We start from the raw sequence: 72089 nt of genomic DNA, 5'->3' as shown, positions 1-72089 counted from the left end.
CTGTCCGGGTTTGCAACTGGGTACTTGACCCGGAAATCAACCCATACGAAACCCGAAACTTCAAAGAGGCATATCTAAGTCATTTTAACTCCATTTTTTATGATTCAAAAACCATTTTCTTCATAATTTCATAAGGAATTTAATGGTCTAATTATCATTACCAAAATGACAACTTTTTACGTACAAAATTTGAAAAATTCAGAACTGCATTTGACAAACCAATAACATGCTTCAACATTAACAGTATGAATTTAAAACAATATGAACCATGACTCTGATACCAATATTGGAAATAACATAGAATAACATATATCCTAACATAATCTCAAGATCATAGTCACCATTGCAATCACATTTGTATATAAATGAATTGACACAGCATAAATAATTCTGTTCCTTATCTCTGAAGCAATAGAGTTAATCTGGAAGAAAACCACGAAGTGTATTTCTCTTTTCCAAATTCTAGAGAGAGAGAGCATCTTTTCCTTTGCGTTTTTGTGTGTGTTGTAGTGAGTAACCTTTTCTAAAAGAAAAAACCTTCCTTTTATATGGGAACGGTTCGTGAGAAACTGCCTTTGGCAGTTTCCACTTCTCACACCCCTTCATCATGGGTGTATTTATCCAATACAAGGCAAGCTCCGTATCCAGATCGCATATTAGAACATAAGCCCTCGGTTGAAATAAGAGATATAAACCAAGGTTGGAAAATTGATGAAATGGCTAAATCCCTCTTAGTTATGGCAACGTTAATAGCCACATTTTATTTACTGCAGCTTTCACCGTTCCAGGGGGTTTAAAAAATGATTCTCCAGATAAGGGCATGGCAACTCTGACTGGGAAAACAGGTTTCCAAGCTTTTGCTATTCTGAATACCATGGCCATGACCACTTCTATGACTGCCGCAGTTCTGGTTATTGCATACTTCTTTTATAGGTATAAACGTCCTCATCTTTCTATGAAATGTATCGCTGGCGCTGTCTTGGCAACATCAATAGGACTTTTGTCAATGTTATTAGCATTCGTTGTAGGATTTTTCGTATTATTGTCCTACAATTCGATCCTTTCCATACTGGTGGTTTGTTTGGTTGGCATTGCTTCGCCCATCATTGTTTGCGTCATCTTTTTCTGTTTGTTTGACACAATATTCTTTTTTCTACCCTCTATAGCTACTCATCAGTCGACACTCTTGGAGACACAAATGATTTTGCTACCCTCCCTCCGTCCTAGTTTCATAGCTCCTTCAGCCACAGTAGACTTAATAGCTATTTTAATTAGAATGTTCAAGTTGTTATTAGACCGTGACGAGTGAAGCTACTGGTTCAGCTATTTGAGGTTCTAGATTAAGGTTTATTGTACCAAGTAGGCAAGCATATTGCCTGGACCGGACGGTTCGGTCTGATCAGGGTTGGACTATTCTAGAGCATCGGTATTTTCAATCAAACCGTACTAGATCACTGTTGGACCGATGAAATAGTATCAGGCCGGTGTTGGCCAAATATCTGAACGTATATGGATATTTAGACAATAATAAGATCATTTTTATAGATGATTTACGATGTAGTACTGTATACCATCAATATTTAATTTCTCGGTCAAATAGATTCTTATATTGATTATTGATATAAATTTATTTTTCGAGAGTTAATGATATCACAGGACAACACATTAATGATTATAAAACTGTTGATGAATCTCAAATTTAATGAGTTGGATGGCTAAATTAGTAGTAGGGACATATATATTGTAACATATCAGAAAATTTCACCTAATAATGAACATAAAAGTGATATTGATGCCACACTTCTTAGAGACGTATAAATCTACCTGTATGAAAGGGGGGTCTGATCCCGTAAGGTTGAGGCCACTAGCGATCCATTGCACCTGCACACGTAAAGAAACAAGTGCATGAAACGAACAGAAAACATCGGGGTGGTGTTTGCCATAGGCACTCCGACGCTCAAGTCAACAAGGTTGTAAGAGGTTAATTTAGTGAGGGCTAGGGAGTAGAGAGGTTACTGGAAGTCTAGTCGGGGACTGTGACTACGGCAGTGATGTGTAGCTCTCAAGTAGGAGCTTCGGGTGAGAAGGTGTAATGTAATCTGTCTTGTGAGAGGGTTGACCTCTGCTTATATAGTGACTGTCTGGTTTCCCTATCCTGGTGGGAGTAGAAGTCCTAGTGTGACTCTGATACAAACCCTAGAGGAGTTAGGGCAATGGTGAGCTATCTTACCAGTGTTCAGATAGGAAGGTGATCCCGAACAGGAAAGTAACTTCGAGTAGAAAAGTGATCTAAACAGGAAGGTGACCTTCGAATAGGAGATTGATCAGGAATAGGAAAATGATCTATGGCGGCCATGGGCTCTGAACTCGCTCATAGGTCCAGGAAGTGAGCTGGGATTGGGAGGCTTCTGCCCAGATGGTTTGGGCCAGCTATATCTCGAATCAAATGGGCCTGCACCGGGATTGGGCCTGGTCTCTTCCACACACTCACGCCCGTTTTCTTATTTGGGCCAAGGAAGATTTTTGGCCCTAACAGTTTGCCCCCTACTCTCTGAGTTAAGAATTATTTAAGTCAAAGAGTAGGAGCGATCGAAACGCGCTCGGTCTCTTTTCCTGGACGATCGATTGTCAGTGTAGCTAAACAGTTTGATGTAGGTGGTTCATAGTCAAGCGTCGTTCGGTATCCATTACCGATTCGGAGTATGCCGTCATCCCAAGAGGGAGTGCTCGATCGGTGTGAAGGGTTGAAGGGACTGAGATAACGAGCCTTCAGGGGCTTATGTGTTCATTCGGTGTGTCCTGCCTACTGGAGAAGTGAGCTGGACTCCCATAGCAGGGGTGTCCGCTTGGTATACCGGTTCGAGTGAAGTGGAGAGGATACTGAACTGAAGGTTCGTTCGGTCGAGGTGCTCGGATGATTGAGTGTGATGGAGTCAACTCGGCCGACTAGCTGGATTGTATGACATGCGCTTTTGATATCTCAGGGCTCTGTACTAGGTGCCATAGGGCCAAACAAAATGCTCGAGCTTTGATCGTAAGTCGCCCAATCGCCCGTTATGGAAGACCGAGTGAACAGGGCCTCTTGGCTTGGTCATCTTAAGGGCGAACATGGGCTAGGTTGCTCTTAGCCAGTCGACCAGTCAAGAGAATCTCTTGGACCAGTGAGACATGGGAGCCTGTTGGGACAACTCTGGTAGTCTAGTGTTGACTCAGTCGGGTAGGCTGGGCGATTGAACATGGTGTTGCGGTTTCCTAGGCGCTGTGGATCCTTGCCACGTGTATGGTGGCGATCTGCTTCTTATTTTTGAGGCGGGAAACCGAGGAGTCACTTTGAATGTTGGCCAATCATGGGCCTCCACGTGTCTTCGTCTGTCAGGTTTTCCTTTTAAAAACGAAAGAGCAGACCATTCGTCTTCCATTCACATTTTTCCTTCGTTTTTCTGCAAAACAAAAAGTTTTTTCCTTTGTGTTTTCAGCTTCTTTTTAGCGACGGCAGTTTCTCTCGGTAGACTTTGACTTTTTTCATGGTAAACATTCTACTTTCGCGACGTTTTTGTGTTTCTTTGTGCTTGTTTTGGTTTGTTGCTGAGTTTTTAGAAAATATGATGAAGTTTGTATAGTTTTGACTAGTTTTGACGTGTTTAGAAGTGTTGGAGTTTTGGTTTTCTAGAATAGGCTTGGATTTTTGGGTTTTTGGTGAGTTTTCGACGGTTTTCTCCAGTTTTTTGGTGTTTTCTGGAATTTTGGACGGAAAAAAGGGGAAGACGAAATCGGGTTACGTTGCATCTTGATCCAGCTCGGTCGGTCTGCCTGACCAAATCAAGTGACTGGGGCAGATCTAGCTTGTAAGTGACAGGTAAGTAGAATAGGTAGGTTATCCGGTCCGTCCGACTAAGTTGTATGGTCAATATTTGGGTTAGTGAGTCGGTGGTCAAGGGAAGTAGACTCATAGGGTTATGTTTGAAGGTGGGTCGGTCACTTGGGGCAAGCGAGGAAGGCTTTTTTGAACCTGGGATCGGGTCAGTTGTTAGCGGGGGCCAATCAGAGTTTAGGAGTTGACAAGTTTGACGGTGACATGTCAATCGGTTCTGAAGGACGAGTGACTACTGGGTGTTGTAGACTTACTCGGTTGGTAGATCGGGGTGAGTGGTTGCTTGATACTTAGGTTTTAAAGAGTTTTAAAACTGGGATCAAGTCAGTTAGTTGGGTTGGACGATCAGGTCAATATGTCTGACTTTGAGTCAGCTAGTTCGAGCGGGGTTGTGGCAGATGCTGGTGACAAGTACGAACGTGCCCCTACCATAGTGATGATGCCCGAGGGGGGCGTTCCGATGGGAGTACCGACTGGAGTTAGTGTAGCTGTCCCAGGGAAAAGTGTTGCCGGCCGAGTGGTTCGAGCAAGAATGGGGGAAGTGGGGAAGACTCTGAAGCAGTTGGTAGTCCGTCTTCATCTAGTAGTGACTCTGAGGAAGAGCCGAGCCAATAGTGCAGTGGGATCTTGACCAAGGATTATCCTCCCGTGCTTAAGGACAGCGATGTGTGGCGCATACAGACTTTGTATCACATTCTGACTTCGATTGAGATTCGGGCGCCACAGTCGTACGAGCTGGTTAATTGGGAAGCACAAGGCTGGGCTAGTGTTTACGAAAAGTGGTTTCACGATGGGTTGAGGTTGCATGTTCCTCACCTCGTCTAGGAGGTGTTGAAACACTTTATGATTGCCCCATCTCAGTTCATGCTGAATGGTTGGAGGTCCTTATGGCCTTGGAGGACCTCTGTATCTAGCACCAGGTGATGCTCGGGCTGCACGAGTTGTTGTACTCATACTTTCTAAAGGAGAATGACAAAGAGAATGGTAGATATCTGATTAACCTGAGGCATGATCGGTCTCACCTGGTGACCGACCTGCGGTCCAGCGACAAGAACTGGAAGGATCGATACTTCTTTGTGAAAGGTCAGGCTGTCTTTGGGGAGAGAGGATAGGGCGACATCCCGAGCAGTTGGAGAGCTATTGGTGAGAACTCTGTTGTTTTTTGTACTTCGATTACTAAATCTTGATTGTGTTTTTTGCTTGTAGAGCTTAAATACAATCGAGCTGAGCAGAGCGGAGACAGCTTGGACGCGGTGACCTAGCGGGTGCTAGCCATTCCAAAGGCGCAGAGGGATTAGCGGGTAGTATTGACAAAGTCCAACCTCAGGACCAGCCATATTTGGGCCGAAGTAGAGGCGATTCAGCGAGGTATTCCCTTTCCTTCGTTGAAGTAGACTTGGGATGTGCTTCTGGCTCGGTACTGTAATCATATCATTTTTGATGAGTCAAGGCTAAACCCACTAACCGTTGGAGAGTTTGCGCTTGCAGAGACACTAATGAAGAAGTTGTCCGTCCCTAGTACGAGCGAGTCCATCGCCCGATGTCGAGAGAAGAGGAGGAGGGAATCCTCGGCCAGGGAGGATAGAAGAGTGGAGGATATGTTGGCAATGTCGCCGAGTCAGCAGCCCGTAACCGGAGCATCCCAAACCGTGGTCATGGATGAAGAGGCCGAGACGATTACTTTCAACATTCCAGCTATTGCATCGACCTATTCTAACTCGACTTCCATGAGCAAGCTGGCCAACTTGTTCTTATTCCCGACGAATGAGGCACGTTTGAACTAGATGGGCGCAGTTGCCACTGCTGACTAGGGGGTATCCTGCGCCTTTCAGGTATGGCAGGAGTTTTGTTTCATTTTGTTCCTAACTTTGGTATTGATGACGGTGTATTGTTGTGCAGGCCTTCATGAGTAGTTTTCATCTAAGGAAGTCTGTGGTGGCGCAGGAGAAGAGGATGTAAGATGTGTCCAAGGCAAACACTAGCTTGCGCTAGAGAGAGGCAACAACCCAGAAGGCTGAGCAAGAGAGTCAGCAGCGTCTGAGGGATTGCGAGCAGTAGCTGTGGGATTACGAGCGTGAGCTAGAGAGAGTGAGGGGTGAGTTGGTTGAGAGGACCATCGAGGTCGAGTCTCTCAGGGAGCAATGTCTTTCCATTGCAGATGATGCTATTATCAAGGCCTAAGGGGAACTCATGCTTGATTATAAGGAAGGGAAGACCTCTCACGGGGATCCGAACGAGGACATCCAGCTCATGTGGGAGATGCTAGATGAGGGAGCTGGTCATACGGAGCGGCAGGTCGAGGAGCAGATACCTGATCTTGCTAGTCAGCCAGGGCCATCAATTGTTGGGGACATGAGTGACCGGGCAGCTGATATGGATGTTGGTGGTGCAGACAAGGCGACCGAGTCGGAGATGGGGGAGACGACTCGTATCGAGGACACTTGGCTTAGTTTTCTTCTGCTTATGTATTTTGAGGCCTGCGATGCCCTTGTTTTTTGCGTGTGTGCCTTTTGTTGTTCTTCGAACTGAGCTGTTTGAAGCTGTATGTATTATACTTAGCTGTTCTCACTTTTGACGCTTTTTTCATGGATGAATGAGTTGTTGATTGCTTCCTATAGATGTACTATATAGTGTTTGTGATTTTAGTGCGACCTAGTGGCTAAGGCATGTGTGCCTTTGTTATGCTAGGTCGGTGATTTCCTAACCAACGCTGTAAGGACCTTTCACTTGGTCTGGCCGACTGAGTATGTGGCTTTGTGGATCGAGCAGGGTCGAACCAAAGGCGTGAGTTTTTAGATCGGGCAGGGCTGATCCGAGGGTATAACTCCACGGATCGAGCAAGGTCGATCCGAGAGTGTGATTCCGTGAATCGAGCGGGATCGATCCGAAGGTGTAAGTTTGTGGATCGGGCAGAGCCAATCCAAAGGTGTAACTTCGTAGATCCGACAGAGCCGATTCGTGAATCGAGTAAGGTCGATTCGAAGGTGTTTTTGTGAACAAAGCAGGGTCGATTCGAAAGTGTTTTCATGAACCAAGCAGGGTCAATTTGAAAGTGATTTCGTGAACCGAGCAGGTCAATTCGAAGGTGTTATCGTGAATCGAGCAGGTTCGATTTGGAGGTGTTATCGTGAACCGAGCAAGGTTGATTTGAAAGTGATTTCGTGAACCAAGTAGGGTCGATTCGAAGGTGTTATCGTGAATCGCGCAGGGTCGATTCAGAGGTGTTATCGTGAATCGAGCAAGGTCGATTCGTAGGTGTTGTCATGAACCGAGCATGGTCGATTCGAAGGTGTTATCGTGAATCGAGCAGGGTTGATTCGAAGGTGTAACAAACAATTGATCGAACAGAGTTGATCTGAGTAATAAAAAATTGTCTGAATAATACTTCATTAATACTTGGTCATGAGGCCGATTGTCTATGAGGAGGTGGATAGGTCCACTCATCCTTTTTAAATACAAACAAAGGAAAAAAGAAAAAAGAAACAAGTTCACCTAGAAGTAGTAGTGTTTGAGGTGAACAACATTCCAGCTGTTGTTGATGTCTTTGCCCTCGGGAGTCTGGAGTTTGTAAGCGCCCTTCCCTACTTCTTTGGTAATCTTGTAGGGACCTTCCCAAGTGGGGCTAAGTTTGCCAGAGTTGATCTCCTTGGTGTTTTGGAAGACCTTGCGGAGCACCCAATCGCCTATCTTGAAAGTTCAGATCCTCACATTGATGTTGTAGTGTCGGGCGGCATGTTGCTGATAGACTACGTTGCGAATGCTCGCCCATTCGCGTAGCTCGTCGATAGTGTCCAAGTTCTGGCAAAGGTTCTGGTTGTTTGTTTCCTCGTTCGCCCATTGGAGCCTGGTGGACGGGACTGATACTTCAGCTGGGATAACTGCTTCAGAACCGTATGTGAGGAAGAAGGGGGTCTCGCCCGTTGACGAGCGAGCCACGGTTCGATATGACCAAAGGACTCCGGGTAGCTCATCTACCCATGCACCCTTTGCTTTTTGTAATCGCTTCTTTAAGGTCTGAATGATGGTCTTATTGGACGACTCAGCCTGGCCGTTAGACTGGGGGTTACGGGGGGTTGAGAAGCTCAGTTTTATTCCCCACATGTCACAGAAATCCCTAAAGCCTGAACTGATGAACTAGGATCCATTGTCAGTGACAATTTCCTTTGGTATCCCGAACCTGCAGATGACATTCTTCCAGATGAAAGCTTTTACCTCTCGATCTCTAACTTGTGCGAAGGCTTCGGCTTCGATCCACTAGGTAAAGTAGTCTGTCACAGCTAACATGAAGACTCGTTGCTTGGGTGCAGTAGGTAGTTTTCTCACTATGTCTATTCCCCACTTCATAAAGGGCCAGGGTGTGAGAATGGAATGGAGTCGCTCCGGTGGGAGCTGTGAGACATGAGCGAACCTCTGACAACTGTCGCACTTCTTCACATAAGCGGTTGAATCGGTACGTATGGTCGGCCAGTAATACCCAGTAGGGATCACCCGGTGTGCAAGACTGCATCCCCCAACATGGTTTCCATATTCGCCTTCATGTAGTTTGGCGAGGACACGTTGGGCCTCTTCTGGGCTTGTGCATTTGAGATAAGGACCCAAGAATGATTTTCTAAGGAGTTGGCCCTCATGTATGGTGAATCTGGCAGCTCTTGCTTTTAATCAACCTGCTTCGTTCTTGTCAGCTGGGAGTTCGTTGTGTTCCAAGTATCTCACTATCGGAGTCATCCAGCAATAAGCTAGTTCAACATCCATTGCCTCATGGGGTGACTTATTTGGTGGTTGTTCCTTCCAATTGGCTGGCCATTGCATGAACAGTAGAGGGATGGATAACTGAGAAGAATATTTGAGCGCTAAGCTAAGGTTGGCGAGGGCGTCAGCATGAGAGTTCTCTGCTCTTGGGACTTGGACTATGGAGAACTCTTCGAATTGGGCCTGTAGTTTCTTGACCATGTTCAAGTAAGTCGTCATCTTCCAGTCGTGTGCTTGGTACGTGCCTTGCAGTTGATTAACCACGAGCTGGGAGTCGGACTTCACCTCTAGTCTCCTGGCTCCAATTTCTTTGGCTAAGGAGAGTCCAGCAATGAGAGCCTCATATTCAGCTTCGTTGTTTGTGCACCTGAACCCACACTGTATTGCCTGCTGGATGATGTCTCCCTTTGGTGAAATCAGTACTAGCTCGAGTCCACTTCCATTCATGTTACTTGAGCCATTAACTAAGAGAGTCCATTTGGAGGGCGGCCCTTCGGTCAAGCATACAACTACTTTTCTGCTTGGGTGGTGGTACTTAGGGTGAAATCAGCAATGAAGTCTGCCAAGCAGTGCGAGGCCAATAGGATATGTCGAACTCACTTAGCTCGACTGTCCACTATGTGAGTCGGCTTGATAGCTCTGGTTTCTGCAGTATCTTCTTGAGGGGGAAAAAGGTGAGTACAACTATGGAGTGGCACTGAAAGTACGGCCTAAGCTTTCTAGATGCATGGATGAGGGCGAGTGCCAGTTTCTCCAACTGACTATACCGCGTTTTTACATCGAGGAGTGACTTACTTACATAGTAGACCGATAGCTGCTTCATCTCTTCTTCCCGAACAAGTACTGTTGAAATTGTTGTCTTTGAGACCGCCAGGTAGGTGTAAAGCTTCTCCCTGTCCACAGGCTTGGAAATGAACGGAGGGGAGGTCAGGTACCTTTTTAGTTGTTGTAGGGCTTCTTCGCAGGTACCTTTCGTGGGGTTTGACTAAAATTAAAGAAAATCTCATTCTCCTCTTCATCGGTTCTCTTTTCAACAGTCTTCATCTCTTCTTCAAATCTTCAACAATTCAACTCTTTTTTCTTCATCTCTTGACTCTTTGAGTCTTGATCTCTTCTTCTCTTCTCTTTTTAACTCTCTTCTCCAAGCTTTAAGTCCAAGACTTCAACTGTTCAAGCCTCAAGCTACACACTTCTTCTCTTCTCTTTTTAACTCTCTTTGAATCTTGTATGCTGGTGATTTGCTTGTGTTTGTGCTGGTGTGTGAGTAGTAGTAATAGGGGCTGGTGGATTGATGGATTTGTTATGTTGGTGGATTGATAGATTTGTTTGAAACATGTTTGATGAAATGCATGTGAGAGTTATATTTGGTATCTGTTTTAACATAATATTTCATTTAGTTTTGTTGTTTTGTGTTGTATGGGTCAAAATGAAAAGACTAAAGATCATTTGTGAAAGCAAAAGGTAAAGGCAAAACTGCAAAAGAAAAGCATGAATTCATAAAAATAATATTGTCGAGCTTGGAATTGGAATTGGCAGATACTTAAAGAAGAAGAAAAACACAACAAACCATCAGCTTGCAACCAACGCCAACTGCAAATTGTAAACCCATGTGCACTCTGTCATGTTTTTAGATTTTATAACACTATTATTATTTGACCTTTGAATGCACTGTCCAATTAAATTCAGAAAATAAAACAACTATACTAATTGGAATCCAAATTTTGTATGTGTAGCTATAAAATTACGGATAAAAATACTAGTTTTAGTTATTGTTCAAATATACTTTAAATAAAAAGGAAAATAAATTGTAGGGTCGACCACAATGTATTATTTAAATCGAGATGTTTTGAAAAGTGCTAAAACCAAGATTGCTATTGCCATATTTTTCAAAATGTATTATTGACAATGTGTCGTATTAAACTCGTAGATATCCATATCGTATTTTTTCCGTATCCGAATTTTATGATTGAATTTTTACAAACGTATTTTTCACCATTTGCCGTATCATACCCGTAAAATTCCCGTACCTTTTTTTTTGCCATACCCGTATTTACTAACTAGGCTCGAAAGAAATCATATGTTTACTTATGACTTAATTGGTTGGAGATTTATTTTTCGTGTCTTATCTTATTAAAAAATTCTAATTTGTTTCGGTTGTGATAGATTCTTTTGAGGAATATATTTTGGTGTGACAGACAAGCCATAGTGGAGTTTTTTCATTGAAATCTTTCTCTCTTTTTTGTGGTTTGAGGGAGTTACTGTTTCTAAATGCTACATTTGGACCTTTTTCCTGTTGAAATGACTTGTTTTTTAAGGTGACACTTTGGAAAACGATAATGCTTGTAGACTCTGCTTTATCAGTTCAATTTGCACCATTCCTAAGGAGCAAACAATGGTAGTAATTTTTGGCAACTTTGAAGAGCTTGTACTAGTTCACCACCTTCATTCAATGCTGTTTTTGTTTGTAACCTTTTTTTGCTCTCAATCTTATTTATCTTAGAGTTTGAGAACGTTACTTTACCTGGGATATTTTTTAGGAAGCCAAAGTTTAATATCATTTAAATTAATTCTCTCTTATTAAGTATCTAATCTATTAGTCAAGTTTTTTGGGTCTCTATTTGTTTATCTATCAATCATCCATGCAGATCAATACCTGCCCCTCATTTTTTAGCGGTAATCAATTGGGAAATTGTGTTTTCGCATACAAGTTGGGTACTTAGGATTTACATGACAAATTTTGATCGTAGAATATTCATTGCACCTTGTCTGCAATCAAAATCTTATTTTATGTTGTATGAGTTATGAATTTTGTGACATCTACAAGGCTTTAGTTATATTTTAACCTTTTTTTTGTTTTTTTTCAATTATGTAACTTTTTTATCGCTTTTATGCATAAGTAGTATTGCCTTAAAAACTGATCAATTTACATGTGTTTTTCATTTTTATTTTCTTTACATATATTATTGTAAATTGAAGGTTGAAGATATTATTTCAAAGTTCAGAGACTTGCATGCCAAACTGTAGATCAAACCTTCTTCTTTCTCGTATGAGAAGCTCATTGCTTATGCTTGTGGTAAGTGCTGTTGAATTATTTTGAAGGAATGGGAATAGTGTGTTGTGGTGATGATGACGACGTTGGAGGAGGTGGTGCCGGGTGGGTTAATTAATGATGGAATATTCATACTAGATTATTTATTAATTAGATATGAATTAAAGTTTTTTAACAAATTTTTCAGTAATTATATATTTGTATTAAAAAGTTAGAAATGCCCATTTATTAATTTTGCTCCAAAGCCTTATATTTATAAAGTGGTGTTTTAAAAACCTACCTAGGTGAAACTCGACAAAATGGCTCGGTCCTGACGGGTCAAACCGGTGACACAGCCTGTCCAGAGGTTTCAAATCTAGCAACGACACCCTTGAAACTATCTCATCACTCCCTACAGGTTTGCAATCTAGCAAACACACCCTTGTCTTTTGGTCAAATGCAATCGAAAATCGAACGTTGGCAATGGTGACACACCAAATGCAAATCCCACTCCATTCCTTAGCAAATTGGCCCAAGATCTGGTTGAAATCGACCAATTTTCCCCAAAAAAAAAAAAACCCATTGCTGGGGTCGACAACCATAGGCCTGTTTCCGACGTCAAAATCACTCTCCATCACCATGAAAACACTCCCTTCAGCCTCTTGACCAAAACCCATCTCACCCTACCCTAGTTCGTCTCACCAATTGCCGACAGCAACGAGCTGTTGCTGACGCGCAATTTTTGAGATTTCCGATCATTTCACTTATCAGAAATCACCTTCGTCCCCACCTTTTGACTTATCGACCCTTCCTCTTCAAAACCTCTAACATCCCAATTGCCAATTGCTCGTTGATCATCGTCTTCCTCTCTAGGGTTTGTCATGAACAGTCAAATAGATAACCCAACCGATGAAGGCCTTGGGCCCCGATTCAACTGGTTCAATCAGTCGGCCTAGGTCGGGCTTTAAAACACTGATATAGAGAGAGGAGAGAGATAATCTTTCTCTTATCATATTTTTAATCATTAGGACTTTTAACTTAAAACATTAGATAATAATAATAATAATAATAATAATAATTCTCTAGTATCGATAGTTCTAGAAAAAAAAATTATATATGGATAAAACCCTGATATTTTAACATAAATTAGATGATGTTAGGGTTTTGGGCGTTCTTTGATTGCTTTTTGAAACTATTGGGGGCAATTTACAGAAAACTTACTTTGCATTACATTACATTCCCACTAACTTGAAAACTTACTTCGCATCCCATAATAATTACAATTTACAGAAATTATCAAAGACATCTATTCTTGTTAAAATTGAGGGTTGACCGTTTTGACTAACGCGATTTCTAAATTATTCATGGTTATAGTTCTGACTTGACCATGTTAGAAATGTTGTTTAATTTTTTTAATTTATGTAAACCAAAAATATTTAAATACTTGTAACTTATTTCAATGGGATTAGCATTTGTGATAGTATTATTCTTAGTGTTGTGCAATAATAAAGCCCTTGCAGCAATCGCTTGTGCTATTGGCTATTACTAATTATAAAAGGAATTATACAGTAGATAATCAAGTATTTAAGCAATGTTTTAAAACCTAGCTTGATCTGGTCGGTTTAACTGGTTCAATCTAGAGTAAGGGCTTCACCGGGCTAGGTTACCAATTTTACTATTCATGACAAACCCTAAAAATTAGAGAGACGATCGGTGAACAATTGGTGGTTAGAATGTTGGCGGTTTTAAAAAGGAAGGGTCGATGAGTCGAAAGGTGGCGACAGAGGTGATTTTCGATGAGTGAAATGACTAGAAATCGCAAAAACAAATCGGCAACAACAGTGGGCTGTTGCCGGTGATTGGCAAGGCAAACAAGTATGGGGTGAGATGGGTTTTGGTTAGGAGGCTGAGGGTAGAGTTTTTGTGGTGATGGATTGGCAACGTTGGAAACATGCCCTATTTGACCTAGGTTGTCGACGCCAGTTGTATAATTTGGAGTGTTTTTGTACGATTTTAAACTTGTAGGGACTTATAAATTTTTCAGGGGCGTTTTTGCTAGATTTCAAACTTTTCTACATACTGACAGTCACTAGTTTGACCAACGAGTCAAACCAGTTCAACCTGTCAGCCCGGGACCCAACCACTTTGTCGGGTTTCACCATGGGCCGGGTTTTAAAACTTTGTATTTAAGTTATTTGATTCTAACAATAATAGAACTCATTCAGCTTTAAAAGACTGTGTTATTCAATCTAGTCGCAGTGCCCAATTGCCCATCAATGTGGGCTTCATACTGTCATTTATCCACGGACTGATATTTGAGGTGTGGAGGGACAAAAATTGAAAAGAAGTGAAAAAAAGATTTTATGTATTAAATCCAATAGAAAAAAAAGAGTCAGATTATAATTTTTTGTAATAAAAGAAAGGACGTTTTGAGTAGTTTTTGCAAGAAGAAAGTTAAAAAGAAAATAAATCAGGTAAGATTTCCTTTTGAATGAGTCCAACCATAGAGTAAAAACACAAGTCATATTTTGTTATTAATTTGAGTTTTTTTTAGTGCATTTCAAAACAGTAAATACACTAAAGATTACAGGAAATAAAAAATTAAAATTAATTTAGTTAAAAATAGGGGTTTATGGTTCTAAAATATACACCCGTTAAGTATTAATTTTTAAAAAACTTATTTTTAGAAACTAATTTTTGGAAATGTAGGAAGCTAACAGATAAAGCCCTCCCAAAACCCCTTCCCTTTGCCCAAAAAAAGAAAGGAAAACTCAGCTCAATCAAATATCAAATGCCGCCTCCCAAAGCCAAACCTTTGAGCTCGCTCTTTCGTTCAGCCATCAAATCAACCGCTAAATCTACAACTAAGCCGTCTTTTCTAGCTATATCTACAAGTAAGCCCTCTATTCTAACTTCACCGTCCGCCACCACCACCGAGGACCGCCTCTCGAAGTTATTCGGCTCCTCTCTTGATTCTAAAGCTGCATTGCCCTCCACTTCCGTCACTAACTTCTCACACTGCTCTCCAAAACTCAATTCTACAGAACCCGCAGGTGACTTTGGTGTCGCTAGGGAGGAACTAGAGGAGGACTCAAGTTCTGGCATTTTTTGTATTCATTTTAATCAGATATTTTTTTTTTTCCAACTTAACAGAAGTAATTTTTAGGTGATTTTAGCATGTTTGAGGTTTTTTTTTTTCTTCTTTTCTCTGGGTATAAGTTTAATTGTTTGGTTGCTGAGACAATCGAAGAAAAGGGATGGGAGGCAACTTAATTTAAAATTTTAGGCTTTTTTTTTTTTTTTTTTTTTGTTTTTTTTTTTTTTTTTTTTTTTTTTGTACCCCAGGTGGTGGGGACTCAGAAAGGCATCCGCAATTATTATTATGATTTTTTTTTTTTTTTTAAATTTCTAGTAAGCCAAACTTTGAAGCAGTAATTGTCAGGCAATTTTGGCTTGTTTATGTTATCTTTTTCGTTGCTAAGAATTTTGAGAGATCAAATGGAGGGCTAATAAAATTGTGGGTTTAATGGTTTATGTTGTTTTGGTTTCTGGGTGGTTGAGGACTCAACTAAGGATTTTTTTTTTCCATGTACTTAGAAGTAGTTGGATTGAACTATGACGGTATTTGATTGGATTTTAATGTTCATGCAGATGATCTACCAAAGCTGCATACAGAGGAGATATTTTCCATACTGCGTGGTATGTTCGTGTAATTTATTGTATAATGAATAAGTTGATGCCATTTTTTTTTTTCCATTTATTTGATTATTGAACAATTTGGAGTTAAAGAAATGAATTGTGTGATGTTACAAAAATTAACTGAACTCACAAGTAATTGTGTTAAGTCCTTTTTTTAATTGAATGTGGAGCTTGTTAGTTGTTATTCAAATTGGTTTCATTTATTCTCTTATTTTGCAGTTGATACTACGGCTAGTTTGCTCAAGTCAGGAGGGACTAATAATGCTAATCCCTTAGAAACTGTATTAGAGATACCATGGATTACTACCATGTCTAACAACAACCTTTCACAACTTCGAAAAGAAGTCTTGCGTGACAGGAAACAAAAATGGATTTTCAAAAATACTCAGACTCATCGTTTTGAAAAGTTAGTGAACCTGTGTGCAAATAAACTGGGGACTGATGCTACTCTTAATGTATTTGGTAGATTGGGGCGAGAAACTGGTGTGAAAGAGTACAATTCGTTAATAAAGATCTGCATTGAGCAGGCTAAGGATTGTGATTCTGAAGATGTTGCACTAGAACAAATTTGCAAGGCTTTCCAACTTTTCAATTTTATGAAGGAGCAGGGTTTTCAGCTAGAAGAGGAAACTTATGGTCCACTTCTTATGTATTTAATTGACATGGGTATGATAGAAGAGTTTCATTTTTTCCGTAAAGCTATTGAAAGTGGAAATTCTCGTTCGGATCCAAGACTAGGTTACTATGAGATGTTGTTGTGGATCAGAGTCAATGATGAAGAGAAGATTCAGGAACTGTGTAACTGCACTGCAATTGATTTTGAGGGAGACTATTTCAACTTGTTAGGCATGTGGTTCAGTGTCATCCTCACTCTCTACCTATTTCTTGTCAATGAGATTTTTTATTTCATTATCGTTTTGGTTTACCCTTTTGTTTTAATAATTGCCTACTTTGCATTACTGGTCTTACAAGATTCAACCCTTGCATTACAGAGAATTACTTGTTAGCACTTTGTGAAAGCAAACGGAATAGTGAATTTTTGCAACTTTTGGAGACTGTGGACATAACAAAGGTTTCCTCGGTGGACCATGTGATGAGTATTTTTAAATTCTTGGGGAGGCTAGTGTTGGAGTCCGTTGCAGAGAAGTGTCTCTTGGCATTAAAAATATCTGGTATGTACATGGTTTTTTCATTTTCCATGATTTGGAAACTTCTTATTAAGCATTTACTAAAGGCTTATTTACATAATCTCTAGATATGTTTGGGGAATTCATATTTGAGTGCAGGAACAATTTTGTTGCTAGTGTAAGTGACAAAGTTTTAGGATAAAAACTAATTGCAGTTGAAAAATAGAAGCGGATCAAGAATCGAGGAGCCTTAAAATAAGTTGCTAAGTTGGTATGAGTGTAGGCAATAAAAGCTGGGCTCTTTTTAACACATAATGTATTGAATAGGATAGAAGCATGCCCTCGGTCTTCCAATTTGGGCCAAGTCATTGGTGTTAATTTTTCCATGATTGTCCATGCCAAAATCTTTACTTTGCTAGCGACTGACTCTAGCTTTCCAAATCAGACTTGAGGAATATAAAATATGGATACAAGATTATCTACTACAGTTTTACAATAGGATCGGTAGAGAACAAGCCATACTTTTCATCATCTATCCAAAGAAGTTATTTGTTTGTTGTAATTTTACAAACATTATTCATATTTAATATCACGATCTTTTAAAATTGTTTCATAACTGTATGTATTCTTTTAACATTATGCAATTATGTAAAGCTTTAATGATATTCAGGATGATTGACTTTGGGTAGTTCATTATGCAATTATTTGCGCTGATGCACCTATGCTGTATCTTTCATATGTATCCTAAACAATTAAGTTCACTTACCTTGTCTGTGGAATATGTAATAGAGCATGTGTAGGGTCTGATGGAAGACTAGGAACTTGTTATTAATAAAGCTATCCATGCTTGGCAAAATTGCAGATTATGGAGCAGAGAATGTCTCAAACGTCATCTTTAGCTACACCTCTAGCATTCCAAATATAGAGGTGAGGAACTTCTCATGAATGTTCCCGGTAATTTTCAAGAGACATGATCCTATGAGACACCCTTAAGTTCGCATGCAGTTTGCTATTTCATTTTAAAAACTTCATTCTACTTTACTTCATATAAAACTTAGGAAACTCATGAGCTGATTGGTTTTCTGGAGGGAAGTTAAAAGTAAAACCCCTTTGGTGTGCTAAATCAAGTAAACGCTAAGTTCTCGAAAGAAATCATTATTTTATTTATGGCTTAACTGGTTGGACTTTTATTTTTCGTATCTTATCTTATTAAGAAATTCTAATTTGTTTCGGTTGTGATAGATTCTTCTGAGGAATATATTTTGGTATGTTAGACAAGCCATAGTGGAGTTTTTTCATTGAAATATTTCTCTCCTTTTTGTGGTTTGAGGGAGTTACTGTTTCTAAATGCTACATTTGGTGAAATGGCTTGTTTTTTAAGGTGACACTTTGGAAAACGATAATGTTTGTAGACTCTGCTTAATCAGTTCAATTTGCACCATTCCTAAGGAGCAAACAATGGAAGAATATAATTTTTGTCAACTTTGAAAAGCTTGTACTAGTTCACCATCTTCAGGCAATACTATTTTTGTTTGTAACCTCTTTTCTTTTCTTTTTTCTTTTTGGCTCTCAATCTTATTTATCTAAAGTTTGAGAAGGTTACTTCACCTGGGACATTTTTGAGGAAGCCAAAGTTTAATATCATTTAAATTGATTCTCTCTTATTAAGTATCCTATTAGTGTATTTTCTGGGCCTCTCTTTGTTTATCTATTAATCATCCATGCTGATAATACCTGCCCCTCATTTTTAATGGTTATCAGTTGGAAATTTTATTTTCGCATACAAGCTGGGTACTTAGGAGTTACATGACAAATTTTTATTGTAGGATGTTCATTGCATCTTGTTTGCAATCAGCATCTTATTTTATGTTGTATGAGTTATGAATTATGTGGCATCTAAAAGGCTTTAGTTTTATATTAACCTTTTTTTTAGTTATGTTACTTTTTTTTCGCTTTTATGCTTAAGCAGTATTGCCTTAAAAACTGATCAATTTACATGTGTTTTTCATTTTTGTTTTCTTTACAATTCTTGTAAATTGAAGGTTGAGGATATTATTTCAAAGTTTAGAGACTTGCATGCCAAGCTGCAGATCAAACCTTCTCTTGCATCATATGAGAAGCTCATTGCTTATACTTGTGATTTAAACAAGGTATGAATCCAATTTCTTTGTAGAAGGAAAAATCTGACTAATTAAAGAAAAAATGACTAAAAAGATTAAAAAATTTGAACATAGTTTTTTTAGGATTATGATGTCGTGTGGATTATTGAAAAATTGTTTTCCTCTCATTCTTTAATGTAATTTTGTAATCATACAGTTTTTGAATTCATACTGCTATTTATATGGCAGAAAAATCAGTGAAACTAATATATGTTTGATTCATTTCAAAGGTGCATGTGGCTCTTGATATAGTTGACGAAATGTTTGAAGCTGGATTGACATCATCCACAAGCACACTAAACTCTATTTTGATTACTTGTGAGGACAACTATGAGTTTACTTTGGTATGTAGGTTTGACTCTGACCATTTTCTTGTGTGTAGTTTTGGGTAGTTGTTATAAATACTTCAGGTTGTTAGGATGTATTAGTAATAAGAAATAAGATTTTAATTGCTGAATTGCTGACAGTGATTTCAAGAGTCTCTGCATTTGTCATGTATAATGATGATGAACTAGTAACAATGTCACGCTACACAAATTCTTTTGTGATGTTTCTGGGTATATTAAAAAGAAAAAATTCCGTGTTTTTGGTCTTCTTTGATATGTAAAATTTTATATATCCATTTTGAACATATGAACAACCAATTTTTATATTGCTTCTTGTAAAAAGTAAATAAATTAATAAACGAAGGAAGTTGGAATGAAAGTGAATCCACCATGTTTTAAATCAAGTAATCCTGAATTGTAGTTCACTGAAATAGTCGTGACTTCTGATGGTTAGCTTAATTTTCTAATTATTGTCATATTACTGATCTCTGTCAACATTGATTTGAGCTATGTTGTAAGGAGATAAAACCATAGGAGATGAGTTGAGCAATGATCTAGGACTCTAGTAGATGTTAGCTAAATTATACTTTTTTGCTATGAAAAATATGCCTTTTCGTCTAAACTATATAGTATTAGTAAAAAAAAAAAAAAAAAAAGAGCCATATATATTCATGCATGTCTAATCATTGGTGTTGTTTGAATCTATTTTTGTTACATTAAATTATTTGTTCTTATTTCAGGTTCAACGAGTCTATTCGATGATCTGCAACCATAACTTGAAGCCAAATAGTGAGACCTTCAGGAGCATGATAAGTTTAAGTGTGAAAATGAAGGATGTAAGTAGTTGCTCATATCTAGCTTGTGTTGATTTTTTTTTTTAATATTGTGATATGCTAAACTCTTAAGTATCCTATGGTTGAAACTTAAACATTATTATGTTGAAATTTTACCGTTCCAATACAGTTTGATGGTGCATATGCAATGCTCGGTGATGTAGAGAAAATGAATTTGATGCCAAATGCAAACATGTACAATGCTATAATGGCTGGGTATTTTCGACAGGTGACTTCTTCACTCTCAATATATGCTATTGAATTCATGATGTTTGTCTCATTTTGTGTTTTGACTTGCTATACGGCTAAATGCACTGTAGAAAGACATGGCTGGTGCGTTAAAGGTGCTTAAACAAATGGAAAAGGCAGATGTGAAACCAAATTCTCAAACTTTCAGCTACCTGATACAAAATTGTAGCAATGAAAAAGATATTGTCAAGGTAGTTTAAGATTCCTGTTTTAACGAAAAGTTTATTTTATCCTTTTGCCTCTGAAGAGTAGATACTATTTTATTGTTATTGATAAACAGTTTTATGATGTTCTTCCATGATTTTTTTTTTTTCTTTTTCCTTTTCATCTTATTGCCAAAAATGGATTTCGCAATAAGTGATGTGATAATTTGGTTGTTTGCTTTTAGTATTATGAAGAAATGACGTGCTCCGGAGTTCAAGTTACAAGGCAAGTCTTCATGGCACTTATTAATGCATATGCATCTTGTGGAGAGTTTGAGAAGGCAAAACAGGTATTGGTGCATGTCACATCTTGATTTTGCTTGAATCCATTGAATGCAAAATTTGTTTCCAATTAGTTATTGGAAATATGAGACTTGTCTGCATGATTTGATTTTATGCTACTGCATATTGGATAAAAACATCTATGCTTATGATAGACTTGCCTGCATGATTTGATTCGATGTTGCTACTGCTTTTGCATAAACATAAAGCATATTCGCCATTTTGTCAGATTATTTTGCTTTATAGAATTAATCCATGGACTCAGATAGTGCGATATACATCTTCACTTGTGCTTAAATCTATTGCATTGCTTTTCTTGATGTAGTTTAGCTAATAGTAAATTATTTTTTTCCCTTAAGGCGTATCTATATTGAACTGTCAATTTATGATAATCTAATGTTTACTATTTTCCATAATAGGTGATCTTAGACAAAGGTATTTCAGTTAAAAGCCTAATTGAAATCAAAGGATCACTTGTCGCAGCTCTTGCATCGAATGGACAAATGTCTGACGCCCTCGTTATATATGAAGAAATCAAGGAAGCTGGATGGAGATTGGAGCCTAAAGCTGCCATAGCTCTTATTGTAAGTTTTATATAGAGATATTTTATGTTTTAAGTTTTGTCAATGCAATGACAATATCTATTCTTATCTTAGGAGCACCTCCATTCTGAAGAAGAGTTGAGTAGATTGATTCAGCTATTGGAGGAATTGGATGATTTGGACTATTGGACGGATGGTTGCTGTAGACTGATCTTGCACTCCGTTCGATTGAAGCGCTTAAGGTCCAGATACAAAACTCATTTTTTTTTATTTCTAAATTTACTTAGCCAATTTGCTTATGTTGATCTTCTTTCATTCTAGCTCTGCGATTCCTTTGCTTAAGCAACTCAAGGATAAAATCAACAATGATGAATTTATTACAGAATTCTTTTTGGTTGAGGTTTGCTCCTATTCTTTTCTTGTCCCATTTGTAATATAGTCTGTTTGCTCTAAATACATACATTGTTGGTCAGCAGGATTATTGTGGTTGGTTGGAAGACATATTTTAGTAATAGTAATATCATATATGCAAACTTTTAATACCTGTTCGTTTCCATGTTTATCAATGAATATGCAAATATCAATGTCTCTACTTAGAATATTGTAATGTCTAGATTTTCTTTGTATATTTATGTTATGATTATGAATTAATGTGATGAACCTTGTATTTTGTCCTTTCATTTTTATGACTCTGTAGGTATTCTCCCTAATAGCGGAATCAGAGCCTACTGATTTACAAATTGGCTTAGACTTGCTTCGGATCATTAAGAATGAATTTGACCTTGCTCCACCACGTAAATGTCTTGATATTTTTCTCAGTGTTTGTGTGAATGCGAAAAATCTACAAATTTCTCGTTCGATTTGGAAAGAATATGAGACAGCTGGTCTACCTTACAATGTTTTTAGTTATTTAAGGTAAGATATGCTTGTTCATTTTTTTATGTTTATGTTTTTTATGAATAATGAGAGTTTTATCTTTCTCCATAACTTATAATCAGGATGTTTTTCCAATTGTTTGCAGGATGTATCAAGCCCTTTTGGCTTCAGGTGATCATCAGTATGCAAGGAAAATACTTACTAAAATTCCAAAAGACGATCCCCATGTCTGTATGGGGATCAAAGCATGTAAATCAACTTACAATACCCAGCAGCATGTAAAAGTAAAGGAAAAGGAAAAGAAAAAGAAAAAGAAAGAAAAGAAAGAATGATTGATATATTTATTGATAAATTCTCCAATCATTCATTGTGTAGGAAAGAAAGAAGAAAAAAGATTGATATAAACTTGGTTATTGATAAATCCTCTAACCATTTATTGTATATCAACACGACCAATTAATTAATTCATTTTCTTTGAAAATTGAAGTTGTCTCACCTTACCTATTCCCAAACTTTTCAAAGCAGTGGAAATTACAGGTTAGAGATGGAGTACTCGTAATTGATAGAATTTTGATACACCCATTTGCGAATCATGTGTATATAATATTGTTCAAAAAGAATTAGCAATAAGTACGGCTTGTCTGCAGCGAGCCTTAGCTTGCTCAAGTCTTTCACCCAAAGTCTCTTCTTTAACAGCAGCTTTCACCATGGCCAAATCCATCTGCATCAACCTCAAAACTCTAGACAACTCTATCACCATTCTATCCTCAACTTTCCCTTCATCTCTCAACAATTCTGCCTCTTCTCTCGCTCTCTCCGCCACTATCTCTCCTGCTTTCTCTAGAAGCGTTGTGGAGCCATAATCTCTCTCCATCAACTCCTGCAACTTCTCCAAGAAGTCCATTATCTCATACCCTATTGGCTTATCCAAGTTTATCTCTTTGGTTCTTCTCCAACCCACTTCGAAGTTTGGTGGTTCTGGCTTCACAAGACCTGCTTTTGACTTTCTCTCCCGGAGTATCTCAGATTTTCTTCTATTTTCGATGGGGAAAGACTCAGGGCTGGTGGTGGCCACTGAGTTTAGAGATGGAGAAGGGAAATCTTGGGGTTGTTTACCATCATCTGGGTTGGGGGTTAAGTTGTTTGAAGTGGTACTGCATTTGATGGATAAGTGGGTTTTGGGTAATTGGTTATGGAGGACAAGTTTTGATGGGATGGGATGGTTGAGGTGAGCAGAGCTTGGTTGAGAAAGACAGTGAAGGAGTGTGGACGTGGATGCCATGGGAGCTTTAAAGCTACAAGAAATGTGAAAAGCAAGAAGAAGATAAGATATTTGTAAGCTTTTTGTGTTGATAGTTTTGGATGGAAAGAAACAAAATAATGAAAAAATAGCTACCAATTAAATATATTCTCTATTAAAGAATTCCTCCGATTAACAACTTATTTTAATTAGAGTAAAAGACATTTTCCCACTCAAGGCTTAGTGAAATGAATTTCCCACCCAAAAAGTTTCAAAACAACATTTTTGCACCCACCGTTATGTTCCGTTAATAAATTCTGTTAACTACAGTATATATTCTTTGTAAAGACAAAAACACCCTTTACTATTTGACTTAATAATCTTTTTATTATTTAATGTCATGTCAACAGTCATTTATACCCACCCTTTAAATATAAAATTACTGAAATATATGAGGATTAAATTACTAATTTGTTATTTAAATAATGCTTTCAGATTTTTAAAATTACTATTTTGTCCCTGTGTTTGCTACAACTTAAACTAGCATTTATATATAAGAAATTTTGTCAATTTAAACGCAATAAAACTAAGTCTTAGCATAACTGATTTGCTTAAATAAGAATTCATATTGCAAAATTATAGTGCATAACCTAATCATTTTGTCAATTCAGATCCAATAAAAATAGGGATTTAGGATTATGATGTCGTGTGAATAATTGAAAATTTATTTTCCCTCCCTCATTTTTTAATTAATTGTGTAATCATGCAGCTTTTTAATTCTTATTGCTATTTATTTGACAATAAATTATAGTATAACTAATATATGTTTGATTTATTTCAAAGGAGGTTGACGCTATTGACAAAATTGAAGAATTTTTGGATGAAATTTTTGGAGCTAGATCGACATTATCCACAAGCACACTAAACTCTATTTTGATTGCTTGTGAGGATGAGGACGTGAATGAATTGGTATGTAGGTTTGACTCTGACCGTTTTCTTCTATGCAGTTTAGGGTTATAAATACTTATTTCAGGTTCTTAGGACACACGATTTTAATAGCTGAATTGTTGACAGTGATTTCAAGAGTCTTTGTATTTGTCATGTATAAAATTCATTTTTTTGGTCTTCTTTGATATGTGAAATTTTAGGGTGTGTTTGTTTTGATACTTTGGATAGGATTTTTGAAATAGTATTTGTAAGTGGAGTTGGGTGATTATTATAAGGTAAAATTTAAAAATTAACAAAAAAATTCCCCTAGATTTGCTAATTTAATTAAACACCCCAATATATAAAAATTTTATAAAATAACAAAAACACTCCCACCAACCCACAGTGCCAGATTTCGGCCAACATCGTCGAAATTGATTGGAATCTAGTATTATGGCACAGACAGGTCGGATCTGGCCGGTCGTGCGTCGATGTGGCCTTTTCTAGCCAATTCCGATCGTTAGTACGCTGTTGTGACAGATTTCGACCACCACCGATAGTGGTTGCTAGAATCTGGCAACTATAGGTGGATAGGGGTGTTTTTTTAATTTATAAAATTTTTTGTTGGGGGTGCTTTTGTCAATAAACAAACTTAAGGGGTTTAAATTTTTTTAATTTAGGATAGGATTTTGAAAATAAGAAAACAAACATACATTTATATTTGGAATAATGATAAATAATGAAACAAACGAACCCTTAAATATCCAGTTTGAACATATAAACAACCAATTTTTATATAGCCTCTTATAAAAAAAAAATAATAATAAACAAAGAAATAGTAGGAGTGAAAGTGAATCCACCATGTTTGAAATCAAGTAATCCTGAACTCTAGTTCACTGGAATTGTTGTGACTTCTGATGGTTAGCTTCATTGTCTAATTATTGTCATATAACTGATCTTTGTTGGTGCACCACATTGATCCAAGCGATGATGTAAGGAGATAAAACCAGAGGAGATGAGTCGAGCAATGATCTAGGGCTCTAGTAGGTGTTAGCTAAATTATACTCCTTTGCTACGAAAAATGTGCCTTTTAGTCTAAACTATATAGTATTAGTGAAAAATAAATGAATAAATAAAAAGAAGAAGAAAACCCATATATATTCATGCATGGCTAATCCTTGGTGTTGTTTGAATGTATTTCTGTTGTGTTTAATTATTTGTTCTTATTTCAGGTTCAGCTATGTCAGGTTCAGCGAATCTATTCGGTGATCTGCCTCCATAACTTGAAGCCAAATAGTGAGACCTTCAGGAGCATGATACGTTTATGTGTAAGAAGGGAAGATGTAAGTAGCTGCTCATATCTAGCTTGTGTTGATTTTTATTTAAATTGTGATATGCTAAACACTTAAGTATCCTAATGGTTGAAACTTAAACATATACCAGTTTATGTTGAAACTTTACATGGTGCATACGCAATGCTCGGTGATGTAAAGAAAATGAATTTGATGGTAACTGCAGACATGTACAATGCTATAATGGCTGGCTATTTTCGACAGGTGACTTCTTCGCTCTCAATATATGCTATTGAATTTATGATGTTTGTCTCATTTTGTGTTTTGACTAACTATATGGCTAAATGCGCTGTAGAAAGACACGGATGGTACGTTAAAGGTGCTTAAACAAATGGAAAAGGCAGATGTGAAACCAAATTCTCAAACTTTCAGCTACCTGATACAAAATTGTAGCAATGAAAAAGATATTATCAAGGTAGTTTAAGATTCTTGTTTAAACGAAAAGTTCATTCTGTCCTTTTACCTATGAAGAGTAGATATTATTTTATTGTTATTGATAAACAGTTTTATGATTTTCTCCTAGGAATGTTTTTTTTTTCTTTTTTTCTTTTTCCTTTTCATCTTATTGCCAAAGATGGATTTCGCAGTACGTGATGTGATAATTTTGTTGTTTGCTTTTAGTATTATCACGGAATGACGTGCTTCGGAGTTCAAGTTACAAAGGGCGTCTTCAAGGCACTTATTAATGCATATGCATCTTGTGGAGAGTTTGAGAAGGCAAAACAGGTATTGGTGCATGCCATATCTTGATTTTGCTTGAATCCATTGAATGCAGAAGTTGTTTCCAATTAGTTATCGGAAATATGAGACTTGCCTGCATGATTTGATTTTTATGTTGCTGCTTATTGGATAAAAACATCTATGCTTATGATAGACTAGTCTGCATGCTTGATTCGATGCTGCTACTGCTTCTGGATAAACACAAATCATCTTCTCCATTTTGTTACTTTATACAATTAATCCATGGACTCAGATGGTGCGATATACATCTTCACTTGTGCTTAAATCAATTGTATTGCTCTTCTTGATGTAGTTTAGCTAATAGTAAATTATTTTTTTCCCTGAAGGTGTATCTGGATTGAATTGTCAATTTATGATAATCTAATGTATACTATTTTCCATAATAGGTGATCTTAGACAAAGGTATTCCAGTTCAAAGCCTACATAAAATTAAAGGATCACTTGTTGCAACTCTTGCATCGAATGGACAACTGTTTGACGCCTTCGTCATATATGAAGAAATTAAGCAAGCTGGATGGAGATTGGAGCCTAAAGCTATCAGAGCTCTTATCGTAAGTTTTATATAAAGATATTTTGTATTTTATGTTTTGTAAATGCAATGACAACATCTTTTCTTATCTTAGGAGCAACTCCATTCTGAAGAAGATTTGAGTAGATCGATTCAGCTATTGGAGGAATTGGGTGATCCAAAGGATTGGATGTATTGTTGCCATAGACTGATCTTGCACTGTGTTCGATTGAAGCACTTAAGGTCCAGATACAAAACTCATTATTTTTTATTTTTCAATCAATTTGCTTAACCAGTTTGCTCATGTTGATCTTCTTTTATTCTAGCTCTGCGATTGCTTTGCTTAAGCAACTCAATGATTATGATGATGAATTGGCTGGAGACGTCTTGTTTCGTGAGGTTTGCTCCTTTTCTTTTCTTGTCCATTTGTAATATTGCTCTAAATAAAAACATTGTTGGTCAGCAGATTGGTTGGTTGGAAAACATATTATAGTAATAGTATATGCAAACTTATAATATCTATCCGTTTCCATGTTTATCAATGAGTATGCTAATATCATGTGTATACTTAGAATATTGTAAAATATAAATTTTCTTTGTATATTTAAGGTATGATTATGAATGAATGTGATGAATCTTGTATTTTGTCATTTCAATTTTATGACTATGTAGGTATTTCATCTCATAGAGGAAACAGAGCCTCCCGATTTACAATTTGGCTTAGACTTGCTTCGGTTCATTAAGAATGAACTTCACTTTGCTCTATCATATGAGTGGCTTCGGTCTCTTCGCAGCATTTTTGTGAAAGAGAAAAATATACAAATTTCTCGTTTGATTTGGAAAGAATTTGTGACAACAGATTACAGTTATTACAGTTATTTATGGTAAGATATGCTTGTTCCTATTTTTATGTTTATGTTTTTCATGAATAATGAGAGTTTTATCTTTCTCCATAACTTATAATAGGATGGTTTTTAATTTTTTGCAGCATGTATGAAGACCTTCTGATTTCAGGTGATCATCAGGGTGCATGGAAAATAATTAGTAAAATTCCAAAAGGCGATTCGGATACCAATGAGCTGATCAATGCTATCCAGGAGGTGGGCAAGGCCTGGCGACGCCTCTCTCTGGGCTCGACCCAGGGGCCCAAGGGGGATGAGTTGACCCCACTCCTATCCCACCCCGAATTCGGGGATTTTGCGGGGGAAATTCCCCACATGCCTTAATTTATTATTATTTTTTCAGTAACTTTTTCTTTTAAAAGTATTGTAATGTATTTTCACTCTTTAGTAACCATGAAAAGATTTGTATAATTATGGTCTTACTTTTATTCTATTTATTTTTTAACTCAAATTTTTTATTTTCAAGAATACACACACACACACACACACACACACACACACATATATGGATGATTATTAATAAAACTGCATACAAAAAAATATACATATTAACATTTACATATATATTACGTAATTATATAAATATATAAATTGAATCACAATAACATAAAATCATTTCTTTAAAAAAATTAAATCAATTGCATTGATTTTCTTGATGTAGTTTAGCTAATAGTAAATTATTTTTTTCCCTGAAGGTGTATCTGGATTGAATTGTCAATTTATGATAATCTAATGTATACTATTTTTTCATCCATAATAAGTGATCTTAGACAAAGGTATTCCAGTTCAAAGCCTAAATGAAATTAAAGGATCACTTGTTGCAACTCTTGCATCGAATAGACAAATGTGTGATGCCTTCGTCATATGGAAATAATATGTCTTAATTTGCATCTGAATATTTAAAAATACCTTTGATGATTGATTATAATTCCATGATTACAGGATTATCTCTTTATTTTATTTTATAATTAAAGATATTTATTAATGGATTTCAAGATCTATAATTAACTTATTTTTAAATCTTTATTATAAATTTACTTTTTTAAGACTCTCCTCATTTGAAAAATAATAAGCCTTATAATTCACTTTTAATTCTTGTCTCTTGATCTACATAATAACATACTTTTTGAATTAAAATAGGGAAAAATAATTTTACGTTTAGACTTTTGTACCGGATATGTATACCACTGTGCACTACGCGGCTCAAATAGACAATGAATCCAATTTGGCTCACTTCTTGTATGTTGGTCCATCATCTATCAAAGATTTGACAGTTAAATGTGAAACTGCCGTCCATGTGATCCTCAAAAACAGAAGTTTTAGACCTTTTAAAGCGTTGTTAGGATGGCTTCGACAAAAAAAGCGATCCTGAACTGGGAGGATGGAGATGGCAACAACACCTTATGTTTATTTGTTTCTTTATTTTGGGCTTCGGCCTGGGGCCTACAGCATGGGTCGGGTCAACAGGTACATAGTTTATACTTTTGGTTTTAAAATATTGACACAATTTTTTTAATCATCAATATATTATAACATGATGATTGTGAGAGAGAAAGTTGAAAATATGAATTGACTTTAATTAATATTATCTTTAAAATATAATTCAATTTTAAAACCAACAAATTGTCTGTCAATAAGATTATCCTTATTATAGAATAATTAAAATTTTCATGAATTTCTTTTAGAGAATACTGAATTTTATATACTACTAACTTTATTTTTAAGAACTTTTCCCCACTAAAACTTAATAATTCAATTAAATATTTTTATTATTATTAAATTTCGGTGACATCTGGCCATCCAATTTAATCAACGTGAATCTTGTATGGGCCACGGCCATTGCCGGCCATCGTCATCTACAGCTGGAAGTCGTTGGAAATCGTCGGGAGTCACTAGGAGGCTCTCAAAAATGACTAAAATGGAGTAGATCTGGCCATTTCCGGCCAAATCGATGGATTTGGTTGTTAATGGCCATATCTTGCCCAGATATGGTCGTTAAAGGCCATGAATTTGACCGAAAATGACCATAATAGATCTGGCTATGAAAAGGCCAAATCTTTGGTCGTAAAACGGCGACCATTTCACGGCCACATCTTTAGCCGTGAAACAGCTAGATTTGGTCGTTTCCAACCATCCATGGCCGAAAACGTCCTTTTCGGCACACAACCAACAAGATCCTACCAGTTTTGTGCCAATATGATGACTTTTGTTGGCAGCCAGCAGTAGTGGCTAGAGGCCGGCAGTGGTCTTGGGTGGGTAGGGGTATTTTATTAACTTTTAAACTTTTTTTGTGACGGGGGTGTTTTAGCTAAATTCTCAAATGTAAAGGGTCTGAGCGATTGTTATTTGGTAGACATATGAGGGCAAATGTGTCTGAAATGATAAAAGATTAAGGGCAAAATAGGGTCAAAATTAAGATTACCTCGGTAATCTTATATTAACACCCCTTAGAAAGGTAATATGATTACCTCCAATATTACCAACAGTAAACACTATTTGTAATAAAGGGTTACATAATCTTTTATTACTTGATAACCAAATGAGGGAATCTTGAAAATTAAACAAAGATTACAAGATTAATCTCATGTCACCCCGAACCAAATGCTACCTAAATTGTTTTTAAAACAAGGGCATTATTGTCCATAAATTTTATTAATAAGGGATAAAATTATAACAAAACTAAGATAATCAAGTAATCTTATAATACCTAAAAAAATGGAGGTTATCAAATTACCTCCAATATTACCAATAGTAACTACTATCAGGGCGTTTGGTTAGGGGTTATATGGGATTTGTGGAGTTCAGTCATCTTATATTACTTGATTACCATGTTTGGTTGTCAAGTAATATAAGATACTGATAATCTTCAAATACCAATAGTAGTTACTATTAGTAATTTTCTTAGGTATTGTAAGATTACTTAGGTAATCTTTTCTTTTGTTACGATTCTATCCTTTATTAATAAAATTTTATGACAGTAACTCCTTAATTTTTAATTTTATTTACATGAATCTTGCTTTTACCATTTGACCCCAATTAATTAACTTTCTAGACAAAATTACCCTTGAAATCAAAACAAATTTTAGCTTACCCAAGTCGCCATCCCCACCCACTTGCTACCGCCTGACACCAGCCAAACCACCACGACCGCCGGAAGTCACCTAGAGTCGCCGTGAGCAACCCACCGTGAGCGAGAGGCCTCGATATGGCCATTCCGGCCATATTGATGGAGAGAGGCCATATCGAGAGCAAATATAATCGAAAATAGCCAGATCTATTTTGGCCATTTCCAACCAAATTGATGAGTCTAGCAGTTAACGACTAGATTGACGGGTCTAGCCGTTAACAGCCATACCCTTGGCCTTTTTCAGCCAGATCTAGGCGAGATCTAGCCGATAAAGATCAACCCATCAATCTTGCCGATAAAGGTCAAGGGTCCAGCCGATCTGGCTGATAAAGGTCAAGGGTCTGGCCGTTAATGGCTAGACCCATCTACTCCCGATATGACATTTTCGGCCATCAATATGGAAAAAAAATGGCCATATAGAGGCCTCCCGGTCATGGTGGGATGCTCATGGCGACTCCAGGTGACTTTCGACAGTGGTTTGCGATGGTGGCAGGTTGGTGGGGGTGAGTTTGTTATAAATTAAAGTTTTATATAAGAGGGGGTGTTTTAGTTAAATTTGAAATATTGGGGGTTAAAATAAATTATTTAAAAATTAATAATAAAAATAATACTATATTAATATTTAAAAAGAGGGCAATTTAGTAATTTAAATAATATACCCACCAATTTATTCCTCTTAACCAAACATACTAATATAACATACCTACCAATTTATTCCAACTAACCAAACACATTTTCTTAAAGATTCACAATAATCTTCAAGGTAATATAATATTTCAGTAATCCAACATTCCCAGTAATCTAACATTCTTTGAACCAAACGCACCCTATTAGTATTGAAAGATTACTGGAATCTTATAATACTTGACAATCAAATGTGGTAATCAAGTAATATAAGATGATATTGCCTCAGTAATCCCATATAACCACCAATCACCCGCTCCCATAAAGTTAAATTGTATTTGTAATCATGGAATTCTCAAATCTTTGGTTGGATTCCATCTTTTTTAGGGCTTTGGTAGGGTTTTGAGAGGGTTTCCAACCTTGAGTTTTTGCCCTAGGGTCTTGGTGGTGGTTTTAAAATTGGGTTTTTATTTATCAAGGGAAGATGCTTGGAAAGCAGCAAGCACAAATGTTGATTGACAAAAAAAACAAACAAAAAGACATAATTTTACACATTTTAAGTTGCATCCTAATAGAGTAATGCTATATCTGCAACTCAATCTCACAACCTTTTTTTACAACCCTAATATGGTAGTTGAGTGGCACTGTCACGTCAACTCCTATCATGCCCAAGACATTAAATGATTTTAACTAAACACATCGTTTCTTGGGGACGAATGTTGTTCTTTATGAAAGGAACGATCGTTCATCTCTAAGAAGCGGTCGTTTGTCTCTAAAGAATGATTGTTCCTTATGAAAGGAACGGTCATTCGTCACTAAGGAACAACCGTTCGTCTCTACGGAATGATCGTTTATGTTTAGTCAAAGTCGTCAGTTAACATAATAGTGTTAACCCTGTTGCCACATTAGGGTTGTAAGAGAAGGTTGGGAGATTGATTGTAAACTTAGTATTTTTCATCCCAATATTGTCCATTGATTCTATATGGTGTAATATAAACTTTTTACCACTTTTATTTGGACACAGAGTCGAGAGTGTAGTTATTTCCTATATTAATTTTTATTTTTTTATTTGTTTTAAAAAATTAGGCAAGAAATCATGAATAAAAGATATTCTCTTTCAACTAAGGAAAATTGAAATTTTGCTTAATTTGAACGGGAATTAAATTAGATGAATTTTTAAAATGGAGAAAATCTTCGTATTTGAATTTTTTATTAATACTTAAGGCGAAAAACAAATGAATATATAAATAGAAGAGATTTTCTGTTAAATATAGCTTAAAAGAATTGAGTGGTATTATTCAAACCACAATTCAACTAAAATCAAACTTCAAATAAACATTAACTTATTTTGTAAAAGGATAAGTATTAATTAAAATAGAGTATATAGATTTTAAAAAGGTATTTTTTGGAATAATTTATAAAACCTAATTTTATTGATAATTTTTGGTTTAGAATTCAGTGGGGACTTATATAATACCACAGTCACAACCGAAGTCGCTCAAGTCTGCAGACCCTCCACAGCCACACCCTCCTCGTTCAGGCCTATCAATGAGGTAAAAAGACTTAGAAGAGTTGTTTTTCTTTTCTTTTGAATTTATTTGTTTTAAATATAAGGGCATTATTGTCCAAAAACTTAATTGAACAAGGGTAAAATTGTAATGGTGGATTGATGTAAATTGTTTTTAAAACAATGGCATTATTGTCCATAAATTTTATTAATAAGGGATAAAATTATAACAAAAATAAGATAACAAAGTAATCTTATAATACCTAAGAAAATGAAGATTAGCATATTGCTTCCAATATTACCAACAGTAATTATTATGGGGGCATTTGGTTAGAGGTTATATGGGATTTATGGAGTTAAGTCATCTTATATTACTTGATTACCATGTTTGGCTGTCAAGTAATATAAGATATCGATAATCTTTAAACATCAATAGTGGTTACTATTGGTAATATTAGAGATAATATGATTACCTCCATTTTCTTAGGTATTGTAAGATTACTTGGGTAATCTTTTTTTTTTTTTTTTTTGTTATAATTCTATCACTTATTAATAAAATTTTAGGACAATAATGCCCTTATTTTTAAATTTATTTACATGAATCTTGCTTTTACTATTTGACCCCAATTAATTAACTTTTTCGACAAAATTACCTTTGAAATCAAAACAAATTTCAGCTTACCGAAGCCACCACCCCACCCACCTGCTGCCGCCTGATGCAAGCCAAACCACCGTCGACCGCCATGGGAAGTCGCCGAAAGTCACCTGGAGTCGCCGTGAGCAGCCCACTGTGACCGAGAGGCCCCGATATGGCCTTTTCGGCCATCAATATAGCCAGAAACAGCCATATCGAGAGTAGATCTGGCCGTTAACGACCAGATTGATAGGTATGGCCATTAACAACCAGACCCTTGGCCTTTTTCAGCTAGATCGATAAAGGTCAAGGGTCTGGCCGTTAATCTAGCCAGAAATGGCCAGAATAGATCTGGCCATTTCTGGCAAGATCTGCTCCCAATATGGCCTTTTTGGCCTCAATATGGCAAAAAATGGTCATATCGAGGCCTCCCAGTCATGATGGAATGCTCACGGTGACTCCAGGTGACTTCCAAAGGTGGTTTGCGGTGGCAGTAGGCGACGACAGGGTGGTGGGGTTGAGTTTGTTATAAATTAAAGTTTTATATAAACGGAGGTATTTTAGCTAAATTTGAAATATTGGGGGTTAAAAGATATCATTTAAAAATTAATAATAAAAATAATATTATATTAATATTTAAAAAGAGGGCAATTTAGTAATTTAAATAATATACCCACCAATTTATTCCTCCTAACCAAACATATTAATATAATATACCTACTAATTTATTCTAACTAACAAAACACATTTTCTTAAAGATTCCCAGTAATCTTCAAGATAATATAGGATTCCAGTAATCCAACATTCCCTAAATCAAACGCACTCTATTAGTATTGAAAGATTATCGGAATCTTATATTATTTGACAACCAAACGTGGTAATCAAGTAATATAAGATGACGTTACCTTAGTAATCACATATAACCTACAACCAACTGCTCCCATAGAGTTAAGTTGTATTTGTAATCATGGAATTCTCAAATCTTTGGTTGGATTCCATCTTTTTTAGGGCTTTGAGAGGGTTTCCAAACTTGAGTTTTTGCTATAGAGTCTTGGTGGTGGTTCAAAAAATGGGTTTTTATTTATCAAGGGAAGATGCTTAGAAAGCAGTAGGCACAAATGTTGATTGACAAAAAAAACAAACAAAAAGACATAATTTTACACGTTTTAAGTTGCATCCTAATAGAGCAGTGCTATATTTGCAACTCAATCTCACAACCTTTTTTTACAACCCTAATGTGGTAGCTAAGTGGCACAATCATGTCAACTCTCACCACACCCAAGGCATTAAATGACTTTAACTAAACACGTCGTTTCTTGGGGACGAACATTACTCCTTATGAAATGAATGATCGTTCGTCTCTAAGGAGCAGTCGTTTGTCTCTAAGGAATGATTGTTCCTTATGAAAGGAACGGTCATTCGTCACTAAGGAACAACCATTCGTCTCGATAGAATGACCGTTCATGTTTAGTCAAAGTCGTCAGTTGACATAATAGTATTAACCTTGTTACCACGTTAGAGTTGTAAGAGAAGATTGGGAGATTGGATTGTAAACATAGTATTTTCTATCCCAATATTGTCCATTAATTCTATATGATGTATTATAAACTTTTTACCACTTTTATTTGGACACAGAACCAACAGTGTAGTTATTTGCTATATTAATTTTTATTTTTTTATTTGTTTTAAGAAATTAGGCAAGAAATCATGAATAAAAGATATTTCCTTTCAACTAAGGAAAATTGAATTTTTGCTTAATTTGAATGGGAATTAAATTAGATGAATTTTTAAAATGGAGAAAATCTTCGTATTCGAATTTTTTATTAATACTTAAGGCGAAAAACAAATGAATATATAAATAGAAGAGATTTTCTGTTAAATATAGCTTAAAAGAATTGAGTGGTATTATTCAAACCCCAATTCAAATAAAATCAAACTTCAAAAAAACATTAACTTATTTGTAAAAGGATAAGTAGTAATTAAAATAGAGTATATAGATTTTAAAAAGGTATTTTTTTTTTTTTTTGGGAATAATTTATAAAACCTAATTTTATTGATAATTTTTGGTTTAGAATTTAGTGGGGACTTATATAATACCACAGTCACAGCCGAAGCCACTCAAGTCTCCAGACCCTCCACAGCCACACCCTCCTCGTTCAGGCTTATCAGTGAGGTAAAAAGACTTAGAAGAGTTGTTTTTCTTCTCTTTTGAATTTATTTGATTGTCATTGAAATAAATTCTTACTCGTGATATCCATGGCGAGACACAATATCATTAAAATCCTGTACATGGGATTTCATATCAAAAGCGTATAAATATTTGTTTTATTGAATCTGATTTCAAGGATTGAGAGTTATAGATACATGTAAGTTTTATATAGATGTGATCTATGTGATAAGTGGGGTTGTAACCTACCAAATTCAATTATTGCATGTTTATTACTTTGATATTGGGAATTATATGGGATCTTTTTAATTGATGTCTGTATACTAAATTATTAGTTTGTGATATTAGTGCCCATCAGTTTTTTTAAGAGAGTAGAGGGAAGATGGTGAGAAGTGGGGCATTGGGAGCTTACAGAGATTTGATTAGACTCACAAGGTATTCATTTTTGACAATCTACGGAAGAAATATGTAAGAGATTCAACAAGAATCGCTATGTTAATTTTGATACCGAGATCCAGAAACTCCTTGAACATGCATGTTTATTCTCTCTTCGGATCAAATCTTTGATTGTCCAAGCTGAACTCAATCAAAGTGATGGCTATCGGTACGCTACTCATATTCCTTTTTATCTGTTCTGTGAGACAACATTTTAATACTTCGACCTTGCAAGAGAAATTAATTTAACCCTTAATTTTTTAATGCTAATAATGGTTGATGCAGAACTGAAGCCTAAAGTGAAGCTGCTGGAGCCACACGTGAGATCCCTTCTAGAGAAAGCCTCGAAGCTTCGTCGGAGGAGTTATATTGAAAGTCTGGATAACTAGTAATTTTTTAGTTCTAGTGAGTGACCAAATTGCTCCTCATCGCTGGTCCAATTCTACAAATGGTCGAAAAAAAAAAAAAAATTTGAGATTGGTTTTTGATTGAAAATGATGGGATCATAAAGTTTGGAACTTTGTTTAATTTGTAAGTTTTCATGTAAAATTTAATTATAATTCCACAATTAGGCACAATGATCACTATTAGATGCATCAACACAAAATGAAGAACCATCACCCAGAAAGAGAGATCTGTTTCCGAAATCATCAATTTCTCTCCAAGTGTCAGTTTCAACATCCACTTGTAAAATCCGAAATGCATACGTTTTCAAGTTTCCCATTCCTAGTCGTATTACCACTGGGAGCGATCCTCCTGATTCTACTATATTCACGTATCTCTTCCGCCGCCCTTTATATTTTTCTATCCTTTCTGCCTTCACCGTAACCGGCACTGCTGTTCAAGTTGAAGCTCCGGTTGGAATATCACAAACTGTTATGTGACCAGGAATTAATATCTATACCATAAAACCCTAAAATTATTTGACAGTAAGCCCAATTAGTAAATGGGTTTAGAATTGATTTGCAAATATTGGAGTCTAGGTTGGGCTAGATCAGGTTAGATTTACTATTAATGCATATTATAGTAGTAGAGAAACTTAATGTGAGAAAAATATTATGAGAGAAGAGAGAAAGAGTGAATGGCCGTCACTGCTATTGTATTGTATTGATGCAAATTTCTGAAACTCAGTAAAATTTTCTACATTATCTTGAGTGCTGAACTTAGTTCTTATATGCGTAACGAATCAGGGTAAATTGATCTTCTTCTTCACTTTTCTAGTTCATTATTCCGTGTGTTTTGAGGTTATTTTTCAACACAGAATCCCTTCCCATTGTCCAAAAAAAACGAAACTCAACCAAAATCAAATGCCACGCACCAAAGCTAAAAATTTGAGTTCGCTCCTTCAGTCAGCCCTTAAATCCACCACTAAATTTACACCAAAGCCCTCTTCTCTAACTTCACCGGCCGCCACCACCACCGAGGACCGCCCCTTGAATTTATTCGTCTCCTCTCTTGATTCGAAATCTGCATTGCTTTCCACTTCCGTCGCTTTTTTCTCACACGACTCTTCAAAACTCAAATCTAAAGAATTCACCTGTGACTTTGGTGTCGCTAGAGAGGAACTAGAGGAGGACTCGAGTTCTGGTATTTTTTTTATATTTATTTTAATCAGAATTTTTTTTTCTTACAATACCAAACTTAAACAGAAGTAATTTTTTAGGTGGTTGGGAACTCAGCAAAGGCTAATTTTTCTTCCTTTTTCTGAGTATAAGTTTAATTGTTTGGTTGCTGAGACAATTGAAGAAAAGGGATGGGAGGCAACTTAACTTTAAATTTTATTTTTTTAATTTCTGGGTGGTTGGGAACTCAGCAAAGGCTTCCGCAATTTATTATTATGATTTTTTTTTTTCTAAAAAAAAATTTCTAGTAAGCCAAACTTTGAAGCAGTAGTTGCCAGACAATTTTGGCATGTTTATGTTATCTCTTTCGTTGCTCAGAATTTTGAGAGATGAAATGGAAACCAGGGTTTAATGGTTTATGTTGTTTTGGTTGTGTTTGAGGACTCGACTAAGGTGTTTTCTTTTTTCATTCAGTGAACTCACTCATTTCAATTATTTTTGCTTGCCATTTGAGTGTACTTAGAAGTAATTGGATTGAACTATGATGGTATTTGATTTGATTATGATCCACTAAAGTTGTATACAGCGGCAGTATTTTCCATATTGCGTGGTATGTTCGTGTAATTTATGGTATAATGAATGAGTTAAAAAAATGAATTGTGTGATGTTACGAACTCAAAAGAAAAAGTGTTAACTCCTTTTCCTTAATTGAATGTGGAGCTCGTTAGTTGTTATTCAAATGTTCTAATTGGTTTCATTTATTCTCTTACTTTGCAGTTGATGCTACGGTTAGTTCGCCCAAGTCAGGAGGGACTAATAATGCTAATGCTTTAGAAACTGAATTAGAGATACAATCGTTTTCTACCGTGTCTAACATCAACATTTCACAACTTGGAAAAAAAGTCTTGCATGAGAGGAGACAAAAATGGATTTCCAAAAATCCACAGACTCATTGTTTTGAAAAGTTAGTGAACCTGAGTGCAAATAAACTGGGGACTGATGCTACTCTTAATGTATTTGGTAGATTGGGGCGAGAAAATTGTGTGAAAGAGTACAATTCGTTAATAAGGATCTGCATTGAGCGGGCTAAGGATTGTGATTATGAAGATGTTGCACTAGAACAAATTTGCAAAGCTTTTCAACTTTTCAATTTAATGAAGGAGCAGGGTTTTCAGCTTGAAGAGGAGACTTATGGTACACTTCTTATGTATTTAATTGACATGGGTATGATTGAAGAGTTTCATTTTTTCCGTAAAGCTATTGATAGTGGAAATTCTCGTTCGGATCCAAGACTAGGTTATTATGAGATGTTGTTGTGGATCAGAGTCAATGATGAAGAGAAGATTCAGGAACTCTGTAACTGCACTGCAATTGATTATGAGGGAGACCATTTCAACTTGATAGGCAATGAGATTTTTTATTTCATTATCGTTTTGGTTTACCCTTTTGTTTTAATAATTGCCTACTTTGCATTACTGGGCTTACAAGATTCAACCTTGCATTACAGAGAATTACTTGTTAGCACTTTGTGAAAGCAAGCGAAAGCGTGAATTTGTGCAACTTCTAGAGACTGTGGACATAACAAAGGTTTCCTCACTGGACCATGTGATGAGTATTTTTAAATTCTTGGGGAGGCTAGTGTTGGAGTACTTTGCAGAGAAGTATCTTGTGGAATTAACAATATCTGGTATGTACATGGTTTTTTAATTTTCCATGATCTGGAAACTTTTTATTAAGCATTTACTAAAGGCTTATTTACACAACCTCTAGATATGTTTGGGGAATTCATATCTGAGTGCAGGAACAATTTTGTTGCTAGTGTAAGTGACAAAGTTTTAGGACAAAAACTAACTTCAGTTGCAAAATAGGAGCGGAATAACAATCAAGGAGCCTTAAATTAAGTTGCTAAATTAGTATGAGTCTAGGCATTGAATCCTGGCCTCTTTTTTACACATAATGTATTTAATAGGAGAGAGGCATGCCTTGGGTCTTCCAATTTGGGGCTGGTCACTGGTGTTAATCTTTCTATGGGGCTATTGTCCATGCCAAAATCTACTTTGCTAGGGACTCTTGCTTTACAAATCAGAATTGAGGAATATAAAATAGGGTATAAGATTATCTACTAAAGTTTTACTATGACATCGGTAGAGAACAAGACAAACTTGATTTCTTAAGCAAAGAAATTATTTGTTTATTTCTTTGCTGTACTTTTACAAAACTTATTCATATTTAATATCATGATCTTCTAAAATTGTTCCATGACTGTATGTATTTATCTAACATTATAAAATTATGTAAAACTTTAATGATATTCTGGATGACTTACTTTGAGTAGTTCATTATGTAATTATTTGTGTTGATGCACCTATTCTGTGTCTTTCATATGTATCATAAACAATTAAGTTCACTTACCTTATATGTGGAATCTATAATAGAGAATGTGTAGGTTTTGATAGAAGACTTGGAACTTGTTATTAATAAAGCTATCCATGCTTGGCAAAATTACAGATTATGGAGCAGAGAATGTCTCAAATGTCATCTTTAGCTACATCTCTAGCATTCCAAATTTAGAGGTGAGAAACTTCTCATGAATGCTCTTGGTAATTTTTGAGAGACCATGATCCTATGAGACACCCTTAAGTTCACATGCAGTTTGCCTTTTCATTTTAAAAACTTCATTCTACTTTTTACTTCATATAAGACTTAGGACACTCATGAGCTGATTGGTTTTCTGGAGGGAAGTTAAAATTAAAACCCCTTTGGTGTGCTAAATCAAGTAAACCCTAAGTTCTCAAAAGAAATCATAAAGCCACGTTTAATTATGGCTTAACTGGTTGGAGTTTTATTTTTTGTATCTTATCTTATTAACAAATTCTAATTTGTTTCAATTGTGATAGATTCTTCTGAATAATATATTTTGGTATGATAGACAAGCCATAGTGGAGTTGTTTCATTGAAATCTTTCTCTCTTTTTTGTGGTTTGAGGGAGGTTACTGTTTCTAAATGCTCCATTTGGACCTTTTTCTTGTTGAAATGGTTTGTTTTTTAAGGTAACACTTTGGAAAAAGATAATGGCCTATTTGTTACATTATTTGAAATATTCAAAATAAGATTAAATCAAATAGAATAGGATTCTGAGAATGTATTTGGTACATTTTTGGAATTTTTTTAAAATATTTAAATTATTTTTAACCCCTAACATTTTTTAATTTAGCTAAACACCCCCAAAATAAAATTTTATAAATTAACAAAAACACCCCTACCACCCAACCGACTGCTGGTAGCTGGCCACTATCGCCGAATAGTGGTCGGCTGGATCTGGCATTTTCCAACTAAATCCACTTCGTATTTGGCTGGAAACGACCAAATCTCCTACTAGAATCTGGCCGTCGTCAACAGCCAAATCTCTAGTTGTTTCCGACTAGATCTATGGTGGATCTAGCCAAAAACAGTGATGATGATTGCTGGCGGCGGATAGTGGCTTAGGTGGGTGGGAGTGTTTTTGTTAATTCATAAACTTTTATTGTAAAAAGTAATTGCTAAATGTTTTGAGTTGAATAGAGTAGGATTGAATTTTGAATCAAATAGTCAATATTAAAACAAATAAGTTTTTTTTTTATTGTTTATGATAGGATAGGATAATAGAATAGAATAGAGTTTTAAAAAGTTGAACAAACAGGGGGAATGTTTCTAGACCCTGCCTTATCAGTTCAGTTTGCACCATTCCTAATGTGCAAACAATGGAAGAATCTATTTTTTGTCAACTTTGAAGGGCTTATACTAGTTGACCATCTTTAGGCAATACTATTTTTTGTCAACTTTGAAGAGCTTCTACTAGGGTTTTTTTTTTTTTTTTGGCTCTCAATCTTATTTATCTTAAAGTTTGAGAAGATTACTTTACCTGGGACATTTTTTAGGAAGCCAATGTTTAATATCATTTAAATTGATTCACTCTTAATGAGTATCTATTCTGTTAGTCAAGTTTTATGGGTCTCTATTTGTTTATCTATCAATCATCCATGCAGATCGATACATACCCCTCATTTTTTAGGTCATCAATTGAAAAATTGTATTTTCGCATACAACTTGGGAACTTAAGAGTTACTTGACAAATTTTTATTGTAGGATACTCATTGCATCTTGCCTACAATCAACATCTTATTTTATGTTGTATGAGTTATGAATTTTGTAGCATCTAAAAGGCTTTAGTTATATATTGACCTTTTTTTTGAGTTATGTAACTTTTTTGTCGCTTTATGCGTAAGCAATATTGCCTTAAAAACTGATCAGTTTACATGTGTTTTTCATTTTTGTTTTCTTTACATATATTGTTGTAAATTCAAGGTTGAGGGTATTATTTCAAAGTTTAGAGACTTGCATGCCAAGCTGGAGATCAAACCTTCTTCCGCATCATATGAGAAGCTCATTGCTTACACTATAAACAGAGTTGCTTATATTTATAATTATGGCAAGGTATGAATCTAATTTCTTTGTAGAAGGAGAGATCTAAAGGAAAAATGACTAAAAAGATGAAAAAATTTGAACAAAGTTTTTTTAGGATTATGATGTCATGTGAATTATTGAAAAATTGTTATCCCTCCCTCATTTTTTAATCTAATTGTGTAATCATACAGTTTTTTAATTTTTATTGCTATTTATTTGGCAGAAAATTACAATATAACTAATATATGTTTGATTCCTTTCAAAGCACATTGTGGCTGTTAATAAAATTGAAGAATTTTTGGATGAAATTTTTGGAGCTGGATCAACATTATCCACAGGCACACTTATTTTGATTGCTTGTGAGGACAAGGACGTGTATGAATTGGTATGTAGGTTTGACTCTGACCATTTTCTTCTGTGCAATTTAGGGTTATAAATACTTATTTTAGGTTGTTAGGACGTACTAGTAATCAGAAACACGATTTTAATAGTTGAATTGTTGACTGTGATTTCAAGAGTCTTTGTATTTGTCATGTATAAAATTCGTTTTTTTGGTCTTCTTTGATATGTAAAATTTTAGGGTGTATTTGTTTTGTTATTTTGAATATGATTTTTGAAATAGTATTGGTAGGTAGAGTTGTGTGATTATTACGAGGTCAAATTTAAAAATTACAAAAAAAATTCCCCTAAATTTGCTAATTTAACTAAACACCCCAATATATAAATTTTTTGTAAAATGACAAAAACACTCCCACCCACCCACAATGCCAAATTCGGCCACCATAGCCAAAATCTGGTCAGAATCTAGCATTACAGCATAGACCGGTCGGATCTGGTAGGTCGTGCGTCGATGTGGCCTTTTTCGACCAAATCGGCGTATTACCGGCTAGTTCCAATCGTTAGTACGCCATTGTGATAGATTCCGGCCACCACCGACGGTAGTTGCCAGAATCTGGCAACTATGGGTGGGTGGGGGTGTTTTTGTTAATTTATAAAAAAAATTGTTGGGGGTGTTTTGTCAATTAACAAACTTAGAGGGGTTTAAAAGTCTTTTAATTTAGGATAGGATTTTGAAAATAGGGAAAGAAATGTGCATTTGTATTTGAAATAGTGATAAATAATGAAACAAACGAACCCTTAAATATCCATTTTGAACATATGAACAACCAATTTTCATATAGCCTCTTATAAAAAATAATTAAATAAATAAACAAAGGAAGTAGGAATGAAAGTGAATCCATCATGTTTGAAATCAAGTAATCCTGAACTCTAGTTCACTGGAATTGTTGTGACTTCTGATGGTTAGCTTAATTGTCTAATTATTGTCATATTACTGATCTTTGTTGGTGCACCACGTTGATCTAAGCGATGGTGTAAGGAGATAAAACCATAGGAGATGAGTTGAGCAATGATCTAAGGCTCTCATAGATGTTAGCTAAATTATACGCTTTTGCTATGAAAAATGTGCCTTTTAGTCTAAACTATATAGTACTGGTAAAAAATAAATGAATAAATAAAAACAAGAAGAAGAGTCATACATATTCATGCATGGCTAATCCTTGGTGTTGTTTGAATGTATTTCTGTTGTGTTTAATTATCTGTTTTTATTTCAGGTTCAGCTATGTCAGGTTCAGCGAATCTATTCGGTGATCTGCCTTCATAACTTGAAGCCAAATAGTGAGACCTTCAGGAGCATGATAAGTTTATGTGTAAGAAGGAAAGATGTAAGTAGCTGCTCATATCTAGCTTGTGTTGATTTTTATTTAAATTGTGATATGCTAAACACTTGAGTATCCTAATGGTTGAAACTTAAACATTATACCAGTTTATGTTGAAACTTTACTGTTCCAATATAGTTTGATGGTGCGTACGCAATGCTCGGTGATGTAAAGAAAATGAATTTGATGGTAACTGCAGACACGTACAATGCTATAATGGTTGGCTATTTTCAACGGGTAACTTCTTCGCTCTCAATATATGCTATTGAATTTATGATTTTTGTCTCATTTTGTGTTTTGACTTACTATATGGCTAAATGCGCTGTAGAAAGACACGGATGGTGCGTTAAAGGTGCTTCAACAAATGGAAAAGGCAGACGTGAAACCAAATTCTCAAACTTTCAGCTACCTGATACAAAATTGTAGCAATGAAAAAGATATTATCAAGGTAGTTTAAGATTCTTGTTTAAACGAAAAGTTCATTTTGTCCTTTTACCTATGAAGAGTAGATACTATTTTATTGTTATTGATAAACAGTTTTATGATTTTCTCCTAGGAATGTTTTTTTTTTTCTTTTTTTCTTTTTCCTTTTCATCTTATTGCCAAAGATGGATTTCGCAGTACGTGATGTGATAATTTTGTTGTTTGCTTTTAGTATTATCACGGAATGACGTGCTTCGGAGTTCAAGTTACAAAGGATGTCTTCATGGCACTTATTAATGCATATGCATCTTGTGGAGAGTTTGAGAAGGCAAAACAGGTATTGGCGCATGTCATATCTTGATTTTGCTTGAATCCATTGAATGCAGAAGTTGTTTCCAATTAGTTATCGGAAATATGAGACTTGCCTGCATGATTTGATTTTTATGTTGCTGCTTATTGGATAAAAACATCTATGCTTATGATAGACTAGTCTGCATGTTTGATTCGATGCTGCTACTGTTTCTAGATAAACATAAATCATCTTCTCCATTTTGTTACTTTATACAATTAATCCATGGACTCAGATGGTGCGATATACATCTTCACTTGTGCCTAAATCAATTGCATTGCTTTTCTTGATTTAGTTTAGCTAATAGTAAATTATTTTTTTCCCTAAAGGTGTATCTGGATTGAATTGTCAATTTATGATAATCTAATATATACTATTTTCCATAATAGGTGATCTTAGACAAAGGTATTCCAGTTTAAAGCCTAAATGAAATTAAAGGATCACTTGTTGCAACTCTTGCATCGAATGGACAAATGTTTGACGCCTTTGTCATATATGAAGAAATTAAGCAAGCTGGATGGAGATTGGAGCCTGAAGCTGTCATAGCTCTTATTGTAAGTTTTATATAGAGATATTTTGTATTTCATGCTTTGTAAATGCATTGACAACATCTTTTCTTATCTTAGGAACAACTCCATTCTGAAGAAGATTTGGGTAGATTAATTCAGCTATTGGAGGAATTGGATGATCCAAACAATTGGAAGTATTGTTGCCATAGGCTGATCTTGCACTGTGTTCGATTGAAGCACTTAAGGTCCAGATACAAAACTCATTATTTTTTTCTTTTTCAATCAATTTACTTAACCAGTTTGCTTATGTTAATCTTCTTTCATTCTAGCTCTGCGATTGCTTTGCTTAAGCAACTCAATGATTATGATGATGAATTGGCTGGAGACTTCTTTTTTCTTGAGGTTTGCTCCTTTTCTTTTCTTGTCCATTTGTAATATTGCTCTAAATAAAAACATTGTTGGTCAGCAGATTGGTTGTTTGGAAAACATATTATAGTAATAGTATATGCAAACTTATAATATCTATCCGTTTCCATGTTTATCAATGAGTATGCTAATATCATGTGTATACTTAGAATATTGTAAAATATAAATTTTCTTTGTATATTTAAGGTATGATTATGAATGAATGTGATGAATCTTGTATTTTGTCATTTCAATTTTATGACTATGTAGGTATTTCATCTCATAGAGGAAACAGAGCCTCCCGATTTACAATTTGGCTTAGACTTGCTTCGGTTCATTAAGAATGAACTTCACTTTGCTCTATCATATGAGTGGCTTCGGTCTCTTCGCAGCATTTTTGTGAAAGAGAAAAATATACAAATTTCTCGTTTGATTTGGAAAGAATTTGTGACAACAGATTACAGTTATTTAAGTTATTTATAGTAAGATATGCTTGTTCTTATTTTTATGTTTATATTTTTTTTATGAATAATGAGAGTTTTATCTTTCTCCATAACTTATAATAGGATGTTTTTCAATTTTTTGCAGCATGTATGAAGACCTTTTGATTTCAGGTGATCATCAGGGTGCACGGAAAATACTTAGTAAAATTCCAAAAGGCAGTCCGAATACCAATGAGCTGATCAATGCTATCCAGGAGGTGGGCAAAGCCTGGCAACGCCTCTCTCTGGGCTCGACCCAGGGGCCCAAGGGGATTCCTCAAGCTAGGCCGGAATCCCCAGGCCCAGCCCACTAGGATGAGTTGACCCCACTCCTACTCCACCACGAATTCGGGGATTTTGGGGGGGAAATTCCCCACTTGCCTTAATTTATTATTATTTTTTCAGTAACTTTTTCTTTTACAAGTATTGCAATCTATTTTCACTCTTTAATAACCATGAAAAGATTTGTATGATTATGGTTTTACTCTTATTCTATTTATTTTTTGACCCAAATTTTTTATTTAAAAAAGAAAAAAAAAAAATATATATATATATTATATATATAATATATATATATATATATTGTGGATGATTATTAATAAAATTGCATACAAAAACATACATATTAACATTTACATATATTTAGGTAATTATAAATGTTAAATTGAATCACAAAAACATAAATCATTTCTTTAAAAAATATATATATATATATATATTAATATATATATATATATATAATATTTTTTTTTTTTTGTATGCAGTCTTATTAATAATCATCCACATATATATATAATTATATATGTTTTTTTAACTTTTGGCTTATAGATCTTTAGCTTATGGCTCATATAATTTATCTTAGGAGATAATGTTTTAATTTGCATCCGAATATTTAAAAATAACTTTGATGATTGATTCTAATTCCATGATTACAAGATTATCTCTTTATTTTATTTTATAACTAAAGATATTCATTAATGGATTTCAAGATCTATAATTAACTTATTTCTAAATCTTTATTATAAATTTATTTTTTTTAGACTCTCCTCGTTTAAAAAATAAAAAGCCTTATAATTCACTTTTTATTCTTGTCTCTTGATCTACATAATAATATACTTTTTAAATTAAAATAGGGAAAAATAATTTTACGTTTAGACTTTTGTACCTTCAAAGTATTGCTCTATTTTTTTTTTTTTTATTAATTTGTTAGAATGTTAATTAAACGGGGAAGGCTGGGCGGAGCCAGAATCTCTCTCCATTCCTGCAACTTCTCCAAGGAAATCCATTATTTCATACCCTATTGGCTTCTCCAAGTTGATCTCTTTGGTTCTTCTCCAACCCACTTCGACGTTTGGTGGTTCTGGCTTCACAAGACCTGCTTTTGACTTTATCTCCAGAAGTATCTCAGGTTTTCTTCTCTTTTCGATGGGGAAAGACGCAGGGCTGGCGTTGGCCACTGAGTTTGGAGATGGAGAAGGAAAGTCTTGGGGTTGTTTACCATCATCTGGAGTGGGGGTTAAGTTGTTTGAAGTGGTACTGCATTTGATGGATAAGTGGATTTTGGGCATTTGGTTATGGAGGACAAGTTTTGATGTGATGGGATGGGATGGGATGGGATGGGTTGAGAAAGACAGTGAAGGAGTGTGGACGTGGGAGCTTTGAAGCTACAAGAAACGTGAAAAGGAAGAAGAAGATAAGATATGTTCTCTTAAGAGATTTAAAGGTGAATTAAATCACTCAAATACATTTCTATTAAAGAAATCCTCCATTTTAATTATTACAAGGAATTCATAATAACATATCTGTTTTTTCAATTAGAACTGATTGAACTTACATCCTTGAGACATATATTGCATTGCAAGTTGTGGCATGGACAACACTGGTAAGATTTGGTCAATGAAAGGTAGGACACATATAGTAGCATTCTTCAAGGTGATTATTGTTAAGCACTTTGGACTTTCCGAATTTGTAAACTAACTTAATCATATAAGAATTTGATGACCTTTATCTTAACTAATATACTAAATTATCACGTATCAGTTGCTGTTGATAGACACAATTAATGAAAGTTTAATTAATTAACTTGGAATTATTCTTAATTAAATTATGGAATTAAGCTTTAATGTACTCACCATATGTTTCAGATTCAGAGTGTGCATCGAATCAAAAGAGTTTAAACAAAAGTATGAGTGCTTTAATTGCCAACAGGTGTCAAATTTTTGTTTTGGCCTAATTGAGAGAATAAAATTCAATTTCCCATCATTTATGCCTTCTTTCTTTGAGATTACTTGTACAAATCTTTTCATCCTGAATAAAGAGTAAAAGTACATTGCAATATTCTTAAAAGAAAAATTTACCAACAAAAAAAAATAATAATAATTAAGGGAAGGAAATAATTATCTAAAATAAAATATCAGATTCAATTGTTGCATGTCTGTTAATTTTCAAATAGCGTATTTGATAACGGGAATTGCATGAGTTTTTTAATTGTTGTATGTATATTGAATTATCAGTTTGTGATATTAGTGTATACAAACTGTTCTTGTCCATCAGTTTGTTTAATCAGATGCCTGTTGCAATTCTTGCAGTTTTTTATTTGATTGCATCAGTTGCTTGTTTTATGCAATTATACTGTATAAAGGGCCTGATTTTGGTACAATATTTTGTGGGCTGGTTAAGTAGCATCATGTTTTTAAGGCATGTTTGTTTTGCCTATCTTGAAGAATTTCAGGTAATTTTGTTGACTTTCATTAATTTGCTTTGTATTTCAGTTGTATTTGTTTGATTAGAAATATGTTTTACTTGGAGCTAGAGCTGGTTTTGTATGAACAAAATATGATTTTGTTTGTTTGTTTATGAAACAAGTGTGAATGGGTTTATAGAATACGGTGTTTCATGTTTCAGTTTGATGGTTTTTATGTTATGAATTGAGTGTCAACTGGCAAGGGTTGTTGATTGTCCTGTTTTGAAGAGAGTAGAGAGAAGATGGTGAGAAGCGAGGCATTGAGAGCTTATAGAGATTTGATTAAACTTACAAGGTATTCATTCACGGAAGACACTGTGATGCTTAGACAATCTGTCAAAGAAATTCGTAAGAGATTCAACAAGAATCGTCATGTTAACTCTGATACTGAGATTAAAAAATCCTTGAACGTGCACATTTATTCTCTCTTCTGACAGACATACAAAGTTTAATCCTTCACAAGTGTACGAGTCGCAATCGCAACATAGTGAACGAGTAAGAGTCGATCCCATAGAGATTGGAGATGCTCTTACAATCCTAGTAACTATGCCTTGATGAAAGTAACAAGAATTGAAATAAAGAAAACATAAAATTGACATTAAAGTAAATCTAAATCTAACTATATACAAAGAATCATAGGGCTCTAACTCCAGCATAATTATCAGGCTCTGTGTTCATCATCAAACTATCATTCTCCCTACTCTATTCTAGGGTTCATACATTATCGGGTTAAACCTAGTACTTTCATCATTAAAACTAGCTAGTGGCGTATAGCCTAGTCTAAACAACGAATGAACCAATTCGCATAGACACAAATCATCCATTCACAGAGCTAATCAAGATAGGCACGACATCTCTCATTTCTAAGGTATTACCACAACCATTTGGAATAACCTAGTGTTTTCATCAACTAAACTAACTAGTGGTGTATAGCTTAGTATAGTAACAAAAACCCATTAAGTGCAAGACAATCTTAAAGACAATAACTAATCTATACCCAGGTAGGGTTACAAATTAGTCATTCCATACACAATCTTGTCTCATACAGTCAATCAACTAACATCAAGGTTGATCAGGCCCTAACATCAACTAAAGATTGAATTAAATGTAATGAATGAATCTAGAACATAATAGAATGGATCAAACAAATAGAATAACAATAAAACACAAGCCTCTAATTAGATTACATCAAATCCTTAAAAAACAAAATACAACATAAAGGAAAAGAAACGATTACACCTGGAACCATAATCATGAAGAACAAAGGAGGAGGAGAGAAAGAGAACCTCCTCTCCTCTCCAATCTCCAACTTTCCAAGAAGCCCCAAGTGTAGTTCAATCCCTAAAATGTGTATCTTCATTAAACCTAAAACGAAATAAACTACCCTTTATATAGTTTTTACAATGAGTGGCAGTTTAATAAATACCGATAGCTAAAATTAGGGTTAGAAATGTAATATTTTTGCATTTTGGGTGATTTGCACCCCGGCGTGGTTGAATTGTGTGTGAAATTAGCTTAGGGTTTGCGAATCAAGAACGAATTGAGAGAAACTGTTTGAATTTTTCTTTACTGACGAACTGATATTTTCTATATACAGTGAAGAGTAATCTTTACTCTTTTATACAAGTACAATGTAAGAGAGACTAAAGTGCTGCGTTTTACAACTGTTTGTTTTATAAAACATAAAACGACATCGTTTGCAGAATTACATTTTCCCTTGCTACTTTGGCTCTTTTGCACTTTCGTCCTTTGACCAACATCCCCTCTTAAACTGGACACTCTGCTTCTGTTGCTTCAGCAGTCTTTTACCAGCTTTTCTTAGCATTTCCTTTCACCTCATTGGTTCTTTGACCAACATCCCCTCTGAAACTAAACCTCCTTTTCTACATTTTCCAGTTCACACTACCTTATCAACCAAACTTATTTTCCAGTTCTTCACACTACCTTATCAACCAAACTTATTTTCCAGTTCTGTTGCAGCAAATCAAGCTTTTCATCCATACTACCTTATCAACCAAACTTCACAAACAAGTTCTGCATTTTTATTTCAACTGCAGCTTCAACTGCAACAAATCAAACTTCACATCCACACTACCTCACACTACCTTATCAACCAAATTGCACAAAACAAAACTCATTTTCCAGTTCTGCATTTTTCCAGTTCTGCATTTTTATTTCAACTGCAACTTCAACTGCAACAAATCAACTTTTCATCCATACTACCTTATCAACCAAACTGCACAAGCAAGAACTCATTTTCTAGTTCTGCATTTTCCCAGTTCTGCAATTTCATTTCAACTGCAACAAATCAACCTTCACATCCATACTACCTTATCAACCAAACTGCACAAACAAAACTCATTTTCCAGTTCTGCTTTCCCAGTTCTGCAATTTCATTTCAACTGCAGCAAATCAAACTTCACATCCACACTACCTTATCAACCAAACTTCACAAAACAAAACTCATTTTCCAGTTCTGTATTTTTATTTCAACTGCAGCAAATCAAGCTTAACAAGTCAGTAATCAACCATGACAATCAACTTTAGATAGTATTTCATTTGTAGTTCATTATTTGCAGTGTCAGCTTAATCAGCTGAGGTTCAAGACAATCACACACAGCTTAGGCACTCTTTGTTGCAAATCTGTTGCAACTGATGGCAATTCTCCAATCTGTCACACCTGCTGCAACACTCACCACAAATTTTCTGTAACAACTACAGACTGTAGTTTTATCAGTTTAGAGATTAGGAACTGCAACCACATTCAGCTTCTGTCTCAGCTCAGAAAATTGAACAGCAGACAATGCTTTTGTCAGGATATCTGCAATCTGCAGTTTTGAGGGTACATATTGAACTGTCAGATTCTTGGCAAGAACTTGCTCCCTAATGTAGTGAGCATCTATTTCTATATGCTTTGTTCGGGCATGGAAGACAGGATTTGAAGCTAAGGCTCCGGCACTTGTATTGTCGCACCAAATTACAGGTTTTGAGGACACTTGAAGACTGAGTTCAGTGAACATACTTTGAAGCCATGCAACCTCTGTGGCAGTTTGTGCTAAGGCTCTGTATTCAGCTTCAGTAGATGATAGTGCAACAACTTTTTGCTTCCTGGAGCTCCACTGAATTAGATTAGGTCCAAGATAAACACAATATCCACTAGTAGACCTTCTGTCTTCAACATTGCTACCCCAATCCGCATCAGCATAGCATTCAATATTCAGGGAGCTTGCTAGTTTAAACTGAAGTCCATAGTGCAGTGTTCCTTTAACATATCTCAGAACACGTTTACATGCTTGCCATTGTAACTCAGTTGGGGCTTGTAGAAACTGACTAAGACGATTAACAGTGAAGCTAATATCTGGTCTTGTCAATGTGAGATACTGCAAAGCTCCAATTGTGCTGCGATATAAAGTTGGGTTGTCAAACAGATCATTGTCATCACTCCTCAGTTTAGTACCAATAGCCATTGGTGTAGTGCATGAGTGGGCATCCTAACAAGCAAATCTGAGGCATATTTGGACTGCCTGAGATGTATGCCAACACCTGTCCTGACTGCTTCCAGCCCTAAAAAATACTTGAGTGATCCTAGAGTTTTCAAAGCAAATTGCTCATTTAACTCTCTCAACAACTGAGTAATGTAGGCTGCATCAGAACCAGTTATTAAAATATCATCTACATAAACAAGAACATAGATTAGTCCTGATGATTTTTTAAGAACAAATAGACTAGAATCAGAAATTGAGTTTTGAAAACCCTTGTCTTGAAGGGCAGCCTTGAGTTTATCAAACCAGGCCCTAGGGGCCTGTTTAAGACCATATAAAGCCTTGTTCAGCTTACACACATGAGAAGGATGAGCAGCTGAATCAAAACCACTTGGTTGCTGCATAAACACTAACCCACTCAATGTGCCATTAAGGAATGCGTTGTTCACATCAATTTGTTGAACATCCCAAGCATTGGTTACTGCAAGAGTGAGAACTATTCGGATGGTAGATGGTTTTATAACTGGACTAAATGTTTCGAAATAGTCCAATCCAGGAGTTTGTTGAAACCCCTTAGCCACTAGTCTGGCTTTATACTTCTGCAGAGTACCATCAGCATTCAATTTTGTTCTNGATGATCATTTTTCACCAAGCCTATAATTAGGTTATAACAGAATAACAGACTGTCAATGGACGGGGTTAGGAATTCTAATTTCCAGGACTAGAAAGTTACAATGTCATAGCTACTTTAGGATACTAAAACTTTCTTCTCATAGCGTACCATTATTGAGAAGCCTAGTCCCAAAATCCTGTCAATTGACAGTCTATTATTCTGTAATAAATAATAATACAGAGGAGCAAAAACGAAAAGGCTAAAAGATAAGAAAGAAAAAATAGTTTACTCAAAGCAGCGTGAGAAAATCAAAATTCTGCTCTTGTAATGTGTTGGTCAATGTTTAATTTGTTATTGTTAGATGAAAACTCATATCATGAAAGATTCTGGCTCCTTAATTAAATGCTCCGCTTAGTGACTTAAAGCCATAATCAAAGGACCAGCAATTTGCTTTACACGTTTTGCCATGTTGAATGGGCTCCCTGAATTTTCTCCAAATCTTATTACAAACTGAACCATGTCCAACACATCGAATAGACTTGGAAGAGTCAAGCGTAAAAAGCTTTAATCAATCTTTTTTTTTCTAAATGTTTTTGTTGAACTTTGAACAGATTAAGTTTCTTTATTACTAAAAAATCAGCTATTGACAATGAGAGTTGAATTAAAGTCTTCGTACTTTTATCAAAAGCAAGTTTGATTTCATCAAGCTTAATTATATTTCCTCTTGCTATATATCCTATATCAAGCGTTTCCATAGACCACCTACTTGCCTGATTGATTTGGTTTAAGAAATTGTCAAGAAATTGCATTTGAACATGAAATCTTACCCACCCGAACCATATAAGAGTTTCTCTATGCCGAAAAATATTCAGCTCTCATAATGTGACCTTTTGATTTGTTTGTCTCTTTGGAATTTTTGTCTCTTCGGAAAAACTACGGAGAAATTACTCGACTTTTAAGGAATTAGTAATGGTAAGGAAGGCCATATCGCGTTTCATAAGGCATCTTACTGACCTTTTGTTTACGTTAACCTAACACAATTTGACTAGGAACAGCAGCAACTTCCATGCATTATAAAGACTCTGTGCACTCTGTTTCTCCCAATGCTGTCAAAACCAAGTCTACTTCCCGGCATGTTGACTTGGAAATTTGAAGTTTAAGCCACTAGTTGGAGACGTGCACTTTGTGATCTGGATATCTTTTCAAGTCAATGAACATGAAAGACCATTTGCATGACCCACATATGGGTAATTAGTTAAGTATACTATTACATGACCGTATTGGAAGATATTCAAATTCAAGTATCATTGGAGAGAGAACCATGAGAAGGGAAGGATCATTATTAACGTTTTCAAATTTTCTTGTTTCTGTGTTGATCTTCCTGTTCATCACAGAAATACAAGCAGAAAACTTCAACAAGATGTTCTTCTTCATGTGGAGACATCAAACATAAGATACCCTTTTCGCCTTAAGGGCGATCCAGCAATGTGGTCTTCTAACTTCGAACTTTCATGCCAAAGCAACAAACCATCCTAGAATTTCATTCAGGAAAGTACTATGTGAAGAATTTCACATAAAGAAAAGACATCAGTGTTTGTTATGTTAACTTAGCCAGTGGACCCTGCCGCCTTCCATACGGATCTCTGTAGCAGACGACATATTCAAGGAATTTTCCATTAAGTTTAGTTTTGGACTAGAACTAGAACGGTACTACAGTTATGGCCACATTTTCTGGTGCTCTCAGAAGATTAATGATCCGCGTTTCCACAAATTCCTGCTTGAGTGAAAATCATTCTCATTCTTATGTTACAATTTATTATCTAGAGTATCAGTATCAGTTTTGCTCGTTAAATGCAGTGACTCCTATATACTATGCCATATGAGCTGTTTGGTAAAAACATATCATTATGAAACCATCCGCAAATTTCTGCAGTCAGGTGTCAATCTTACATGGTCCTTTGAGTGCAGGGACAACAGGGATGTACGTGATTGCAAAAAATCTGAAACTGCACTTAGTAGTTCATCTTTCTACATATGTATTGATAAATTGTGTGATGACTTTGTTGATTTCTTTGTACTTTTCCATGCGTCTTCGTCTGTTATGTCTTGTAACTCTTAACTCTGTTTTTTTTTTTTTTTTTTTTTTTGGTGCTAATGCAGATCCGTCATGACTACTTGCGGCGTAATATGTATATCCATTCGTTGGATCCATCCTGTCGTGCGTATGATTTCCTAGCTGCAACCCCTGTTCTTAATATTGGCTTGGTTACTGAATAATAGCTTCATGAGCCTTAATTTTTAATTTCTTTGTGGATTTAGCAGGTCGTAGTTTCGCTGAATATATAGCACATTTCATGGAATGGTATATGAATATGGGATTGTTTTTGGACAGCTTCTGCTCGGAAAAATTCCCAGGCTGCAATCAATTCCTGTTTGTATTGCACCGACTATGATTAATACCTCAATTAACTCTTTTTATTTGGGCTGTTGGGTTTGCAGTGGTGGTTCTAGTGGTTCTTATTTGCAGATTTTTGGTGCTCCAATAGTTTTAGCTGTGTACCTCATCTTCAAATATAGAACAAAACGAAGAAGGTTGATACTGTGGAGAAATTTCTGCACAATCAGCAATCCTGGATGCCTAAAAGGTACGCTTACCCAGACTAATGGCAGGACAAACAATTTTGAAGAAAAATTGGGCCAGGTGGCTTTGGATCAGTTTACAAAGGACGACTTCATAGTGGTTGTTTAATTGCGCAACTGCTGAAAATTCAAGTTTAGTGGCAGAAGAATCATTAATGAAGTCTCTACAATCGGTAGAATTCACCATGTCAATATAGTACATTAGTTTGGATTTTGTTCAGAGGATCTAAACGTGCTCTTCTGTACGAGTATATGCCAAATGAATCCTTGATAAGCATATATTTTCCAAGGAAAGCAAATCTCTATCATTTAGTTGGGACAAACTATATGAATTGCTCTTGCAACTGCCCGTGGGATCGAGTATCTACATGGAGGATTTGATGTATGCATTCTCATTTCGACATTAAGCCACACATATCTGCTGGACCAAATTTCATCCCAAAGTCTCTAGTTTTTGGACTTGCAAAATTTTATCCAAAGGAAAATAATTTTGTGTCCGTTAGTGCTACAAGAGGAACAATAGGATACATAGCTCTTGAATTGATTTCGAGGAATTTCGAATAGTTTCTTGCAAGTCAGATGTATATAGCTTTGGAATGTTGTTGTTGGAAATGGTTGGAGGAAAGAATCTGATATGAAGGCACTCGTTCAAGCAAAGCATACTTCCCCTCGTAGGTATATGGACCAAATCAATATTGGTCGAGATTTGGAGCTCCAAGAGTCACTGAATGATCGTGATTGCAAGAAACTTTGTTTAACTGGGTTATGGTGCATACAAGTGAAGCCTTCAGATCGCCCTTAATTACAAAGGTTATTGAATGTTAGAAGGGAGCATGAATGACTTGCAAATGCCTCTTAAGCCTTTCTTTTCTTCTTCCGAGCATGTCTCTATAAGAGAGATTTAGTTAGACTCTTCAATTGAATTGCTATTATCTGAATCAATGAAGGATGCTCATACAACAATACTGATGCATAATTACTCTTGCAATGAAATGTGTAAAAGTAAATAAAAGCTACATCTGTTTGTATTGGTCATGTTCGTAATTACTTTTCTTGTATTAGTTTCTATGTGCCAAATGGTTGACTATGAAAAGATCAAAATGTTTTGGTTGACTATCCATAGTCTTTGATAACGAATTATTTATTAGACTACTAGCAATATTTCATTGATTACTCCCAACTTATCAAATTTAACAAACAAACTAAAAACTTGTGAAAAATATCTTTTTAAACTAAAACTTGAACGGGATTGGCCTCACAAAGCCATACAAGCCATTCTAGGCCTCGTTGCAGTCATCGAGGTTAGATTTGGCCTCATCACAGCCACGAGAGGTGAGATCTAATTTAATAGAACTAGTGAAGAATAAGGGAGGAAGAAGCAGAAGAGATAAAAGAGGGATGAGAAATAAAAAAGAAAAGAAAAATACTTTTGATTTTCAAACATAGTAATGCCAATAATACCCTTTGAAAAGATGGAAATATCAACACCCGTTTATAACAAAAACTAATGAAATGGACAAAGTCAATTTCCCATAACAGTGGGCGTTCCTTGTCACTTTTGCAAAGGTACGGGTCGACAGTAAGCGACTAATGAAAGTTTACATTCTATGATTATTAAATATCTTGTAAACGTTTGTAAGTTGGTATCAATTATTGTCACAACCTCAAAGAGTCTGCTTTCTCTGTTCTCCAAAGTCCATAATCTACCCAACTCTACTTTCTCTGTCCCTTTTCTCTTTGTTCCTCGTCATCTCTTGTGCCGTTTATTTTCTCTTCCTTCTCTTTCCCTACTCAGGCGCCAAAAATACTTCAATCATGAACAGTGATGAAAATATTATGAATTCTGTCCCACACACAAAATGCAGCAAAAACGGCCCAAAATCAGATTTCCCTTAGGCTGAAAACTCAATCAATCTCTTGTGGCCTTGAAGTTTGAAATGTCTTGCTCAAATGACAAGACTATGTTGCATCTTCCTTTTTCCAGCGGTTACTATGTGGAAGCATTCTTACCTGGACAGAATGTGAATTTAGCTTAGGGTTTGCGAACAGAAGAATTGAGAGAAAAATGTTTGAATTTCTTTACTACGAACTGATTTCATGATACAGTGAAGAGAGACTTTACTCTTTTATACAAGAAATGTAAGAGAAACTAAAGTGCTGCGTTTTACAACTGTTTTTATAAAACATAAACACATCGTTTGCAGAATTACATTTTCCCCTGCACTTGGCTCTTTTGCACTTTCGTCCTTTGACCAACATCCCCTCTTAAACTGGACACTCTGCTTCTGTTGCTTCAGCAGTCTTTTACCAGCTTTTCTTAGCATTTCCTTTCACCTCTTGGTTCTTTGACCAACATCCCTCTGAAACTAAACCTCCTTTTTCTACATTTTCTATTCACACTACCTTTCACAACCAAACCTATTTTCCAGTTCTGCATTTTGTTACAACTGCACAAATCAAGCTCACACCACACTACCTTACAACCAAACTTCACAACAAAACCACTTTCCAGTTCTGCATTTTCCAGTTCTGCATTTTTATTTCACTGCAACAATCAACTTCACATCCACACTACCTTATCAACCAAACTTCACAAACAACTCATTTTCCAGTCTGCTTTTTATTTCAACTGCAACAAAAATCAACTTCACATCCACTACCTTATCAACCAAACTTCACAAACAAAACTCATTTCCAGTTCTGCATTTCCCAGTTCTGCATTTTTATTTCAACTGCAACAAATCAACTCCATCACACTACCTTCAACCAAACTTCACAAACAAACTCATTTCCCCGTTCTGCATTTTATTTCAACTGCAACAAATAAACTTCACACCCCACTACCTTATCAACCAAACTCACAAACAAAACTCATTTCCAGTTCTGCATTTTCCAGTTCTGCATTTTTTTACTGCAGCAAATCAAACTTCACATCCACACTACCTTACAACCAAACTTCACACAAAACAACTCTTTCAGTTCTGCTTTTCCAGTTTTGCATTTTATTTCAACTGCAGCAATCAAGACTGCACATCGTATCACCTCACTCAAGCTTAACAAGTCAGTAATCAACCATGATAATCAACTTTAGACAGTATTTCATTTGCTTTCATCATTTGTAGTTTCAGCTTAATCATCTAGGTTCAAGAACTCACACACAGCTTATCACTCTTTGCTGCAAATCTTGCTACAACTGATGGCAATACTCCTCTTCACACCTGCTGCAATACTCACCACAAATTTTTTGTAACAACTACAGACTGAGTTTTATCAGTTTAGAGTTAGGAACTGCAACCACATAGCTTCTGTCTCAGCTCAGAAAATTGAACAACAACATGCTTTGTTAGGATATCTGCAATTGCAGTTTTGAGGGTACATATTGAACTGTCAGATTCTTGGCAAGAACTTCTCCTAAGTAGTGAGCATCTATTTCTATATGCTTTGTTCGGGCATGGAAGACAGGTTTGAAGCTAAGGCTCACACTTGTATTTCGCACCAAATTACAGGTTTTGAGGGCACTTGAAGACTGAGTTCAGTGAACATACTTTGAAGCCATGAACCTCTGTGGAGTTTGTGCTAAGGCTTGTATTCAGCTTCAGTAGATGAGAGCAACAACTTTTTGCTTCCTGGAGCTCCACTGAATTAGATTAGGTCCAAGATAAACCAATATCCACTAGTAGACCTTCTGTCTTCAACATTGCTACCCCAATCCGCATCAGCATAGCATTCAATATTCAGGGAGCTTGCTGTTTAAACTGAAGTCCATAGTGCAGTGTTCCTTTAACATATCCAGAACACGTTTACATGCTTGCCATTGTAACTCAGTTGGGCTTGTAGAAACTGACTAAGACGATTAACAGTGAAGCTAATATCTGGTCTTGTCAATGTGAGATACTACAAGCTCCAATTGTGCTGCGATATAAAGTGGGTTGTCAAACAGATCACTATCATCACTCCTCAGTTAGTACCAACAGCCATTGGTGTAGAGCATGAGTGGGCATCCATCATTCGAGTTTTACAAGCAAATCTGAGGCATTTTGGACTGCCTGATGTATCCAACACCTGTCCGACTGCTTCCAGCCAAAAAATACTTGAGTGATCCTAGAGTTTTCAAAGCAAATTGCTCATTTAACTCTCTCAACACTGAGTAATGTAGGCTGCATCAGAACCAGTTATAAAATTCATCTACATAAACAGAACATAGATTGTCCTGATGATTTTTTAAGAACAAATAGACAGAATCTAAATTGAGTTTTGAAAACCCTTGTCTTGAAGGCAGCCTTGAGTTATCAAACCAGGCCCTAGGGGCCTGTTTAAGACCATATAAGCCGTGTCAGCTTACACACATAGAAGGATGAGCAGCGGATTCAAAACCACTTGGTTGCTGCATAAACACTAACTCACTCAATTGCCATTAAGGATGCTTGTACATCAATTTGTTGAACATCCCAAGCATTGTTACTGCAAGAGTGAGAACTATTCGGATGGTAGATGTTTTTAACTGGACTAAATGTTTCGAAATAGTCCAATCCAGGAGTTTGTTGAAACCCCTTAGCCACTAGTCTGGCTTTATACTTCTGCAGAGTACCATCAGCATTCAATTTTGTTCTGAAAACCCTTTGTTACCCACAATATTCATGTTTGTAGTAGGAGCAATAAGATCCAGGGTGTTTCCTAATAAAGCATCAAATTTGCCTGCATAGCCTCTTTCCAAACTGCAGATTTTAATGCTTAGCAACTGTCACAGGTTCGATTCTATAGGTGACTGACTAGTTGTAAATAACAGCAGATCCAACAAATCAGGGCTACATTGTCATGACCAGCAGCAGCTTTGGATCTTGTGATCATAGGGTGAGAATTCAGTGGAAGAAGGTTGAGCACTAGGGAACTGTGAAGTAGTAAATCAACCTCAAGTTGACAATGTGGTAGAGTATGAATGATGAACAAGGTGGATGGACTGATTGAGAGTCTGTAAATCTGTATCAGAACTCTAGAGTTGTTTTGAAAGTGGATTTAAATCCGAAGCTTACAACTAGATCAGGATCACAGTTGGTGTGGCAGATTAAATCAACCTCAATGAAAATTTGGCAAATTATTTGGAGGAAATAACAGGTAAAGAAGATATCAGATTATGATTTGAGTGAGATGAGAAAGATTCTGACCTGTCTGTTGCTGTAGAATTAGTACCAACTGCTGGATTGTTAAGACAGTCTGAGAACCAGTTACTACTTGGGGATCAGAAGCTGCTGAAGAGGGGTATGTTGGAAGATTATATATGGCAGTGGTGAGTTGTTATTGGAACAAGCATTGGTGGATTGGCTGAAGGGTCAGGATTGATTGAACAAAGGATTTAGCAAACTCTTGAGAATAAGAAATTCATTTTCATTAAATTTGACACTAGGAGTAATAAAAATTTTTCCATCGCCCTTACACATTATAACCTTTGTGAGTAAACTATACCCTACAAATACCATTTTGAGGAATGAAAATCAAACTTGTGACTATGAAAATTCCTAAGAAAGGAAACAAAAACACCAAAAACTTAAGACTTTCATACATAGGATATTTTAAATAGCATGAAATATGGATGTTATTATTTAAGACAGCAGTGGGCAGTCGGTTATGAAAAGGCTGCTGTTTCAAAGGCCAACCACCAGTATTTTAAAGGCATAGAGGCATGAGCTAATAAGGTAAGTCCGGTTTCAACAATGTGCCATGTTTCCTCTCACTACGGCCATTTTGTTGATGAACATAGGCACAAAGTACCTAGGTTGAATACCATTTTCAGTCAAATAAGGAAGTAAAGCTTTGTACTCTCCTCTTGATCTGATTGGAGACACTTAGTTTGGTTTAAACTGCCTCTCAGCAAGGTGGTGGAATTTGATAAAGTGGATTTACTTCACTTTTGTCTAAGGGGAAACACCATGTAAAGCGACTGAAATCATCTAGGATTGCACATAATACCTAAATCCTTCTACTGAGGTGATGGGGCAGACCCCACCATCACTATGAACTAAAGCTAAGGTTCTGTAGCATGAGATTGAGACAAGAAAACTATTTTGATTTAACTTTCCTAGCTGACAACATTAAAAGTTAGACATTTGGATAGGCAGACTTTGGTTTGCAGTGAGAGAAACAGATTTGGGAAGTGTTGATAAGATTTTATTCAATATAGTTGAGTTGGGATGACCCAATCTTTTATGCCAAATCATGTGTTGATGTGAATGTTTGTCAACAGTCAAGCAATTTGGTAAGGAACCAGCAGTGTAAGAGTTTTCAGCAGACAATTGTACATGATTAGGGCAATTAACAACAAACAATTGTTCAATAACAGGACAATTAGTAGACATTTCATCATTAACATAGCAGTTTGCAGTATTATTTTCACTCATTGAAGCAGTAGCAATATCATTCTCAACTATTGAAACAGTAGGCTTGAACAAGAATTCATCATTATGTATTCCATTAGTAGTAGCAGTAGGACAAACAGTAGGTTCAACAGAAATACATTTTGACTTATTTCTAGAACAAAAGTCATTACATTGTTCTTCAGAAACAGAACCTTTATTATAGCTAACATTTGAAACTATATCAGAATGTTTATTGACTTTTCCAACTAACTCTGGATGTTGGTTATTGGTCACAGGTTTATGGAAGTATTGAGAAGAGTCTTTAGTTGAAGGACTAATAAAATGTGCAGTAGCTGCCAGGTTTGGTGGTGTATAAGCAATAGGCAGATCAGACTGATAAGGAGAGACACATGGTTTGAACAGGTCAGTGGTGTTTGTTGGAATTTCCAGTTGATAAAGTCCTTCTTTAAGACCCCCTTGTAGTAACATGGCCTTAGTTGACTTGTCCTTAACAACACAAGAGTTAGCATCAAACTCAACAACAACATTATTATCCCTTGTAAACTTAGAAATACTCAGTAGATTTTTTGTGATTTTAGGAACACACAATATATTTTTAAGATAAAGACACTTAGAATGAAGACTACTAGGAATAAAGGAGTGACCAGTATGGGAAATGAGAAGGTACTCACCATTGCCAACCTGAAGCTTATCCTCACCTTCATAGTTCTTACTAATGCTCAGCTGAGATAGGTTGGAAGTGACATGATCTGCTGCCCCAGAGTCCATATACCATGCTGGATCAATTGGAGTGATGACAGAGGCTTGTGAATTATTGTACAGTGCTGTGCAGTTCTGAGCTAGAAAAACATTGCTTCCAGGATACCCCAATGAGGTACTATCAGTATGAACCAGATTTGCTTGACTATTGGCTCCTATCTGGTGACTAGGAACTCCAAAAGTTGTTGAAGCACTGACATTATTCTTAGGATTGCCAGTGTACTGTGACTACTGTGGAGTATAATGTGGTTGTTGGGATTGAATGTACTGTGACTGCTGTGGGTTATAATGCAGGTGTTGTGTTTGAAATGTATTATCAGGATGCTGTTGTGAGGTACCAATAGGGGAATACAGTACTGGATCTGTAAATGAGTGGCTGGAAAAATTTCCATTGCCAGTTTGAAAAGTGCCATTGTATGTTGAGTTATATCGATGATAACATTGGATGGCTGAATGTCCAGCTTTATTGCACACTTGACAGATAATTCTTCCCCTGCCATTGCCTCTACCTCTGCCTCTTCCGTAAGTATTAAAGCTGAAAGATCTAGGATTAAATGGCATAGTGTTGTAGGGTAAAGAGGGATTAGTAACTGGACCAGGAGAATAGGGTTGTGTGGTAGTGTTGTAGGCAGAGAATGAGGGCTGAACAGGTGAGACATGAGACTGAGTAGGTGAGTTAACATAGGAGGGTAAGGTAACATAGTTTTGTGAGGTGTGTGGGTTCCTAAGAGACATTAGAGAAGGTATTGTGCCACTCGGGTTATCTGCAGTTTTGGTAGTACCACTCACTGGTGAACTTATGCAAGACACATTATAACATCCATGACTGTTTACAGAGGCTATATTTGCTGAAGTATTGTACAAGTCTGTGGAATTAAACTTTTCAAGACGGATTTCATATTTTTGCAACAGAAACTGTGCCTCTTGAAGAGTTACAGTATCAACCTTTGATTCTAGTCTAGAAGTGAGTGTCATTAAGGCTGGATCATATACAGGCCCTAGACCATCTAAAACATACTGTAATAAATCTCCATCAGAGATAATCAATCCACTTGCAGCTAAGCTTTCTGTTGTTTCTTTCATTTTCTTCACATAATCACTAATACTCAATCTTCCTTTATGAGTTGTTTGAAGCAAATTTTTCAAATGTAAGGCTCTAGCTTTTGAGTCTGTAATAAACTCATTTTCTAAGGCTAACCAAATTTCATTTGAAAACCTACATTTAGACACAACACAAAACATGCTTTCACTAATTGAAGCTAGCAACCAACTCATTAAGCATTTATCAGTCTTTTTCCACAAAACATAAGCTGGATTTAAGCTTTCTCCAACAGTATTATTGCTAAGTTCTACCTCAGAATCATTAATCAGAATCGGAGAAGGACAAGGCACTCTACCTAACAGATGATCTTCCAGCTCGTGTGAGCCAACGGCAAAGAGAACCTGAGAGCTCCAAAACCGATAGTTGTTCCTTGTTAGCTTTGGATTGATTATTTGCAAGTTCGAGGTAAGAACTGCAGTAGTTCGATTTTGAACTTCAGAAATCATCTTCCCTGTGCTGTTAAGCGACTGAGAGTGAGCAGGATCTGAGGCCATTTGATGTTAGTCAGTGGCTCTGATACCATGTGAATTTAGCTTAGGGTTTGCGAACAAGTAAGAATTGAGAGAAAAATGTTTGAATTTGTTTTACTGACGAACTGATTTTCAGTGATACAGTGAAGAGTAGACTTTACTCTTTTATACAAGCAAAATGTAAGAGAAGACTAAAGTGCTGCGTTTTACAACTGTTTTTATTATAAAACATAAACGACATCGTTTGTAGAATTACATTTTCCCCCTGCTACTTGGCTCTTTTGCACTTTCGCCCTTTGACCAACAAGAAGTATTACCATTATGGATATGCATGATACCACATGTCAAATAAAAAGTCTTCTTTCTCTTAACCTCACAAACTCTAGATTCTCCCTCTTCGACGATCTTTACGATAGTCCCTCTCCGACGTACGGTTTCTGGAACTGCACTATGATGTTTACAGGGACATCTACAGTTTCTTTTGAGGAATTAGGACCGTTTGATTGCATGAGCAGTGACCGAAATTTTGTTTACGAAATTCTTAACGAGGGCTTCCCCCCCGAGATTCAGATGCCTCCATCTTGTAGAAGGTATAAAACAATTAACGCTTCATTTCCTCATTGGTATCAAATGATTCAAATTAAAAAGATAGTCGTCGTATGGAAAGCCCTTGATGGATGCTACAACTGCGAAAAATTAGGGAACTATTGTGGCTTCAACACTACAAGCAATTCAACATTCTGTTTCATAAACCAACGTAAGTCAACAATTAGATTCCTGAAAGTACAGTGTGAAATTACTATCATGTTTTTTACACTAATTAATTTAGTAGTACGTTATAAATTTATTCAATTTTTTTTTTTTTATCTCATACAAATGATGCATGAAGGGATGATATCTTGGTAAGATTAGTATTATTAAATTTATATTTTAATGCATAGAGTTGAATTAGTTGCTTAATTCTTTCCTAATTTTGAAATAATTGAAGTGCCTATATTATTGAACTAGTATATGTAATGATATGATATTTTCATTTGATTAGTGAGATGTCTCTCTGCTCTTGATATTGAACATTTATTTTCCATATCTTTTCCCTGCTGATCATTGCAGTACCTAATTTCTGTTGCTGATTTGTTCTCTGTGAAGAAAATTGAAAATTGATCGATGGGGTGCACTTCTTGCACCAGTTTGTTTTAAACTGAGAAACACAGAGCAAGGAGGCCTTGCAATAGGAACAGAACTACAAGAACTTTGTTCATTTCAGATGCTCCGTGACAAGAACTTTCAATAATGTATTTTCAAAACCAACCTGTATAGGTGTAAATACTACGGGGAATTGTCATATTTCTGAGATAATTTTCTTTTCTGTCCCACACATTCTAAAGAATTTTTTGTTCATCTTCCTGCTATACATGAAGGATATGAATCCTGCTTGCATCAAGCACCCTCAATCTCATTTGCAATTTAGAATGCATCTAATTAATCTTATTGCCCAAACAAGTTAATAATTTCTCTTTGGACACGCAGATCATGGTCCTGTAGTCAAAATTGCATTGTCTACGGCCACAAGTATTGGAGGCATCATCTTCTTTGCTTTGGTAATACTTCTCGTTTGCAAATCCAGGAAATCTGAAAATGAAAAAGAAACTAAACTGAAAATTGAGAAGTTCCTCGAAGAATACTGGAGCCTTAATCTGACTAGATATACTTACAGTGACCTTAAGAAAATTACTAGTAAATTTAGGCACAGACTTGGTCAAGGAGGTTATGGAAGTGTCTCCAGAGAAAAACTCTCCAACGGAATTCCGGTTGCTGTTAAGATGTTGGAAAATTAAAAAAAAATGGAGAAGAATTTATCAATGAAGTGGCTACTATAGGTAGGATTCTCCATTTTAACATTGTTCGTCTATTGGGATTTTATTCATAAGGAATGCGGCGTGCTCTTATTTACGAGTTCATGCCTAATGGATCACTTGAGAAGTTTATATTTTGAGATAAAAACAAGTCAATTCAGCATCCATTAAGTTGGAAAAAGTTGTGAGACATTGCCATTGGTGTTGTGAGACGTTGCCATTGGTGTTGCACGAGGAATAGAGTACTTGCACCAAGGATACAACCAAAGGATCCTTCATTTGACATCAAGTCTCACAATATATTACTTGACCATAATTTTCAGCCAAAGATTTCAGATTTTGGGCTGGCAAAATTATGCTCAAAACAACAAAGTGCTGTGTCAATGACAACTGCTCGAGGAACTATAGGCTACATAGCTCCACAACTTTTCTCCAAACACTTTGGAGAGGTCTTACTAGTATGATGTTTTCAGTTATGAAATGATGCTCTTAGAGATGATTGGATGCCAAAATAATATTGATCTTACAATTGATATTGAAAGCCAAATTTACTTTCCTGAATGGATATACCACAAAATGAGCCAAGGAAAAGAGCTTAATTTAAAAATTGAGGTAGATGGAGATGAGGAAATTGCCAAGAAGCTTGCGATTGTGGGATTCTAGTGCATTCAGTGGAATCCAGCAGAAAGGCCTTCCATGCCACTTGTGTTACAAATGCTTGAAGATGACTTGCAGAGCTTGGAGATTCCTCCAAAGCCCCTCGCTTCTTCAGATAATGAAATGGATGCAAATTAATCATTTATAGAGAAATAAAATGGTAATATAAAATTAAGAAACTTCTTTCAAATGCTTCCACGCATAAATAAATTCATTGTCCTTATAATAGCACGACTGAAACAGAGTGTTTTGAGCTTGGGATTGATTATTATATAAGTTTGCTCAGACTTTAATTTAAGTTCAGTGGAATCTAATAGGGAGACCTTCCATGCCAATAGTATTGCAAATGCTTGGAGGTGATTTGCAGAGATTGGAGATACTCCGAAGCCCTTTATTTCTTCAGATGTTAAATCGGTGAAAATTTACCGCTGTACTAAATAGTAGATACTAATGAATGTAAAGGATTTGACAGTTTTACCATTGGCATGGAAAGTCTTTAATATTATTTGTAAATAATATCTGAAAAACTTTAGGATGCCTCCAGAGGTTTTTCTTTAAATGTTGAAATGGATTCAAATTTATATAACAAAGACATAATTGAAGGGAACTTGCTTTTGGATTTTTTTTAGGAAACATAAATTTTCACAGGAGTTCGTGATTTATTTATCTGACCTTGATGTATACCTCTTTCCAGGTTTACCGCAATGCTGTTTCCAAAAATATTGCTTAGCACAACCATTTTTTTTAGTTTCTACACACACACACATATATAAACTTGATTACTTGAAGCATGTTTTTGCTTGAAAAACGACCTCTATGAGAAGGAAATCTATATTCTATTTTTTATACCTTCATTTTTCATTTTTTCTTGTACTTAAACGTTAAGTGTTGTTATCTAAATTCCTTTTAACATTTTAGGATAGGAAAATGATTTTTAGCTCTATCAAATTTATCAATATTCCCTAATTCAAATTTTTTTTTTTGTTTTGACAATTTTAACCTTAATGAAAATTATTATCATTCCCTATTATATTATTATTATTATATATTTAATTTTAAATATTTAATTTACTACATAAACTCTACCTTTTCAGTTTCTAAATCATTGAAACTTCTTTTTTTTTTTTTTGGAATTTGAAATATTTTTCATTTGATGGAAATATATTACTAAAATTATGGAGAAAGTAATCACATAACGAGATAAATTTGAAATTGAAAAGAAATAGTAAGTTGCACATGTGAAATGAGGGGAAAAAAATGGTATAAATAAAAAACCTAATTATATTTTAAATTGGGAGAAAATTGTATAAACAAAAACCATAATTAAGTTTTAAATTAAATGGGAGTAAACCAAAAAAAAAATTAATTAAGTTTGAAATTAGAGAGAAATTGTGCAAATAAAAAACCTAAATAAGTAGGGTTATTTTCATTATTATATGAGGTTTAAAGAGAATTTTTTTTTTTTTTCAAATATACATATAATAAAGATGTATTTAGAAATGGAGGTTTTGATATGGGCTTAAAGTCACCTCTCTAAAATCTATTGTATATAAAAAAAATACAAAAAAGGTTTATTCATATCAAAATCCATATATACGTAGTGTTTGGGTAATGTGTAGATAGTAATGATCCTCTAATCACACAATCCTGAGCCCATTTCAAGTCTAGAAAATTAGAATGCCAATCCCCATAAGAAGCCCAACCCACTGGTATCAGTGACAACACTAAGAAGCAAAAAATACATTTTCTCTCAAAAAGATAAAAACAAGAATAAAAATGAAAAAAAAAAAAATACAGAAAAAATGACGATGTTCGCATTAAAAATGTCTTTAATAACACTTTTAGGCAGTTTTATAATTTTTTTTTTTTTTTTTTTTATAGTAAAAAATATATTTTGTTTAAACTATCATTCATGCTAATACTTCATACATAAGACTAATACATATAATATCTTTCACACTAAAATTAGATGAATCATCTACGTTAAGTAAAAGATTAAAAGAAATTAAACGGTTTTCAAATGTTTTATAAGTTGTTAACATACTTCAATAGATTTTTTTATTATTATTCTTATTTAAAGGCGTTTTGATGTTATTAAGCACAGTTTAAGCGTTCTTAATAACATTTTTAGTAGTACTACATATATCTATCTCGACTTTATGTTCCTCAAATTTATCTTGACTATAAGTTCATTTTGTTATTATTCTGTCAGGAGCTCTGTACGCGTTTATGCATATGAGCCCTATAAGGAGCAAGTATGATCTTGACTATAAGTTCCTCTTACTATCCTACCAAGAGTTTATGTCTTTATGCGTTTTTGCAAATTAAATAATCAAAAGCAAATCAAGTTTCTGGACAAAGTCCAGATTCGACTTCAATGTGCACCACGGCGTGATTTCCTTCCACCGTGGCGCGAGCTCTCTTTTGGCCACGAATTGTGTTTCTTTTCTTAATTAAATTAAAGTAAATCCATCAACAGTAACATCAACACCCCACTACAATGTTTTTGCTTCTTTTAATAAATACTTGCTTCACTTTCCGTTTTTACTTTAAACATAAAAATAAATACATATATTAAAATTTAGTGAATTTATTGCTGTCACATACAAATTATTTTAGCTTATCAAAAATGGTCAGCACGGACAATACAAACACATCAGTAATAAGTGTAGAGCTAGAAATCTTTGGAGCAAAGAAAAAACACGAAAGGGACCAAAGACGCCATGATAATGAATTAAACAAAAGAAGTTGATTAAGTAGAGAGTGATTATGAAAGCGAATAAGTCCATCTAAGAAACACTAATTTCAACACTCCCACCTATCTTAATAACTTTGTATTGACATAGCTAAAATGATTTATATAATGAAATTAGAAGATATTGGTGGTCCGGCGAAACGACATGTAGTTAAAGGCTGTAATATTCCAAGTCATTTTCTTTCTTTAATAACTGCCAAAGTCTTCTTCTATGGGCCGGGTAAACCAATTCACTCAAAAGCGTTGCATTATCATGAGTGAAACAAGCTTGTTAATCATGGCGGGTACTTCTGCTTTGCTGTATTGGCTTTTAATATTGCCAAGTGTCGCAACCTGGGCATATGACCAAATCAATAAGGGAGGAGATTTAGAGCCTTGGAATGTGACAGAAATTGAAGCTAATATAGCAAGAAAACTCTGCATCATTGGATTATGGTGCATACAAGTGAAAGCGTCAGATCGTCCCTCAATGATCAAAATTATGGAAATGTTAGAGGGGAGGATTAACAACTTGCAAATGCCGCCTAAGCCTTTTTTTTCTTCTTCTCAGCATAACTCTATTAGAGTGGTTCAATCAGAATCTTCAACAGAATGGCTGGGATCTGAATCAATACTGGAGGAATGCTCATATAATGATAGTGTTTAATTTTGCCAATGGAATGTGGAAGTAAAATAAAAGCTACTTTTTCTTTTGTTATGGCTGTCTTTGTGTAATACTCTAGTGAAAATTTGATTACTTATGTACAAGGAGTGTAATGATTTACCATTTGAAGTTCATCTTTAATTGCTATTGGGAGCTGATTTAGGTATCTTTAAAGTAACCATCCAAAGTCGAACGGCTAAAAAAAGACTGAAATTATTTACATGTTTCCATTATGTTAAGGAGGACTCAAGCCTTATTAACTGAATTCCAGATTCATTCACTAATGATATGGGATTTGATAATTCTATGGCAAGAGATATAAACATGCACTTACACTTGTATATGAATATATGTTTAATGGTTCTCTTGATAGTATCCCATTTTGAAAGAAAGTGAAGTCAAACGGAAAACTGAGCTTGTGGCGCTTTTTATGTCTTTACAACTTTGAAAAGAAAGTGCACTTTTGGGGTACTATATATTTTTATTGGAAAAATTTAACCATCTTGAATTTTGAATATCAAAATTTTATATATTCTAGAATTATGAAATTCACTTCACCAGCATATATGTATATGTAGTAACAAACCAGAAGACAAAATTTTTTACCGTGGTTCACTTTCCCAGATTGAATAAGCTACATCTACATTAAAATTTAGTAAACTTGGGGCTCATTGCATTAGGGATCAAGATTTGTTACAAATAAAATTAGATTAAACTCAATTGAATCACTCACTCTCAGTAATCCTCTCAAAGACTCACCCGTAGGGATGTATACGAGCCGAGCCGAGCCGAGTATCTCGATACTCGAGCTCGACTCGTGATGAACAGTATCGAGCTCGAGCTTAATCGAGCTTCAGTACTTGAGCTCGAGCTCGAGCTCGTGAGTGCAAAGGGGTACTCAAGCTCGAGCTTGAGCTCGCTTAATCGAGCTCGAGCCTGATCAAAACTCGATAAGTGCTTTTGAATCTTTGAATCTTAGAATAAGAAGTCCTCCACCTTTTCCGGCCAATAATAAAAAACCACAATAATCAGTGCAATATTAGTATCCAATTCTTGGAACTAAAAAACACTGTTGAGCTCCAAAAAAGAACAATCAATAAAACTACAAAGAAAATAACAAAATGAACAAGTTCATTAAACAAATAACCTCCCTCAGTCCATAAATTCTTCAGATAATCAAACAAAAACCCATGTCACAAACAACGACTACACAACACACCCATTTGTTAACAGATACTAGAAATCAAAACCCTACCCAATTGAAAGAAACTTCTCCACTAACAAATCCATCATTGAACAAACCCCATTTCCGTAAAAAATAAAAGATCCCCACTTATCAACAACAGCAACAACCCAAAAAAAAGAAAATAAAAATCCCAATTTGTCAAAATTGCAAGCTATACCCAATCCAAAACATCTCATGTACTGCCAAACCCATCAAACATCCCCATTTCTCAATAAAAAAAAAAAAAAATCCAGCCAAAGACCATAAAAGAACCTATTTTTCGCCAAGTTACCGAAAAAATAATCTTTACCCATTTGAGAACAGCCTCTGAACTACGAAACCCATCAACGGAACTTGACGAAAAGCACGAGGCGGCAAATAAAAAGAGAAAATAGAAAATGGGTGTTTCCCACCCAACTGGTTCAGGTGTGTTGCAAAATGGAAACCAGAGGGGCCTAGCATGTGAAATAGCGGAACCTAACTTTGAAAGAGGAGGTGGAGGCCTGGAGGGAGGTTGTGGTTAAGTTTGTTGAATCTGGTAGGTTACAGTTGGTTAAGTTTTACTTTTTGAGTTTTTGTTTTAGCTTTGAAAAATTGAAATGGGTTCTGCACTTCTGCGTTTTTGTCTATATGGGTGCTATTTGCAATTTTAACAACTTAAAAATAAAAAACTTTTGAAATCTTTCAAATTGCCCCCTAAGCTCGTTTAAGCTCGCGAGCCTGACGAGCCGAGCTCAGTTTGGATCGAACTCGGCTCGTCACTGTTCACGAGCTGCT

General features: G+C 35.6%; 6 protein-coding genes and 1 pseudogene across 6 annotated transcripts in view; 5 read left to right on the top strand and 2 right to left on the bottom strand.

Moving 5' to 3' along the window:
- Positions 1 to 5842, top strand: part of LOC116141743 (ankyrin repeat-containing protein At5g02620-like) — a 9999-nt gene extending 4157 nt beyond the window's left edge. Inside the window, exon 3 of the mRNA XM_031427230.1 lies at positions 5771 to 5842. Coding sequence (XP_031283090.1) covers positions 5771 to 5830 — 60 coding nt within the window. The 3' untranslated portion in view covers positions 5831 to 5842. The remainder of the gene's footprint in view (positions 1 to 5770) is intronic.
- Positions 5843 to 14388: 8546 nt separating this feature from the next.
- On the top strand, positions 14389 to 22249 carry LOC116141700 (pentatricopeptide repeat-containing protein At4g04790, mitochondrial-like; the record flags this gene model as incomplete). Its single annotated transcript, XM_031427176.1, has 16 exons — positions 14389 to 14701; positions 15300 to 15347; positions 15567 to 16193; positions 16340 to 16519; positions 17337 to 17401; positions 18517 to 18624; positions 18864 to 18977; positions 19700 to 19795; positions 19923 to 20021; positions 20113 to 20232; positions 20430 to 20534; positions 20946 to 21110; positions 21183 to 21310; positions 21390 to 21468; positions 21766 to 21983; positions 22090 to 22249. Coding segments are annotated over exons 1-16 (2574 nt in total), but the record flags the coding sequence as incomplete, so codon positions are not given.
- Positions 22250 to 22499: 250 nt separating this feature from the next.
- LOC116141737 lies at positions 22500 to 23312 on the bottom strand. Its single transcript, XM_031427224.1, has one exon. It carries the CDS (start codon positions 23224 to 23226, stop codon positions 22555 to 22557), a length of 672 nt encoding a protein of 223 aa, XP_031283084.1. The 5' UTR covers positions 23227 to 23312; the 3' UTR covers positions 22500 to 22554.
- Positions 23313 to 23584: 272 nt separating this feature from the next.
- Positions 23585 to 27938, top strand: LOC116141569 (pentatricopeptide repeat-containing protein At4g21880, mitochondrial-like). The gene is made up of 11 exons (XM_031427058.1): positions 23585 to 23593; positions 24028 to 24153; positions 25344 to 25458; positions 25555 to 25667; positions 25759 to 25878; positions 26085 to 26189; positions 26591 to 26755; positions 26828 to 26904; positions 27039 to 27111; positions 27385 to 27596; positions 27701 to 27938. The coding sequence occupies exons 1-11, from the start codon at positions 23585 to 23587 to the stop codon at positions 27936 to 27938; spliced, it is 1353 nt and encodes a 450-aa protein (XP_031282918.1).
- A 9477-nt stretch (positions 27939 to 37415) lies between these two features.
- LOC116141568 (pentatricopeptide repeat-containing protein At4g04790, mitochondrial-like) lies at positions 37416 to 46313 on the top strand. The gene is given in 15 exon segments (XM_031427057.1): positions 37416 to 37695; positions 38448 to 39074; positions 39178 to 39357; positions 40179 to 40243; positions 42015 to 42143; positions 42379 to 42498; positions 43727 to 43837; positions 43970 to 44068; positions 44160 to 44279; positions 44487 to 44591; positions 44993 to 45157; positions 45230 to 45357; positions 45442 to 45514; positions 45788 to 45999; positions 46106 to 46313. Coding segments are annotated over 15 exon segments (2622 nt in total).
- A 5167-nt stretch (positions 46314 to 51480) lies between these two features.
- LOC116141567 (secreted RxLR effector protein 161-like) lies at positions 51481 to 52209 on the bottom strand. The gene has a single exon (XM_031427056.1). It carries the CDS (start codon positions 52207 to 52209, stop codon positions 51481 to 51483), a length of 729 nt encoding a protein of 242 aa, XP_031282916.1.
- A 12291-nt stretch (positions 52210 to 64500) lies between these two features.
- On the top strand, positions 64501 to 66695 carry LOC116141566 (annotated as a pseudogene).
- Positions 66696 to 72089: the final 5394 nt, after the last annotated feature.

This window comes from Pistacia vera, unplaced genomic scaffold (genome assembly GCF_008641045.1).
Source record: "Pistacia vera cultivar Batoury unplaced genomic scaffold, PisVer_v2 Contig40, whole genome shotgun sequence".
Classification (NCBI taxonomy): Eukaryota; Viridiplantae; Streptophyta; class Magnoliopsida; order Sapindales; family Anacardiaceae; genus Pistacia; species Pistacia vera.
The sequence above is the reverse complement of the archived record's forward strand: the minus strand, read 5'-3'. Positions and strand labels throughout refer to the sequence as shown.

Bases quoted from the DNA above. Each gene is read 5' to 3' on its own strand.
- LOC116141737 (XM_031427224.1), bottom strand. From the start codon at position 23,226: ATGGCATCCACGTCCACACTCCTTCACTGTCTTTCTCAACCAAGCTCT.
- LOC116141567 (XM_031427056.1), bottom strand. From the start codon at position 52,209: ATGGCTATTGGTACTAAACTGAGGAGTGATGACAATGATCTGTTTGAC.
- LOC116141569 (XM_031427058.1), top strand. The intron at 24,154-25,343 runs GTATGTAGGTTT...TTCTTATTTCAG, and splicing joins ATGAGGACGTGAATGAATTG to GTTCAGCTATGTCAGGTTCA. The intron at 27,112-27,384 runs GTTTGCTCCTTT...ATGACTATGTAG, and splicing joins GAGACGTCTTGTTTCGTGAG to GTATTTCATCTCATAGAGGA.